This window comes from Borostomias antarcticus (assembly GCF_949987555.1).
Source record: "Borostomias antarcticus genome assembly, chromosome: 15".
NCBI lineage: Eukaryota > Metazoa > Chordata > Actinopteri > Stomiiformes > Stomiidae > Borostomias > Borostomias antarcticus.
The window spans coordinates 11,566,225-11,638,313 of record NC_140248.1 but is presented as its reverse complement, the minus strand read 5'-3'; the positions used below and the strand labels follow the sequence as shown (position 1 = coordinate 11,638,313).

The 72,089-nt window shown below is 44.7% G+C and overlaps 3 protein-coding genes across 5 annotated transcripts; all 3 read right to left on the bottom strand.

Moving 5' to 3' along the window:
• Positions 1 to 135: 135 nt before the first annotated feature.
• jakmip2 (janus kinase and microtubule interacting protein 2) lies at positions 136 to 15,968 on the bottom strand (the record flags this gene model as incomplete). Of its 2 annotated transcripts, XM_084449495.1 has the most annotated exons (21): positions 136 to 186; positions 621 to 686; positions 1,584 to 1,787; positions 2,479 to 2,556; positions 2,764 to 2,832; positions 3,126 to 3,191; positions 3,605 to 3,658; positions 3,805 to 3,906; positions 4,562 to 4,660; positions 4,845 to 4,907; positions 7,955 to 8,038; positions 8,283 to 8,411; positions 9,631 to 9,753; positions 9,910 to 9,966; positions 10,342 to 10,482; positions 11,196 to 11,342; positions 11,875 to 11,973; positions 13,197 to 13,412; positions 14,433 to 14,675; positions 14,927 to 15,181; positions 15,840 to 15,968. In XM_084449495.1, the coding sequence occupies 21 exons, from the start codon at positions 15,966 to 15,968 to the stop codon at positions 136 to 138; spliced, it is 2,475 nt and encodes an 824-aa protein (XP_084305621.1). The 2 variants fall into 2 exon arrangements, with proteins under 2 accessions (XP_084305621.1, XP_084305622.1); XM_084449496.1 differs by lacking the exon at positions 4,845 to 4,907.
• Positions 15,969 to 26,995: 11,027 nt separating this feature from the next.
• On the bottom strand, positions 26,996 to 30,777 carry LOC311318800 (prolyl 4-hydroxylase subunit alpha-1-like; the record flags this gene model as incomplete). Its single annotated transcript, XM_084450230.1, has 9 exons — positions 26,996 to 27,066; positions 27,557 to 27,653; positions 27,800 to 27,868; positions 28,743 to 28,793; positions 29,022 to 29,121; positions 29,678 to 29,742; positions 29,845 to 30,021; positions 30,199 to 30,377; positions 30,588 to 30,777. The coding sequence occupies 9 exons, from the start codon at positions 30,775 to 30,777 to the stop codon at positions 26,996 to 26,998; spliced, it is 999 nt and encodes a 332-aa protein (XP_084306356.1).
• A 10,094-nt stretch (positions 30,778 to 40,871) lies between these two features.
• Positions 40,872 to 58,977, bottom strand: LOC311318234 (prolyl 4-hydroxylase subunit alpha-2-like). Of its 2 annotated transcripts, XM_084449503.1 has the most exons (15): positions 58,908 to 58,977; positions 53,040 to 53,128; positions 52,224 to 52,320; positions 49,675 to 49,826; positions 48,654 to 48,791; positions 47,676 to 47,915; positions 46,549 to 46,748; positions 46,251 to 46,427; positions 45,931 to 46,001; positions 45,266 to 45,365; positions 44,851 to 44,904; positions 43,928 to 43,993; positions 42,972 to 43,040; positions 41,962 to 42,058; positions 40,872 to 41,318 (listed from the first exon to the last, which is right to left on the bottom strand). In XM_084449503.1, exons 2-15 carry the CDS (start codon positions 53,119 to 53,121, stop codon positions 41,248 to 41,250), a joined length of 1,614 nt encoding a protein of 537 aa, XP_084305629.1. In that variant the 5' UTR covers positions 53,122 to 53,128; positions 58,908 to 58,977; the 3' UTR covers positions 40,872 to 41,247. The 2 variants fall into 2 exon arrangements, with proteins under 2 accessions (XP_084305629.1, XP_084305630.1); XM_084449504.1 differs by lacking the exons at positions 40,872 to 41,318; positions 41,962 to 42,058; positions 42,972 to 43,040 and having other exon boundaries at positions 43,078 to 44,110.
• Between the last annotated feature and the right edge of the window lie 13,112 nt (positions 58,978 to 72,089).

Sequence of the window (72,089 nt, the reverse complement as noted above, 5' to 3'; positions counted from 1 at the left end):
TGCTCCCCCACACACACACACACACACGCACGCACGCACGCACACACACACGCACACACACACACACACACACACACACTCACTTAGGCCCCACACACACAACACTCACCTCGGTCACAGGAGATGCCACTGACATCAAGGCCAAAGGATAAAGGCGAGAGAAAAGAATAAGAACAGAAATAAAAACTGTAGAGAAAAAAGAGAAAGAAAGGGAGAGAGAGAGAGAGTGAGAGAGAGAGAGAGTGAGTGGTGAGTCAGCACAACATGTGTTAGTCAACGACAGAAACAGGAAAGGTCTCAGTCAGCAACAGGGATACACTCGCTGGGGGGGGGGGGGTATCTGCACTTTCGATCGTGATCGTTCACAGTCCAAGTGTTGCGTTCTTGTAACAACTTGGCCGCCCGAAAGAGACCCTGTGTCTCGTCAGCCGCCCCGACATCTGCGGTTCATCTGCCGTTCGCGCCATCTGGGGTGCGACCGGGGGGACGCGGAGGGTGTCTCCGCGGGGGGTCCCCGCCGCCGTCACATCACACGAGTGCGGTTTATAGTCGACAGGGGCGGGTGAGAGAGGCAAAGCCAAACCCTGAATAACCGTAAATAATGTTGGCAGCCATCTTACCTTTTCTTCCAGGTCCTTGATCTGTCTCCTCTGGATATCTGTCTTGTCCTCCAGGTCTCTGATTCTCTGAAAAGGCAGCCCAGGAAAACACTGCTCATACGTTGTGTGTGTTTAAATCATCTCTGGGCCGTTCGACCGGCTGGAGGCTAGTGTGCACCGGCACCGATGCTCTGGAAATCTAGAGTACGGGTGTTTTTTGATTCAGGCAGGCAGTCAGGTGAACAACATGAAAGTCTCCAAGGAGCTACTGAGAATATCTTGAGAACTGCGCTGACGGTGTACTTGCTGTTTAACAACGCGTGATTTCCCAGGACCTGCGCAGCCGACCGCAGCCAAGGCCCCGAAGGAAGGCAGGAGACGTGCGGTCGCCATGTTTTGAACGCGTACGCCCACGCGTAGTTGTGAGGAGGGTTTGTCGAGGTTCATTAGCACATAAACGCGTCTGCAGAGAATAGGTCTGTTCATGATTTCCTGGATGAGGTTCATAACCTGAAGATCTAACTGATCTCAATGTTGTTTGTTCAAATAAAAGTACGGAGCATTAAAAGTGGCGAGGCCTTTTTCAAATACTGAACTGTTTTCTACAGTTTAAACTTTTTTTTTTTTTTAAATCAGCTCATGATTTCCGCTCTTTGCTCATGAAACAGCTTAGTCCACATGAGCGAGGCTGGAGGGTGGTGATACTGGAGCAGACAGAGTGGCTGGCGGTCACCAGCTGCCTGTGAGGCTGACAGGAAGGGCATCTCCAGAGCGGCTCCCTAGAAATTAATGAAACGCTGCCCTCTACCGAACAACTGCGGAACTGCACCGTTTGGAACATAAAAAGCCGACCCGATGAGCAACACCCAGCTCCCCACAGCAGCGAAGGGATACCTTTACTTTAACGGGGAGCCGCATTGAGAGCCACGCGTCCCTTTCGGGGGCGGGCCCACGGCGGGGGGGAGGAGCCGGAGGCGTGGTTACCTGGTGGGCCTGGTGCAGCAGCTCCATCCTCTCCTGGAGGATCTGGCAGTCGTACTCGCGGCTCTTCCTCAGCATCTGGCGGCGCAGCTTCTCCACCGACGACCGCAGCTCGTCCCGCTGCATTTCGTCCAGGGGCTCGCCATACTTGATGACCTTGTCCTGCTGCAGGGCGTTGTACAGCGTGGCCTCCAGCTCCTGGATTTGCTGCGGAGTGCGAGGGGGTTGGGGGGGCAGGGGGCAGAGGTGGGGCAGACGGGGGTAGGGGGGGGGGGGTTGATGTAAACAGCAGGCGAGGAATGTAAACGCTACGTCGGCCCCTCGTGGTTCGCCACTACATAACGGGAATGTCCGGATCTCGTCCATGTATTTTTGTCTTGTAGTGTTTTGCAGTCTAGAGTCAAGCGCCACAAAACCAACTAGCCGGTGCATTGGCCTACCTTTCAAACCCAGCTGCATTTGAACATTATTTCATCAGGAGTATATAGTCAGGACTAAATAAAAAACGAATTTAGGTAATACACTTTACCGTTTGTGTAATAAAAACCTGTGAAGTGAGAGTTAACGTGGAACAACGTCCAAGTAAATCACACCTTGTGTGTCAGATATGCTACCGACAGCTCGCTAGAGTGCAGGACTCGTTAGCAATACTTGAAAAGTGGAAATCTGCGGTCAGTGACCAATCAGAGGCCAAGTCGGCCTCTCTGTACAGCCCACGATCTACGCGGGCCAATCAGCATCGTATTGAAAATCCGATAGGATTCTCATTGGTGTCCACGGATATCATAACTTGTTCCCAGAAGTTCTTGTCGCAGCGAGAGCTTCTGGGTACTCAGATGAAGTGTTTTTTGTTTAGTTGAACTGCGAAACCTGGCTGGCGAGGAGGGCGGAGTCTCACCAGGTAGGCTTGGTCCAGCGCCTGCTTCCTGTAGTCCAGCTCCTCCTCCAGGTAACCTTTCTGCTTACAGAACATCTCCTGAGGAGCCGGCACACACACACACACACACACGCATGCGCACGCACGCACACACACACGCACGCACACACACACGCACGCACACACACACACGCACACACACACACACACACACACACACAGACGGTTATGGTCAAACCTGCAAGATCTCAGCCGTTGCTGCTGGAGTAAAGCATAGAAGTGATGTGGACTGAGAGAGGCTCTCACCATCTCCATCTCCAGGTCGATCATCTTCTGATGCAACGCTGCCTCCGTGCCCTCAATCTGCTGAATCCACTAGGGGAGATCAACACCACAGCAACGCCACAGTCAGAGGGACAGATGGGGCTTCCTCTAGGTACAGTATGACTGTATATGGCTGCATTATGACTCCTCTATGCCTACACCTGCACTCCCATTCGTGGATTTAAAAGGAATGTATGTGTGTGCTAAACAAATTCGCCTCTGGGGGCAATAAAGGTTTCAATTCAAATATCGTGAAATCTTCGTCTTAATCCGTGCACGTTTTTCGGCGAAAGAACGCTGGAGTTGGAATTTTGAGCTGTTCGCTTCCACGTGCACACACGTACCTTTTCAGCGAGAGAGAGCACAGTGCTGGCCTGTATAATGGCCACTTGTTCCTCATTCCGCAAGTTCTGAGTAAAAAAGGAAAAGGACATCTGAGACACGACTTCATGGTGTAATAATTTGTGTGTTTTGGTTTTATTTGAGTAGTGTGACTGCTCTACCTTGGCACCCTATCGACGAGGGGAGACCGAGCCTTTGCAGCCGCTGGAATAGTCTACCCATCCACATCAGATCAGCTCAGACCCTAGAGTCTTTTAAATCTCTCTTAAAAACCCATTTCTTCTCCCTGGCCTTCAACTGTAGTTGATCACGACACCCTGGTATTCTGTGTTTTTATTTCTGTACTGTTGCTGTTATTGTACTTTGTGCTTTTAATGTTTACTGTATTTTGTGTACAGCCCTTTGGCTCGACCACAGTCGTTTTGAAATGTGCTTTATAAATAAAATTTGACTTGACTTGATTATCAGCAAACGGACTCACCCCGTTATCCCCCAGGATATCCAGGAGTTTGATCAGGTCAGGAATACACACATCCTGAATGGAGAGGACACACACATGCACGCACGCAGACACACACACACACACACGCGCACACACACAGTCAGAAGAATATTTCACATATATATATAGCTCTTTTACATAACCTACTCATACAGGGTTGAGTTGTGTGTGTACTGTACCTTGACCCCTTCCTTCATGCAGTAGATCTGTAGAGCGCTCACGCCCTCGGAGAACGGGTGCATCCTCAGGTGGTTAAACGGCGGGGAACGCCGCTCGCGCTCCTACAGACGGACACACGGCCACGTCAGGCATGTCAGCCTCAGACTAGTCTATGGTCAGTCTGTAAAAGCTCAAGCTTCATGAACTGTAGACAACATCTCAACAGGCATTTCAACAGTATCTATGGAGTCTTAGGACTGGAATCACACACAGTACTGCTTTGCTGTTCCAGTCATTAGCCACTAGGAGGCAGCACCACCTCATGTGGGCTCAATGCAGTATCTGCACTGCAGCAGAGCTCAAAGCCTTGTGTCTGGAGTCCGGTGCCTTGACTGTGTGTGGAGGGAACTGCAATTGATTAGCATTTGGCAGCAGTAATGACCCCGCATTATCAAGCTCAGCACGCCAGCGGCCTACATGTGCTTGGAAGACAGTGAATACAATGTGTGTCTGTGTGTGTGTGTGTGTGTGTGTGTGTGTGTGTGTGTGTGTGTGTGTGTGTGTGTGTGTGTGCGTGCACGCGCGGGTGCTTGTGAGTGTTTGTGCCGCGTACAGAGGTTATTGAGCGGGCCTGTTTTCTGGTCTCAGGACATAATGCTGATGTATCTCGTATCTGATGTATCTTGAAACATGTATGTACTGTTGAAAACAAGCCGAAGTAACAACGTAGTAAAGCCCGTCTTTGGCCAGACTACCACAGAGCCTTTCTAGGCTCACCTCCAGCTCCAATATTCTGAACTCCAGCAGCTCGTTCTGGTCCCTGGAATCTTGGACTTCCTGTTGCAGGCGACTGGACTCTGTATCCAGCTTCTCCACCTGCGGACAGACAGACACAGAGCTGAAGACAGAAACGGCTGATCTGTTCAGTTCGGCACCAAACCAAACGGCTCCCCATGTACCGTACAACCATGAGGTGAGTGGCTTCTGTCTTAAATACTTCTGTAATTATTAAAGTGGTAACGACGTTGTAATGACATGCAGGTGCCAACAGGGGGCAGACCTTCTCCAGCAGCTCCTGGTTTCTTCGGAGGAAGAGCTGCTTCTCCTCCACCCACTTGGAGTCCTGGGAGAGGAGGAGGAGGAGAAGGAGGAGGATGGGGTAGGAGGAGGATGAGAAGGAGGAGGAGGAGGGAAGCAGGAGTCAGATGTGAGTGTGTGTGCTAAAAAGGAAAACGCTATCTGGCAGCATACAGTATTACAAACGCCCAAGGTCTCCTGCGTCAACCGTTTATCATGGACTTTAAAATTATTTACTATGTCTTAGGTCAATTTTCAAGAAATAAATCTAAGTTCAGACTAGTTTCAAAGTTTCAAAATAAATTCTGAGTCCAAAAAGAAAACAAGTTGAGGCACCAGAAGTCCAATGCGATGACTTTATTGCTTCTTCAGAAACCAAATAGCAGTAAAGCCGGTGCTTCCCGGGAAAGAGAAACCCCCTTGTCTTTGTGTTACCTATTAAATAGTCTGCCACCATCCCCCCTCTTCTTGACCACATCCCACTTTCCAAACATCATCCCTACTTTGGCACAAATCCAATGGTGTCTAATATGCCGACTCAGCACCAACCTATGCCCAAATATGTCCTTTTAGTACGCCATTATTTCCGGCAAGGAGGGGGGGAATAGGGAGAAAGTTGGGAATCCTATCGGTACATGGGCAATCGTAGACTGTTTTTGTAGACAAGACTGCAGTGCCAGAATTAATTAATTCAATCTTTTGGCAGATCAGGGAGGAAAAGAGGAGATAATTGGGAATTTAACAGGAAGAAATCAGGGTATCTAAGCGGTCAGGGAGAGCAGACTATTCCAGCAGGCTGAGCCAGCCTCACCATCTATAAATCTGTTTCCTATGGCTACATCTAGTGGTCATATCTGATATTACTATTGAGTAGTTTATTATTGTCACATCTAGTGGTCTCCTCTGATATTACTATTGAGCAGTTTATTATTGCTACATCTTGGTGTTGTGGCTGTGTAAAACAATCATACCATATGATGATTATGATTACAATATTATGAAATGATTAAAATGCAGGGGAGCTAAATTAAATCACAACAGACTCTCATGGCTCACAGGCAGTGAAGACTGGAGTTCATGACCTAATTTATAGGTGCTGTTCTCTCCCGCAGAGTTACAGAATCAATACAAACGCAACAACTGTTTCATCTCATCAAGCCTAATCACTATTGACAGTCGGACTCTGGCCATGTAATGACCTTTTCACGGTTTTCAATGTTCTGTTTTGTAGCTGTCTCGTCTGTCTGGTCCTGGTCTATCTAGTGCAGTCCAGCAGGAATACACACACACTTCAATTCTGAACACTTATTTGCAACATTGCTACTGTACTGTATGTGGTAAGACAATTAGATGTGCATCAGAGCTTCGGGTTGGGCTCTATCTCTAGGTGTTAGGTTATTGTTGGGTCAGTGTTGGGCTGGTGTGAGGTCAGTGTTAGGTGAGTGTTGGGTTATTCTGAGTACCCAGAAGCTCTTGCTGCGACAATAACTTCTGAGAACAAGCTATATTTGTGGACACCAATGAGAATCCTATCAGATTTTCAATAGGATGCTGATTGGCCCGTGCAGATAGCGGCTGTGTGGAGAGGCTGATTTGGCCTCTGATTGGTCACTGACCACAGATTTCCACTTTTCAAGTATTATTAATGAGTCCTGCACTCTAGCAAGCTGTCTGTAGCATATCTGACACACAAGGTGTGATTTACTTGGACTTTCTTCCATGTTATCTCTCCGACTATACAGTCCCAAAGAAATATCCTAATTTCAAATGCAGCTGGAGTTGAAAGGTAGGCTAATGCGCTGGCTCCGCCCCTCTGCCAATGTTTTGTGGCGCTTGACTCCAGAGTAGTGTTGGGCCAGTGTTAGGTCAGTGTTGGGTCAGTGTTGTGTCAGTGTTGGGGCAGTGTTAGGTCAGTGTTAGGTCAGTGTTGTGTCAGTATTGTGTCAGTGTTAGGTCAATATTTGGGCAGTGTTATGTCAGTGTTAGGTCAGTGTTGTGTCAGTATTGTGTCAGTGTTAGGTCAATATTTGGGCAGTGTTATGTCAGTGTTGTATCGGTGACGGGGCAGTCAGTCAGTGTTAGGTCAGTGTTAGGGCAGTGTTAGGTCAGTGTTGTGTCAGTGTCAGGGCAGTGTTAGGTCAGTGTTAGGTCAGTGTTTGGTCAGTGTAGTGTCAGTGTTTGGTCAGTGTAGTGTCAGTATTGTGTCAGTGTTAGGTCAGTGTTAGGTCAGTGTTGGGTCAGTGTTGTGTCAGTGTTAGGTCAGTGTTAGGTCAGTGTTAGGTCAGTGTTGGGTCAGTGTTGTGTCAGTGTTAGGTCAGTGTTAGGTCAGTGTTAGGTCAGTGTTGGGTCAGTGTTGTGTCAGTGTTAGGTCAGTGTTTGGTCAGTGTTAGGTCAGTGTTGGGTCAGTGTTGTGTCAGTGTCAGGGCAGTGTTAGGTCAGTGTTAGGTCAGTGTTGGGTCAGTGTTGTGTCAGTGTCAGGGCAGTGTTAGGTCAGTGTTGGGTCAGTGTTGTGTCAGTGTTAGGTCAGTGTTGGGTCAGTGTTGTGTCAGTGTTAGGTCAGTGTTAGGTCAGTGTTGTGTCAGTGTTTGGTCAGTGTTGGGACAGTGTTAGGTCAGTGTTGGGTCAGTGTTGTGTCAGTGTCAGGGCAGTGTTAGGTCAGTGTTAGGTCAGTGTTAGGTCAGTGTTGTGTCAGTGTTTGGTCAGTGTTAGGTCAGTGTTTGGTCAGTGTTAGGTCAGTGTTTGGTCAGTGTTGTGTCAGTATTGTGTCAGTGTTAGGTCAGTGTTAGGTCAGTGTTGGGTCAGTGTTGTGTCAGTGTCAGGGCAGTGTTAGGTCAGTGTTAGGTCAGTGTTGTGTCAGTATTGTGTCAGTGTTAGGTCAGTGTTAGGTCAGTGTTGGGTCAGTGTTGTGTCAGTGTCAGGGCAGTGTTGGGTCAGTGTTGGGTCAGTGTTGTGTCAGTGTTTGGTCAGTGTTGTGTCAGTGTTAGGTCAGTGTTTGGTCAGTGTTGGGACAGTGTTGTGTCAGTGTTAGGTCAGTGTTAGGTCAGTGTTGTATCGGTGACGGGGCAGTCAGTCAGTGTTGGGTAGCGGCCCTACCTGTCCTCTGAGCGTGAGCTCCTTCTCCAGGTCCTCTATCTTGGCCTTGTACCTGAGAATGTCTGCCTGGATCTGCTCCTGAGCCTGAAACACACAACAACATCTCCGTCACCTTAACAACCACATCTCCGTCACCTTAACAACAACATCTCTGTCACCTTAACAACGACATCTCCATCACCTTAACAACCACATCTCCGTCACCTTAACAACCACATCTCCGTCACCTTAACTGACTTTCCCCAACAGCTACATACGGTACAGTAGCATTGAGGCCGTGGTTTCTGTGCAGAGGTTTCGACAGCTCAGCAATGTCCAGTCTGCTCACCCTAGCCTCCATCTCGGCGTCCAGGACCCCTCCCTTCTGCTCCTGCAACAGGGCGTAGGCCCGCTGCAACGCCTGGTACTCCCTGGTCAGCTGGCGGAAACGCAGCTCCGACTCCTCATTGGCCAGCCCCTGGTACGTATGGGCACGGGGGGGGGGGTCAACTCAGAGGTCAACATTAATTCGCAGCTGGGTTCACAGAGCAACTGGTTCATGTCATCCAACACATTCTAACAAGTCCCATTCAATACGATGACGTGGAAAAGACGGTGTAGTGTAAAATAATTTACTATGTCTTAGGTCAAATTCCAAGAAATAAATCTAAGTTCAGACTAGTTTCAGAGTCAAGTTTGAGGCACCAGGAGTCCAATGCGATGACTTTATTGCTGCTTCAGAAACAAAATAGCAGTAAAGCCGGTGCTTCCCTCGAGAGACCCACCCCTGCCTTTGTGTTAGCCCTTATATAGTCTGTCACCACCCCCCCTTCCTTGACCACATCCCACTTTCCAAACATCACTACTTTGGCACAAATCCAATGGTGTCTAATATGCCGGCTCAGCAACAACCTATGCCCAAATATGTCCTTTACAGTACTCCATTATTTCCTGCCAGGGGGAAAATAGGGAGAAAGTTGGGGAACCCTATCGGTACATGGGCAATTGTAGACTGCTTTCGTACACAAGACTGCAGTGCCAGCATTAATTAATTCAATCCTTTGGTAAATCAGGGAAGAGAAGAGGGGAAGACTGGGAATGTAACGGGACGACATTGGGATATCTGAACGCTCAGGCCGAGCATACACTATTCTTGCCGCCTTAGAATTGCCAGCCTCAGCAACCTTAAAACTGCTGACTTAAGTAGGGGAACTCCATTTTCAACAGATCAGTTCCCTGTGGCTACATCTAGTGGTGGCATTTGATATTACTGTTGAGCAGTTTATTATTGGTTTCATCTAGTATCACTCTTGAGCAGATTAGCATTTAAAGTTCTGGCTATGTAAAACAATTTATACCATAGGATGATTATGATTACAATATTAGGACATGATTAAAATGCAGGGGAGCTAACTCAAATTAAATCACTTCAACGGCCCTACTTTTTAAGGCTGTGGTTAATAAGTAAAATGATTCAGATACAGTACGCAGAGAATATTCTCACATCTAAAGCCAGACCCAGTGGAGATGATGAGCGAGAAATCATAAATATAGGTTGAGAGCGAGAGAGAGAGAGGGAGAGAGAGAGAGAGAGAGAGAGAGATCAAAGAGAGAGAGAGAACCCTAGTCCACACAGCGACCGAGCCCAGTGACGGACAGAGTGCAAACAGCTCAGGCGTCTCCTCCTGTGGACTCACCTCGTCCAGGTCCTCGTCGGGCGTGGCCGGGGTGCGGTCCATGCGGAAGGACGCCACGGAGGACGACTCGGAGTCCATGGACTCCTCGTCGTATCCGTAGAAGGTGTCCACTACGATGTGCCTCTGTGGAAAGAAGACCACCAGCAACACACCAGAGAGGTTCAGCCATCACCAACCATCTCAGGGGTTGTCGGACTGCATAGTGACCATCAATATTTTTACTGGCTGTCGGAGGTGACGAAATCCGACATTATCATTGGACATTCCTGTCTCCTCTACCTTGATTGGCCGGGAGCTTCGTTTATGCCTCTTCTTCCGTAAGAGTTTTTCCCTATCCTGGAACACAAAGAGAGCACTGATGGAATACACAATCAACACACTAACAGACAAACATCTTTCACACTTTGTGACTGAGGCTTACGGTACATGGAGGGGCCATGCGTACTGTGGAGCAACACGGGACCAGATCATCTAGATGATAGAGATGACATCTATGTTTCATAAAGTGACACAACAGAGTCTTTAAAGCCAAACTAATTAATGCATTTGACAGTATCTGTACTGAACACTGTGCCAAGGACAACTTGCGCTGGGGAGAATTTCGGATGATAATATATACAATTTTTATATCGATACTGATGTTGATTGTACTGAGTGCTGTAATTATATTATTCTGAAAGGACGGGGGGTATTTCCTGTGCGAGGACTCACTCTGGTCAGATCGTCGATCATGCTCTGCTGCTCCAGGACCTGCAGCTTGAGGAACTCGATCTCCTGGTCGTCGTGGGCCTGGTCCAGGTCGTTGAGGGACTTGAGTTTCTTCAGCGGCGGATGAGAGCTGATCTTCTCCTTCTACACACACGCGCACACACACGCGCACACACACGCGCACACACACGCACAGAAAAGCCTTTTAGTCAGCATCCTCATGACAACCTCCCTATCGTTTACATCAGCGAAACTAACATCAATAGTGAATAATCATAATCATCATGAAGTCCAGAATGGACTTATATCAAATTGCCACAAGATAACTGCGTGGAAATGAGAAAAGACAGGGCTGCATTATGTACAGTACTAGGGCTGTATGAGGTCTTCAGTGTTTCTGACAGGAACCGTAGGTGACCATGGTGACTGCTGATGGACGGCCGGGTTTATGCCATGCAGAGACTTTCCAATGGGGCTTTGGGGCCGTGACTGGGCCAGCGTGAATGCAGGGTTCAAGTTCAGGGGCCGGTTGCACAAAACACACTTAAGTTAATATTTCCCTTAAGTTCTGACTTAAGGTTTCCTTAAAATAAAATCTGTTGGACAAACACCCTTAAGTATTCCCCTTATGGTTTCCTTAAGATGTCCCTCAATTATTTAAGGTTTTCTACTTATCTCGGTCTAATACTTAAGGAGTCCCTTAAAGTCTGTTAAGGCCCGTACAGTTTCAAGATCTGAATCCACTAGGAGCTAAAGCCGCTAGCTCGAGGGGAGCTAGCGCCAGGCTATGAGCGTGGTCTCCGAACTACCGTGGTGGAGAGGGTACTCCTCCTCCTCCTCCTCCTCCTCCTCCTCACCATCTCCAGGTTCTCCTTGGCCAGGCCCTTGAGCTTGTCCTCCAGGCGCTGGAGGCTCTGTGTCAGGTCATCGTTCCTCTTGCTCAGCAGCCGGTTCTTGTCCAGCAGGGGTTTACACTGCTTCTCTGACTCCCGCACGCGCTTCAGCTAGGACAGGCCGGGGAGCGAGGAGGAGAGAGACAGAGAGAGAGAGAGAGAGAGAGAGAGAGAGAGAGGGAGAGAGAGGGAGAGCAAGGGGGGGGGGGGCAGAGAGAGAGACAGAGAAATAGGGAAAGAGAGGGAGAGAGAGAGAGTGAGGTTCGATGGGGACAGAGGGAGAGTTAAATTTTTTGGTGAGTGGTGATAAGGGAGAGGGAGACTGCCAAGGTTGGTTGTGTTTGTCCAGTCAGTCTAATTGTTATTCTGCTGTGTATCGTGATTTCAGCTACAGGGCCAGGGGGGTTGATCTGCTTGTACTAAATATAGTTTGGGTCTACTTTCAGACAGATCTCCAGATCTAGTGTGTGGTATGATTTTGATGTTGACAAAACGGATGCATTTTGTACAGTGCACAGTACACCAAGTTTCATATGTACCAAGTCCGTTCTGTGTGTGTGTGTGTGTGCGTGTGTGTGTGCGTGTGTGTGCGTGTGTGTGTGTGTGAGGCTCTCTGTGGAGAGGGGTTCAGAGCAGGTCATACCAGCTCGTTCCTCTCGTCCACCAGCAGGGAGTTGCGGTCCTCCAGCTTGCGGATGGTGGAGTTCAGGTCCGCCATGCGTCTCTGGTTCCTTCTCATGTCCTGAGAGAACCACACGGAACACACGGTCACAGTCTGACCATGCAGACACGGAGCAGAGGACGGCTGACCCAACACATTCACACAGGCCCCACACTGGTTTGATTTTAAAGGCCAGTTCCAGAGTATAATAAAATAATGTGACAGGAACCGATTCTTAGTAATTTATTAGTAATTATTTGCGACCGAGTAGTACAGTACATTGCAAATGGCCATTACAATCACATGAATACAATTAGACAGGAGAGAGATAGGAGAGGGAAAGCTAGGATATAGGAGAGGGAAAGCTAGGAGATAGGAAAGGAAAAGCTAGGAGATACTGTAGGAGAGGGAAGGCTAAACTACAAAAAAGCCTGAAAAATGAGGAGAGTCTGACCTACAGTATAGAGAAAATAAAGAAAAAACATATTTTTCAGATTTATTTGAATGTGATGTGAAACTAAAAGACTAAACATATATTTTGTAGCCTTATCTAAATGTCATAAAAGGATAAACCCTTCCACATTGGAGTACCAGATATTTTATAGCCTTATCTAAATGTCATAAGAGGATAAATAATTCCAAATCATAGTATTTACGGAAAATGTTACAAGAAGCATCTATCTGTCCATTTAAAGCTACATGAGATAATTCAGGCAGCCCCTCTGGTCGTGATAAAATCGGCATTGCTTTTTAAGAACCACACTTCCCACAATCCCCCACTCACTCGCTGTAATGATGGGGGAAAAAATGATAACAAACGCGTGTGGCGCAGACTGGATTGGAAGATTGTAGCTACTTTCCGGAAAGATGGCTTCAATGCAGGTAAATACCGGTCTTCTTTCTTGTATGTGCATGTAGATTTCGTTTCGCGGGGCGAAGTGTTTGTTGTCTTCCTGATATTGTCACACGCAAAACGTGTGATTTCCCGCCAGTGTACTAGCCAGTACACCGAAATTCTAAATTAATACATTCACAGGTTCTCGTGCAGTCTCATGTCACGAAAATTATTTTTGGGGTCTTGCTAAGGCCAATTCATAAACTAATAGCAAGTAAAGGTGAATATTGAACCATGAAAAAGTTCTCTCATTGAGCTTTAATAGGGTGATTTTTTGTGTGTGTGTGTGTGGGGGGGGGCATCCCACCATTAAAGCCCAGTGGAAAGTTGACAGATCAACAGGTACGTGTTTCGGAGGACCTTTGCACCCCACAGTTCTTCCTCTACCCCACACCCCCGGGTTTCTTACCGGGCTGCCACAGTGCTCCGCCCCGTCCCCTGCCCCTGCCCGTCCAGGGATCTCTCTCTTGGGGCTGCCCAGCCCGCACTCCGCCTCCTTGACCAGGAACAGCTGCTCGTCCAGGGCGTCCTTCTGCAGCTGCAGCCTCTGCAGGATGGCCGTGGCCGACTCCAGCTCCTTCTCCAGGGAGAAGATGGAGCGGTCTTTAGACTTGATCTCGTCCACCTGAGGGGACAGGAGAAGCACACCTGCTGTGAGGGCTGGCGGTGTGGTCGTCAACGAGGCAGCCAGCCGGTCAGACGGATGCAGACACACACATGCTCACACACACATTTATGCACGCGCACACAACCGTTTGTTTGCAGGAACGTTTGCTTTAGACTAAAGTTTAGAGTGACTTCTTTAATTCAGTGAGACGGAACGATAATTTGATCCTGTGATTACATGATAATTCCACATCATTGCCTCAAAGGACATAATCAGTGTGGCTGTGATTAATGTAACATCATTATTAACGAAGACCGACAAATTGACAGTGAGTCACATAGGTCACGCGTAAACTATGTCATACCCAATCTCAAGGCTGTTTGACTCTGTCCCTTGAACGTGTTCTTCTCAAGACCATGACTGTGCTTTTTTACAAATCAGTCTCCATTCTTATCAATCATTCATACACTCATACAGTACTCCTTAGTGAATATACTGTACTCCATAGTAAACTAGTGTATACCGTGTAGTGTCTGTGTATCTGTCTGTGTGTCCCTCCCACACTCCCACACTTCACAACCATACTCAAATTGTGTATAGTATTATGCATACAGGTATGTAATGATAACCGGTATAATGATAAACCGCAATAAAATGTGATTAAATGTATCGCAATTAAATCATCACTAAAACCGTGTTTGATTTCTGCGCATTGAAAAACTCACTGCACTAAATACTGTCCAGCATCAACCAAAGTTAGCAACAGTCTCCAAGATGCATTATTTTAATGTTTATGCAAACAAAAAGTGCATAGTTCCAATTTTATTTGTGGTTTTCAATATAAAACTTGGTGAAATTATTTCAATGTGCATCAGTAGTTTTAGAACATTTTCAGCACATTTTACAATACCGCGATAATAGTGATAGCCGTGACAATTTTAGTCACTGTAATCGTGATATGAAATGCTCATACCGTTACATCTCTACATACACCATAGTAAAGTAACGAGTGTACAGGAGTGGCTGGGTGGCTCATACCAGTCTGCGGATGTCCTTCTCAGAGTCCCACTTGATCTTGGAGATCTGCTCCTGGTGCTGCTGGTGCTCGGAGCGCAGGTCCCCGGCCTTCATCTTGTCCGCCTGGATCATGGTGCTCAAAGCCTCGTCCGTCTGCTTCTTGGTGCTCTTGAGCTCGACGATCTCCTGCAGCAGCTTGACCCGCTCCTGGTCGAAGAAGCGCCGCGCGTCCTCCTTGGCCTCCAGGGTCAGGGCCGTGCGCACCTGGACGAGAGACACGGCGACGAGATGATGAGGTCAAGCGAAACGAGCCGAGGTTCACTCGACGGGGTTTTTAGGAGCCTAACATAAACAGTAGTTCATCATGAGGTCGTAAGATCAGTTCCTGTCTGTGACTGTACACCCCGTCTCCTTAATCCACACTCAGAGAGCTGGTCTCAAGGGAGGGAGGGGGCAGGGAGGAGGGAGGAGGGGGGGGGGGGGGGGGGGGGGAGGAGGGGGTTGTGCGATCGTACCTTCTCCCCGCTGCCGTCTCGCATGGCGCTTATGGCCGCCCTCAGCCGCTGGTTGTCCGTCTCCTTGATCTTGGCGGTGCGAGCGAGCTCCTGCTCGTGCTGCCTCACCAGGTTCTCCCTCAGCGCCTGGAGGTCCTTCTGCTTCTCCTCGTGCCACTTGGCCCGCTGCTCCGTCAGCGCGGCCGTGTGCCGGTGCTGCTCCTGCTCCCGGATGCGCTTGGCCTCCTGGACCTTCTCCCGCTCCAGTTTGCTCACCTGGAGACACGAGAGACCGTTTACTGAGACGGCCAACGAAGGAGTAGAAGAGGCCAAATGGAAAGGAAGGTTTACACTGAACAGTCACAGTGTCGTTGACTGTGGATAAGATGAAAAAGAGGTATTTGTGGATCATTGCGGAGCTGTTACATTCACTCATGTAAGACCGCTGATTGTTCAAACCGGCAACACTGTCAGAGCAGGTGAACGTTAACATGGGGATTCATGTCCAGGTGATCAATCAGGTCATCTTATTACAGTGCTGTATGTGTTCATGTCCATGAACATTGTACACAGTTCACACATGGACACACAGAACAATTACTGTACTCTATGTGTCAAATGAATCTACTGTACACGTGCACACTGTTCATAATTATCTATCAACGAGGGTGAGGTTGTTGGAGGGAGTCACTCACATTTCATGTACAGTCCCATTCTGGTACACCTGTGTTGACACAGCTACTGTACATACAGTACGCACATCTACATTTACAGACAACAGCAGTTCACACATGGTCATACGGAACCAAAGGCGCCACATTCATCTACACATGCAAACTGTTCACAATTATCCAGTAATGACGATGAGGCTTCTTGTGCGTAATAGAAGCAGTCAGGACGCTGCGTAGGACCACGGCCCGCCATGTGAGCCTACCTTGCATTTCTCCTGGTGCAGCTCTATTTGAATGTCAGTCAGTTTGGACCTGAGATCTTCGTTGGCTGCCTGTAAGGCAGAGATGAGCGCTTCGGGCTTCTCGCCCTTGGTTCGCCCTTTCTTGGCCATTGGGTTGAATACTACTGCTCTCCCTCCGATGCGTTCATTGAGACTTCACAGAAATGTGCTGAGACCCTCCCGAGGTTTCCAGCTCTTCCTCTTCCTCATTATCCTAGTAAACACAAGAGCTGTGGGAATGAGAGAGAGAAAGAAGAGAGAGAGAGAGAGAGAGAGAGAGAAAGAAGAAAGAAGAGAGAGAGAGAGAGAGAGAGAGAGAGAGAGAGAGAGAGAGGGAGAGAGGGAGAGAGGGAGAACATTTTAGACAAAAGCTCAATACAATACTTCTATTCACTCTTGGTAAGTGGTAAATGGACTGCAGTTCTATAGCGCTTTTATCCAAAGTGCTTTACAGTGGCCTCTCATTCACCCATTCACACACACGAGCCGGGATTCGAACCGCCGACCCTACGATCATTGGACGTCCCGCTCTACTTGCTAAGCCACAGATGCCCCAGCCGCCCAACTCCTCAGCTACACACTCTTCCAGGTGAACAGCCGAGGAGGCAGACTGCTTTTGGTTCACAAACTGTGGTCTCAGCAAGGTCAATGTTATGCGTCACTGTCACCTCGGGTCCGGCCCTTTGGCTTCAGGAGTCACAGTCAGTTTGAGTATGAGAGGTATTGAGTATATGGTTTATGAGAGTATTTCTGTGTGAACATTCGCCAGATGCTGACTGCTCACTGTCTGAGACTGCTCACTGTCTGAGTTTCTTAAGTGCCGGGTGTTATATTATATACAGTAGTTCATCATTTCCAACGATGCCCAGCCCTATTCTGCACACAAGGAGCCAAGGAGACACTGAAAACTCTCTGTAACTGTGAGTGGATATGAAGTATGGTCAGCACAAAAGTAGACTGCATAAAATGCATGGAAATGGATGTACAGTAGTCCCAAAAACAATAGTTAGTGGTTTGGCTTGGGAAGCATTTTATTTCCATGGCTATAAAGGAAGCTCAAAGGCCAGGAATGCATTGGACTGTACGGAAGCATGGACACTTACAGTACAGTACAGTACATACAGTAGACACTCAACACACAGGCGCACAAACGCAAACAAATCCCTCTTGCATAATCTCTTCGCATGGTCATGTGACATAAACACACTCTAAGATTTCAGATGAAGAGCATCACATACCGTATAACTCTAGACTGGAAGCCAGACTCATCGGCATCCAGGCTAGTATAACTGACCATCTGCGTTTCCCCCTGGTCGCGTGTGAGGGTCGCGTGTGAGGGCTTTTGAAGTGGGGTCAGTCAGTCATGCATCCCTCACTGTTGCTGTTTAAGGGACTAAGGTTGCCAAGACCGCACATTCAATGTACACTGAATAAAACATGAAAAAGCCCACAGCCTTTAAGGTTGAGTAAAAAAAATAAGGATTTAAGCAGTAAGCTTATCTCAAATATCTTAACAATCCCCCAAACTTAGGTTGCACCATTTAGACCCAAAAAAGAAAAATTTCCTATAAGGATTTAGCCAGGAGTGAAATCATTGTGGTAGAGTATAGCCTATTAACCAGCATGCTTTGGTTGGGTAAGGTTTGAAAACCCCCGACCACACTTTTAGAACACGTTATACACTGTGAGCTAGATATTAGGTAGAATAACACTCCTTTCCACTCCTTTCCCTGCAGCGACTGTGGCTCAGTGGTAGAGTGGGTCATCCAATAATCGTAAGGTCGGCGGTTTGAATCCAGCTTCCTCCTGTCCACAAGTTGAAGTGTCCTTGGGTAAGACACTGAACCCCAAATTGCTCCCAATGAGCAGGCTAGCACGTTGCATGGCAACTGCCACCATTGGTGTGTGGATGGGTGAATGAGAGGCCATTGTAAAGTGCTTTGGATTAAAACGCTATAAGTGCAGTCCATTTACCGTTCCACATTAAAAAGAAAAAATCAGAGAAAAAGGTGCAGAAAGCAGTTATCACCGCACCTTCTGTTACATTCACACATGCTCTATTCAGCACCTCCCATTTCATTTGTCTTCACATGATAAGATACAGTATTACACTCATCAGTGTATGTTGCATCTAAGGAACACCAATGAGTAAATAAGTTACTTATGAACATGCAGCTCCTTTTTCATATCAATGTAACCCAGACCAATACACCAATTGGTGTGATTTGGTGTCCACCGATGTTGGAGCTCAGAGGGTGAGGTTAGATCGGTGTCGGCCTCACTATGACAATGACTTCATTTTTGGCCGGCACCAGTCAAAGAGTGGTCAGGAGCAGTCAGAAGCACTCAGCCACTGACGGGCTGGTGTGAATTGGGCTTAAAGTGCTTGGGGTTACTGTAAATTACAACACTGTCATATGAAACAGTAGTATTGTTTTCCATAAAGGGAGTATCCTAAGTATAGTATGGTTTTGGTATCACAACACCGAAGCTTAACATACAGTGTCAGAAGCAAGCTCTTCTATCAAACTGAAATAAATTGTCCATGACTGGTCGGCTCCAAACTAAGTCATCAGCTTCCACTACACCTGGCCTCCAGTTTGACAGTGTATTATAGTTTAATTACACACAAAATTGAGTTCAACAACAAAAGCCAACACATATATATATATACTGTAGACAGATGTGAAAGACAGATGTGAAATGTAACTAAATGTGGATCAGCCAAGAAGAATACTGAGACTTCATTGGGAGATTAAAAACAAACAACTAATTCCTTCTCAGAAATACAACAGATTCCTTCAGTGTCTATTTCCCTATGGGGTTTGTGTGTGATTATGACGTAGGCCATTTTATGTGACCAACTTGAAATGATGGAGTGAGGACACAATCAATTCAGTCTCTTGGTCTCTCCCTCTCTCTCTCTCTTACACACACACACACACCCTTTCCTGAACACCCCATCCCCCTGTGTTACCCATGTGTGTGTGGGGGGGGGGGGGGTGCAGCATGGCAGTCTTTGATAAGGAAAGCTCATTATTAGAAACGGAGGGGAGAGAACTGGATCCACTCTAAGGACAGTCGGATCACTGGCAGGCCGACCAGGCCTCACTCAGAGGAGGAGTCAGATGGGTGTGTGTGCCATTTCAGCTGCATACTCCAGAGTAATCAACACTTGGCTTAGTATAAAAAATAACTTGTTGATATTTAAATCCCTCTGGCATTGGAAAGCCATACATACAGTATGTGTATTGCAGCATGTCAATGAATTTGGGACATATTTTCTTGGGCTGAGCCAGTCCTCAAGTGCAATTTCTGAGTATCCCTGATTATTGCACAGTGGAGAAGAGGGAGCCGGCTACTGAACATCTAAAGCCAGGTTCAGATATAACCGGCCAGATGGTTGGAGCATGTTTTACTGTAAATTAAATTTTTAAAACATCTTTGGAGCGTTGAACATTTTTACTTGGCGGCTGTAACTCGGGAGGTAGAGTGGGCCGTCCACCCCCGACCACACTTTTAGAACACGTTATACACTCTGAGCTAGATATTAGGTAGAATAACACTCCTTTCCACTCCTTTCCCTGCAGCGACTGTGGCTCAGTGGTAGAGTGGGTCATCCAATGATCGTAAGGTCGGCGGTTTGAATCCAGCCTCCTCCTGACGACATGTTGATGTGTCCTTGGGCAAAGACACTGAACACCACATTGCTCCCAATGAGCAGGCTAGCACCTTGCATGGCAGCTGCCACCATTGGTGTGTGAATGTGTGTGTGAATGAGAGGTCTTCATTGTAAAGCGCTTTGGATTAAAGCTACATGATATCTTGGCACTTTGGCGGGCCTCTGGTTGTGAAAAATCGGCACTGCGTTTTAAGAACCACACTTCCCACAATTCCCCACTCACTCGCTGTAATGATGGGAAAAAATATGATAACAAACGTGCGTGGAGTAGACTGGATTGGAAGATTGTAGCTACTTCAATGGACTTTCTGGAAGGATGGCTTCAATGCAGGTAAATACAGGTCCTCTTTGTTTTATGTGCATGTTGATAAATTTGCAGGGCGAAGGGTTTGTTGTCTTCCTGATATTGTGACACGCAAAACTTCCGTTTCCACCACAAGATTTCCAACCAGTGTACTAGCCAGTACACCGACATTCTAAAATGATACATTCACAGGGTCTCATGCAGTCTCATGTCATGAAAATGATTTTGGAGGTCTTGCTAAGGCCAATTCATAAACTAATAGCAAGTAAAGGTGAATATTGAACTATAAAAAAGTTCTCATTGAGCTTTAAAGTGCTATAAAAGTGCAGTCCATTTACCATCCATTTACCATTTACAGTACATTTTCATGATTCAACACGTCAAATCTGAATGTAAAGGCTCATGAGGAGATGGATGCTCTTAAACTAAACGTTTTGTCACAGCTGTTTTACCTGAAAATGGTGACTGCAGCCTAATAAGGGTCTGTCATTGCTGCTCTCTCTGACTTTAACCATAATGGCCGGGTTTCCCGAACGAGTTAAGAAGAACTTAACTCCAAAGTACTTCTTAACTCCCATGCAAAGGGTTGCTTAAGAAAGGTTCCTTAAGAAGGTTCTTTATCGGGAAACCCGGCCAATAATGGTGAAACTTCAACACTCCCTACTTTAATCCCTCTGAACCTGAACGGCTACCTTCATTTGACTTGCAACCTGCCTCAAATACTGCATAATATGCATGCACCCATGCATGCACGCGCACACACATCCATCCACACACACACACACACAGCCGTGTGTGTACAGCCGCTGTACATATCCACAGGAGTGTTCAGGGCATTTTCCACCGCAGAAGCCCAGCTGTGAGGAGTACCATTAATATTTAAGCAGTTCTAGCATCATGGGCAGTCGTGTTTGAAGAGATAGCTCACGCCATTCCTTTAAGGGTCATTTACACAGAAGACATGCATTACTGACCCTGAGCATGGTCAAACTGCATCCCTTACTTACTGACCCTGAGCATGGTCCAACTGCATCCCTGACTGGCTACTGATGAGCCTGGATCATTCTGCTTTAGTTTGTCTTTTGTGTCAAAATGCACTTAATTAAGTAAAGATAAAATCATTATGCTGCACCAACAACACTTCTCTTTGGTTTCAGCCCTGGTGCACTCGAGGAAGGGATATAGAAGGAAGTGTCAGAGACCTCCCAGCGCTAGCGCTCTTCCCAGAAATATTGTTATGCGAGCCAAAGTACTGTAACTGTCAGATCCACTGATCCAGGAAAGCTTACTGTCTTTGGCTCCAGTGGCTTTCATTCACATATCTTTGACAAATCTGAGCTCCTACTTTACATTCAGTGGTTGCAGTGCTTGAATAGGAATCTGTACTTTTTCAGAGCAGGTGTTTTTCCCTAACTAATTGTGATGTTAAAATAGGAAATGGGAAAAAATTAAAAACTGTGATTATAAATCATAAACAGGATGATTATAATTTGGGGGTTTCTCCTCTCAGAGATTTTACCCAGCAGTAGCCAAAGACCTGTAACAGCAGCCAAATGTCCTTTTTTCAATAAAATGCCCCTCTCTCCTCTTTTCAACCTCATGCTACTGTACCACTGCAGTGAGGTCTAGTAGTTAGGACCTTGTCCTTCCTACATATACTGTACACAAAGTACTTAAAGTACACATGGCTCTGCTCCTATCACATGGGACTGTAGCAGGGAACGTTATAGCGTCTAGACAACCAGCAGCAGACTAACAGTGCATCTGGACACAACTGTCCGTCGTGGCTGCCCTGTCACAGCACACACAACCACTAATGCTGTATTAACCCAGAAACCAGCCATGCTGCTCAGACACTGGGGGGCGGGGCCTGAAGGAGGGGCAGGCGGGAAGAGGGGGGGCGGGGCCTAGCTAGATATCTAATATATACAGTAAGAATCCACCCACACAGCTATATACAGTAAGAACCCACCCACACAGTGGCACAGCACATCCCAATCTGATTGTTGCCATATTCCTTATTTGATAGTGGTATAACCACTGCCTCATGCAATATCTATGCAATTTGACATGAAACAAAACCACTAGTCTTTGCCCAGCCGGATATACTCACAGCACATGTGGGCATCCTGACTCTTTATTTTCAATATGTTGATGTGTATCAAGTCATAATAAAATCATTACATTACAGTCATTTAGCTGACGATTTTATCCAATGCGACTTATCCAAAGTGACTTACAATAATTGCATTTAACGTAAGAAAAGCCAATGTACTACTACTTGCCATAACTCCCAAGTGCATCTCCTTTCTAAAACAAGTGACTAAGAGCATAAACTAGTGCTGAAGGCAAAGTGTAAGAATAGCAATCTAAAAGACAATCATTGCTTATAGGGAGAATCGTGGTAGTATTTCTTAAAGAGACGAGTTTTGAGCCTGCGGCGAAAGATTGGCAGTGACTCCTGATGTCAGTGGGCAGTTCATTTCACCACGGTGAGGCCAGGACAGAGAACCTCTGTGACCGTGTCGATCGACCGCAGTGGCCTTAGAGTGACGGGGAAACCAGTTGCCCCGAGGTAGCAGAGCATAGCAGTCGGGAGAGGGTATAGGGTTTGACCATGGCCTGGAGGGGGCTGTTCCTTTCATTGCCCTGTAGGCTAGTAGCAGGGTTTTAAACTGAATGCGAGCCGCTACAGGGAGCCAGTGTAGGGAACGGAGAAGGATCTTTAGAAAACCTTCAGAAGCCCCATTGCTGGCATCAACTGTATTGATTGGCATCAACTGTACTGACCTGCAAGATTTCTGATTAGTAGGTATGACGAGTAAGTATATAACAACTAAAGTAGTAGCTTCCATGTGTGTTAAGTGGTTCTCAAAGCACGTAACTGTGGAAAGAGCAACTGAAGGGAGGGCTACTTCTGACTATATCACTTCTTCTCTCTAGGTGTATAGCAGCAAGGACATGGGACCAGCCATTTTTGGATAAGGCAGATGGTCAGGTTTCCCGTAGTCAGAGTAACCCAGCTCTGATGTATAGGTTATTGCCTTGTTGTGCTGAATGCTTGGCACCACAAAGCACACTGGCACCATGACCCAGTTTCGTCTCCACTGAGAACATCAAATTTGTGTGTAGCTGCTGGATTCTCCACACGTTAAGTTGTCTGCTGTACACAACAGCCGGCCACAAACAACAACTGAGTTAGTCAGGGACCTCATACTTCTTGGCAGGGAACTAGCAGTTGGCGCTCAGGTGAGAACAAGGTAATAGGAGTCTAAATAGGAGTCATACTTTCTCTGCCCTGAAGAATACCAGTGTGGTCGAAACATGTTGGTTTTTAGATTTTTAGCCCAAGATGATTAAATAAAGGCTTTTTTCTCCTACCTTCCTCGCCTTCTGGTTTTGAGTGCCTGGGGACCTGCTGTTTTTGCACTTCTTGGCAGGGATTGGACTGTAGCTGGTGAGTGCTATAGGCTATATCTGGTTGAGAACCAGTGGGACAAGAGACAGGACTTTGAGGAGCTCTGCTTTAAGCCATTAAATAGGTGTCTCAAAGGCAGGGTACAGTTTTATAATGTTTTAGTTTAGTGCATAGTTTTATAGGTCAAAATCTAGTACCTAATCTAGAATGTGATCATGTCTACACAGGTAAAAATGACCAGTTTGAGCACGCTGGTCATTCTATGTGGCACAGACCACATACAAAAATGAGTTGAGGTATGGGTTCTCCCTACACCACCTACTGCCTCAACATTTTTGACACGCACTGCTTACGATCTAATAAATATGAGTAAACGATAATAACTAGAAAACTACATGACAATCTCGTATTGATACTGCGTCGCCTAGTTTCATTCTCTAATGCATGGCTTCTCTGACGTGGAAGCGTAGTGCACGTCTAACACCTGGGCCAGACAGGTCGGTTGCTCCAGCCCTGTTACATCCACATCATTTCCAGACAGATAAATGTGACATTTTTGGACACAGTTCTATAATCTTGGTTATGCAAGCAATCCATCTGGTCAGTCTAGTCGTGTCAGGTATAGCCACGTCAACCAAGAGACGGTGGTTTAGTCTGTCTGCTCGCCATAGCGACCATCCGGTAGTTACAGGGTTACAGCTGTTTCTCACAAAATATTCAGTTCTAATCCAACAGACTTCTGTCATATCTGTTTACAAGGATATATTGAGTTTCCTAAGCTTTCTACCATGCATGCCAAGCTGAGAGGTCACTGTCACTGATGGTCATACCACAGCCATATAAGACATTTCTTTAAAACAGCTCTACTAAATGATGTAACTTGTGGCCTTTATATAGGATTCCAATTAACAGAATTGCTCTCGTGATTTCTAACTGATGATTACATGCAAACAAATGTTTAGTACTAACAAATAACAGATGGCACCAAAAAAATTAAGGCCACATCCTACCAAGGAGTTTCCTACAGATATAGTGACTGAGACATTTCCATATCCCCCTAGATCTAATCATTATTTTTCTACAGTAGACCTAATCTACTCAAATGAGAAAAGACAACATACATTTGATCGGGATCTCAGTTTAATGTAGGCCAATACCCAGCATGAAATCTAACATACTGTAACAGTAGGCTTAACCTTGGCCTACGAAGGCAAATAAAATCCTTAACCATATTCAGCACAGTGCCATCATTCATGATTTCTGCTTCTAGTCAAGAGTGGGACTACCATTATTAATATTGGCCTGTAAGCCTATTTTATGGAGTTTGTTTTAATAAAAGGTGACAATGCCCTCTGATATATTAGGCTACATTGTTATCTAAATTATTTTGTTGATAAATGACCTATAAACAACGAAGTAACAACACAGTGAAATCGGACAATTAGGCTAACACGCGGATGCAGTTCCCTGTGTTGCAGCATCTGGGGCAAACTAGCCCATCAACAAATGAGAACATGGACTTGTAGCTTATTGTATCTTGATATGTTAAAGTAACCGAGATGTTAGAAGCGCATTTTGTGTTCCTTCGTTGATCGTTTAAAATGGCTCTCGCTAAAAAGATGCCTTAGCTGCCTCCAGCAATTTCCTCATCTTTGAATGGCTGTAGCCATACTGCTTCCTCAATGCGCAGGCAATTGGTCCTACCGACAGCGAGCAACATGGTTGTTTAACATCTAGTAGACACACAACCTTACAATTAGTCTACTATATTAACATTACTAATATAGACTAATAGTCCTAGGCCTATATCAAGTTCACGCTGTTAAAAAGCACATCCGTTAGCCTACAACGTAAGGCGTCGATATCCCGAGGATGATCACCCTACTAGCGCAGTGGGCTAGCCGATATCCCCTATTCATTACAGGCCAAAGCATAGGCCATGAGTTGCACGTAACATTTTAAATGACAACGGCATATATAGCCTACAATATGTGCAAATATTATGTGCAAACAATGCGTCCTTACCGTGTAATTAACCTGCACGATCGTTTATGGCCAAAGGTCTTTAGGACCGTATCCATGTCCCTGGGATTTTTTTTTCCGCTATTGCTCAGCATCAGCAGCGGTACAATGTAGCGACAGTGATGATGCTGTGAGACCCCGCCCTCCATCCCGGGCAGCGAGGAGCCAAGGGAATGAGCTCACTGACTTCACTCGCCACCGTAGGAGCCGCAGTCAACCTGTCCCACCAGATGAGAGCTCACCTGGTTTAAGATAGGCCTACAGGTTCATATCTGCTGCAAGTTCACTGTAATTTTGTTTATGTTCTGTACGCTACATTCGTGTAGCCTACAAGGATAAGGTCTATTTGATAGATAATTTAGTCTGTTGGATAGGCTATGGCTAGCCTTTGACTCTTATGGTGCAACATGTATTTTTTATGAGTTTTATTTTGGCCATATTTAAGAAGCCATGCAGCATCATGTTCATTGTCTTGGCTAGAAAGAAAATGTCCACATTCCTGGAATTTATAGGCTAATGTATCAGAATAAAACCTCATTGCAACTGAAAACCTGGCTACATTGACAGATGCTAGAAAAATAGCCTATAATGCTGTAAAACTGTTTTAAACACGAAATAGCCTATATAAGCATAGCCTACTACTGTAGTACCAAATAATAGTAGCCTGGCCTACTGCATTGGCTTCAGAATTATTAGGCTAACTGATTATGATAGATTCACCAGTCATGTTTTGAGTTAAACAGATTCACCAGTCATGTTGAGTTAAACAGATGTAGTCAGCAGAGATGGACAGTATGACCTAAGGGAGATCGCTTGCCCTCATAACATAAATCCAATGAGAATTGTACAGTCCCAGATTCCTCACTTATTACATTCCCAAACTATTTAGGCATCTCAAAATATATTCAATTTACCAACGTGGATTTTTGTAAGGGATGTCTTTGGAACTATGCATTGATTGCATTGATTACATTTCAGAAGTCCCCATGAGTCCTTGCGGATGAATGATGGACATTAATTTCCAAAGCACTGCCAAGTTGAGCAGAGAAACAGAGGAAATACAGAGCTAGACTGGCTACTACAGTGAAAACACACAAATTAGTGCCACCCTGTGGACAAGAGAGAAATGTCAGAACTGACCAGGGGTGAGAACCAAGTTAAGCAACCCTATACCAGTTGCCATTACATCAACTGATCATGACACTTTTATAACTGTTTTGTCAGTATGTAGAGTAAAATTGAGTTTACAACAGTACTTGGCAACGTTAACCGGATTTAGTAGAGTAATGCCACCGTGCCTTCTACTGGGCCTGAATCTAACAGAGTACAGCTCACCCCTGGTCCAAAGAGCCATGCCGTTTATAATCCCTTTAATTTAGTAGTCTGTACTCGTCCGCTCGTCTCTACACACACACACTGACTAGTATCCATCAATAACCAAAGACTGCAAAGCTGTAAGCCATTATTTTATTGTGTGCCCCCTTCTCTCCCTCTTTGTATGAAATCAGTTACAGTATACAGACTTTTGATCTGTGTAACTCTTAAACAGACCCCATCCACATGATCAAGTGTCTCACAGTTAGTTACTAGTCTCTATAGTTGGGAGACTCATGCTCCATTGCACGAACACGTTGAACAGCATGGAGAATCTGCCGGGGTTCCCTTTGGACGATGGGGTGGAGCTGGGTTGTGATGGTGAAGGACCATGCCTCTCAGTCACTCCTGGACAGGGAACACCTCCTCTTGAACTCTTGTCCAATAGTCCGGATCCATTTAGTGGCAACTGAAATCGGGGATTGAACAATACAGTCAGATCTTTTTATTTAGCTCTTTGCCATTTTATTTTCTCATTTCATAAGTGACAGGTGCTGACCTGTACACAAACTATTGCTGACCACTGTTTGAGCACCCATTGTAATATTTCCCCTCACAATTTCTACATAAATTCAACAGCAATGTTTAAAGGCCAAAATGAAATCAACAAAGTTGCATTGTGCAGAAGGCGTAACTAGAGCAGTAACTAGAGCAGTGTTTGTTCTGCCTGTGTATCCAGGGAGATTGACTGAAACGGATACTGATTCTAATAGACCTAGGTGTACAAGTGATTGTGTAATAACCTATAGAACATAGTACTGTACAAACATTTGCCATACATGTTAACTATGCCAGGTACTGTGTTTATAAGATTCTGTGGTCATAGTCCATTCAGTTGAGTGGGGATCCTTCAATAGAAGATTCTGAATCAGCAGATGTGTCCTATTAAAGGAACTCACCCCATTTATTGCCCACAAAGACTGGACAGCCAGCATGAAGTGTCCTGTCATCTAGATCCCCATTCAGTAGAAGGTTGTACCAGAGTACTGCAGAACCCTACAGGAAATTGATGTCATAGAAATGGATGTGCACCTGGGTCCTCATTTGAAATATTTAATTACTTTTCTGTGCATGGTTGCTTTTGTGTGACAATGGTGCCAATGGACTGTCCAAATATTATGAAAAAAAAACTGTACTTATACCTTTTGAGGTTGTAGTGCAGCTCCTGCCTGAGGAAACACAGTTGCTCCACCCACTTCTACATCAGTCATCTGTGATCCATCAGAGGAAGGGAACATTAAGACAACATACATGCTTCACTATGCTACATAGCCATCTCACATGAAGATCCCATAAAGCGAATTCTTGTTATTCAAGACTAAGCTGATTAAATCAGATTTTTTTCAAGGTCCATATGAAAATTACCCTGATGCACCAGATGGTTAATTTGCATAACCATCTGGGAACCGTTGGCCCATCATCCATGGTAAATGGACTTCACTTCCTATATATATATATATATAGCACTTTTATCCAAAGTGCTTTACAGTGGCCTCTCATTCACACACACATTCACACACACCAATTGCGGAAGCTGCCATGCAAGGTGCTAGGCTGCTCATTGGGAGCAATTTGGGGTTGAGTGTCTTGCCCAACATTTGGACAGGATGAGCTGGGATTCGAACCACCGACCCTGTGATCACTGAGCGACCCGCTCTACCTCCTGAGACACAGCCGCCCCACACGTCCAGCATAGAGGTTTGAAATTCGTTCTTAGAACACTGATTGGCTAGATCGTTTTCCAATCTGATAGAAACGGATCTCTATGGAGTATCCAGACTGATTTGCAAGAGAAACAGAATGCGAGCTCAAGAGATCAGGATGGTTTCATGAGGCTATGATAATGGAATGAGGATGTCAAAATAGAGGAGAATCACCTCTATTAATGACTACCCAGTTCCCTAATACAGCCATAACATTTAAGTCTTACATAGAATAAGATGGTTGCGATTCGGTTTCCTCTGGCGATGTAATCCAAGTCGATTGGCAACTGGGGACAGAGTCATAACATGACTTGGGCTTGTTGGACAAAATAAATAAAGATGGTATGAGCAGGTCAATCTTTCTTGCTATATCTTACTGTACCTGGGAGTCATAGTGAGGATCATACTGTCCACCAATCCCATAGTTAGCAACCTGAAAAACATTTGATATATTTAAATGTTTAGCATCCAAGCATGCAGCGTGAGAAACCCCTGTCCCACCTACAGTACAAGACTATACAATACAGTATGTCAAAATTATACTGATGTCAAGATAGCTTGTGTCCAACCCGAAACACGTCGTATTTCACAGGCATACCCAGTCCTAAACATCTAATACCATATTTACTTCTGTACACTGGTTCTATAATCATGGCAGCACCTGGAACATTTCAGCAGTCTTCATGTCCAGTCCTGTCACATCAGAAATCAACTGGGTGACTTTGAAGATGAGAGGGTGATCATAATCAGCCAGCCAAGCACTGGCAAACACAGGAGAGAGTCAACAGTTATGCCTCCTGTCTGCGTTGTCCGATACATTCAGAATAGCCAAAGGTTGCCTTTAAGAGGCAAAATGTATCATGCAAAGAGAAATGAGGCAAAAGGGCCATATTGATTAACAGGAGAATATTAATCATAGCCCACAGTACGTTTACACTCGAAGATTAAATATAATTCATACAAAATAATTACCCTATAATATACTGTTAAACATTAATTATGATTTCAATGTTTGCCAATAGTGTCACTTTCAATTCCAGTCAAAAGCCCTGCTCTCAACCTGAGGGGAAGTCTAACTACAGGCAGGTTTCATTGGTGGAACTGAACACAGGACAATGCCTGGGTCTCTGGACAGAAATCATGGCTGGTCATCATATTAGAAAAGTTCCATGACATATGTTAAATGGGTAATCCAAGTAGTAAACTGTGCGATTTGGACATGCATTATAACATTATAACAACGATTCTCTACATTTATGAAAACAGACGGGGAACATTTCTTGGAATAAAAAATACAGATGTGATTTAACAACCAACCTTTTGGCTACACGTTTTTCAGTGGGCTTCCTCCCAGTCTCGTCTATAACCGTTGCTCTTTGAAGCTTGGACACAACACAAGTGATCAAATGTCTAAAATATTTTTGCATGGCTATGTTTGTGTGGAAGTCATTGACATACTGCAAGTCTGTTGTCTGTTGGGATACCTTTGATCTGGACAGGCTTTTGACGATCTCCATCTCTCCTTCAGACATAATATTGTGATATCTTAGAATTTTGGGCTGGTCCCATTCCTCCTCCTCTTTGATTGGGGCGTAAATAAGTCGTGGGTTGCCTCCTCCAGTGCTGTACCTACACACCAAGGTCCTCTGTCTCCCAGGGGCCTGAGACACAAACAAAGGACTTTTCTCGCCGTTTCCTTCGAGCAATGGAGCATGCATGAGTCATCTATTGTTCTCCAGTCGTACAGCTTGTGATAATGGCGTAGCCCTGCCAGCCTTCTGTAAACCCTCTCTGTGTACATAGATGAATCATGAAGTAAACCCTTTGTAATGACTAACCATTTTGGTGCCCTCCCCTCTGCAGAGAGCTTCATATGTGGTTGGGTTTGTTGGTTTGACTTGTGTTAGGAGCTCTGTGACGGCCGGGGGAGTTCTGGTCTCCCTGTCTCTCAGCAAGACGCTCTGCTCAAGGGCTCTGTAGTGCTGTAGCCGGTCCGCAGTCTGCAAGTCACTGGGCTCTATGGCAGGAATGTTTCAACACAGCTCATGGAGAAAAGCATCGACTTAACATTGAGTACCATCACACGATCAAGGTCTAACCCATGTTTTACACAAACCATTTGAGAATGAAACTATTCTAATCCATGATGTTCAAAATGCTTTTAACATCTGGAGAGGCACAATGTGAGGCCAAACCATTACAACAGTGTCTTACATCCTCTACCTACCCAGGTCCAGTGTCTGCTGCGTAAGCTCCAGTGCCAGAGGCATGTTGCCCATCTGGAAGGCCAGAGGACCAAGGTGGCCCAGGACCTCTTTCCTGGTCACAGCTGCTGGGACACCCTCATCAAGCTGCACCAGGGCCTCCCAGAGCCACCGCACCACAAACTCAAGCTTGTCGTTCTGAAGAGCGACCATGGCCACATGGAAAGACTCATCTGGATCCAAGAGTGGAACATTTTGTTGCCCTACTGTGGGGGGAAACAAGAAAAAAAAGTCCAGTGATACGTTTTTATTATTTACTTTTCACTGATGATTGTTACCTCCACGACAGCACAGGGCAAGATGTAATGTTTTTGGTGGCGTGTTTGTTAGCAGGATTACGCATAAACTACCTGATTTTCACAAAACCCGGTGGAGGAGTGTAGAATGGGCCAACTTAGAAACCCTTCAATTTTGGAGCGGATCGGAATCACGGAGTGGGTCCACGAGCTGCCCAAACAGACGGTCTTCATTGCGATCTTCATTGACCTACTGTATACACACCTGCCCACCACGTTTTTGGACTTAACTCTCATGCCCTGAGCTGAGCTCCCCATAGAATGAAGCACTATTGCCCTAGTAGTCTACTCTAGTGGTACTGTGCTAGTATGGACATTAGGACCCAACACTGGCATTCTCACCCGTCTCTCCTCTGAAGGTTTGGGGGAACCCGTACATGGCCTGCAGTCGGACAAGGCTCATAGCAATGCCATCCAGATCCCCCTGGCTGGGGAGCATTGGGGAGAGGTGGGACAGAGCACCCAAAAACTCTAGACAGCCAAGAGGAGAAGCAATAAACAGTTAAATGGAACTTCTTGTGGGCATCAACAAATGGTCTTTTGGTGTACTGCACACCTGAAGTATGTGCATGCCATGAGAACGGGGCAACACACTCTGGGACCTAAGTGGGAGAAGAAACCAAGCTGGGAGTCCGAGTCACAACCTGCAAGATTTGTTCTCCCACTCTCTGAACAAAGGTGCCAGTCCACTTAAGTCATTACATACAGTAATACAACAAATGATATCCCATTGTGAAGCTGTCTTACATGTGCGCTCTACATGGGGGACAGTGGTCTGTTTTCTGTATCACATCTGTATCATCAGAGACCAGAGTCAACAATTGGTCAGTCATGGTATACATACAATGTGTTTGTTTGTTAGTCTATATGGTTTATCTAATGGGGTTCTCTGCTCTGTTCGTCTCATCATTCAAAGTACACAAAGAATTGGTCGAAACAAATGTCAAGATTGAGTGAATCTAAAAGAGGTAATTTATGTGAAGGAACAGATTGTAAATCATAAAATGTCATGTGGTGCCTTGAATTGAAACAGTGGTATGAAATTCATACCATGTGAAGAACATGAACGTGCAACTTGCTCAGCCATGGCCCACCTTCGCCTGAGTTGACCAACCAGCTTGTATGCAGAGAAAGGGTTACGGACATGGACCTCTAGGTCTTCTGGGAAGTCTTCAGAAATGTGCTCACAGGCTTGACCTCTGATGGAGTAATACAGACATTATTTTAAGGGGTCCCCAATCCAAGATCTAGCCCTATTCCTAACCTGAACCAATGTTGTAGCTATAATTATCAGTAAATATGTCAAGCATGTCTAGGTCATACATAGGTGGGCCTTATAATTTAAAAAAAAAAAAGTGTTGCCCATCTCTCTATATGAAATATAGCTGGTATTTATTCATCGCTAGCAAACTAAACCTAGATATTACTTGCTAATGGAAGGTTAAATATAAAAGGCTCATCAGAAAAGTTGCAGACCAGACACGCCACCTGATTACTTAGTTCCCTGGCAGCCAAAACAAGAGCAGCTCTTTAGTCAAAACACTGACCCCACAAATGAGAATAGGTTGGTCTCCGCGCACCAGGGAAAAGTAATAGCCTACTCAGAAATGTAGGTTTGCTGGCCTTCTTGCATTATACAATCCTGTGGAAAAGACTGATCTAAAAACAACATAGCCAGACACCAAAAGCAGAACCTGACATTGTGTGGGCAGAGACCATAAGCATGGCTGTCAAAATGCCTGGTTTGTACCTCTTAAGTATTTCAGAGCAGTTTTTCTCCACCATGATGAAATGACAAATGTTGTGAGTGAGGTTCCTCTCAATCTCAACAAGTTTCATCATGCTGTCTGTTAGGGAAGCGCACACACAAACACTTTTGAGTGACTTGACTATGAAATATGACAATTGATGAATGATTGCTTCATCCCATTAAGTCATTAGGAGCGGCACACCTAAATTCAGAACACTTAATACCATGCAACAGCACAAGCCGCAATGTTGTCTTGACTTACCACAATCACATTTTCATATCCAATATATATTATATCCAATATCACATCTATCACACCTTTTCATTACTTTGGTTTTAAATACAAAAGTATATGAATAGAAAATCTCTAAAAATAAGACAAGGTAAAAAAAAAAAAAAAAAAAAAAAAGATTTCCAAGGCAAGTAGTCAAATAACTGTACCTGTAGATGAGTAGAATTCTCCAGAACACACACACAACCAGATCAGGACTAATAACATCCCACAGTGACGACTCATTGTCCCCATTCCTTGGCTTGAACTTTGATTAGTCTGCAGTTAAATACATGTGAACAGAAAGTTATCAGAATGTTTCAAAACAACAAAAAGGCTCTCACACAGAAGAGTGCATGGGCAGTGGTGTCAGAGTATCGTGAACCTCAGAACAGTCCCAGTAACCAGCCATGCCGTCAGAACATCTAGCACCGAGTATGAGATTCCAGCAGCAGAAGGGTGTGCCAGGTGACTAGCCTCCATTACACACAAGCCTGAACCATGTTTCCCTTCTGAATAAATGGTAAAATGGTAAATGGACTGCACTTGTATAGCACTTTTATCCAAAGCACTTTACAATGGCCTCTCATTCACCCCCATACATTCACACACCAATGGCAGCAGCTGCCATGCAAGGCGCTAGCCTGCTGATTGAGAGCAATTTGGGGTTCAGCATCTTGCCAAAGGACACTGACATGTGGACAGGAGGAGGCGGGATTCAAACCACCAACCCTACGATCATTTGAAGACCGTCTCTACCTCCTGAGCCACTGCCTCCCCAGCAGTATCTGATGCCGAGTCTCATCAGCCTGTAGGCGTTGACGGGGTGAGATGAACCAATGGAAGAGACTGATCTAAAAACATGGGCAGAGACCTAAAGCACAACATGACATTTTGTGGGAAGAGACGATGGTTGTCAAAATGCCTGGTACCTGTGCATTTACTGTTTCATTAAAGCAGTGTTGGTCCATCATAATGAAATAGTTGTGACTGAGGTTCCTCTACATCTCAATACGGTTCATCATGCTCACACACGCGCACGCACGCACACGAGTGACAGGGCTACAGTCTATCAAATGAAGGTGTTCATCCCATTTGACAAGTTATTGGGAGCTGCGTGAGACCCTCGTGATCTAGAGCTCACATTCGGTTTTACTCCGCAGCTCCCGAGGCCAGGATAGTCTCACGAAGCTGTAACCTAAATTCAGACTCTCAAAACAGTCATTATGCAAATATCACACTTTCCATGACTTTTATTTTAAATGTATTTGAACAAAATCTGTAAAGATAGGAAAGTTCAAGAAAAAAGATTCCCAAGTAGCTATATTCACAGAACTGTAGTCTAACGCCTACCTGTAGAGGCGTAGACAAATAAATTGATCAGGACTATGGCATCCGGCAGTGAAGATTGTCTCAACTCCTTGGCTAATAGGACTTTGATAAAGCCTGCAGCTAAACATGTGTGAATCCTTTTTTTTCCATTTAAACTAAAAGCCCTCAATCATCAGGAGATTTGAAAACAAGCCTTCCCAATAGCTGCGACCACGTAGACTGTGACTGAGCAGTCGCCTACAAGCGTTTTCAATGTGTTTTGTCTAATTAGGGGATTAGTAGCAGCTGTGGGGCCGCTGTGCAATATCATCGAGCTGCAGCCTGTAAAATGGGCGTTCCTGTATCGAGGGCGTTTAGTGAAACAGGGGCGTGCCAGCTGTCAATCATTTTCATTTGGCCAATCAGAGGCTTGCAATCCTCTTGTCAATCAAAAACTAATTTCGCCTGAAACCGTTTTGTCTAGCTATTCTGTACCCACGTTGTAATGCATCTGAAGGTGAAAATGTCAATCATTTTGATATTTTGCCACTGCTGAGGTCTATGACAGGGCAATTCTGAATGGAAAGGTGTATACTACTGAAAAGTATGGACAATTGTATTTATTTATTAATTAATATTAATTACACATACAACAGCTGTTCAACTCAGTGGAGCTAAGACATGGTTGCATAGAAGTAATAAAATCAATCATAAATATTGCAAATGATGACATTGACAATCCATTGATTCAAGTTCAGCTGTTACACACAGAGGTAGCAAGATTAGCGTCTGAGGCATCAGGGTCACATTTAAAGATTGCAGAGCCAACAGCCACAAAAATAGCTAAAAACAAGTGACATTGTACCGAAGGTCGTTTTCTTAAGACAATGTAAATCAAAGGTATGCTATATGTCATTGCGACCAAATAGTATAGAGATAGACTTAGAGATACTGTGTGTACATTAGTATATGAGACATGAGAGACATGAGCATTAGCAATAACTGATTTGCCTGGTGAATTGTACTACCAGTACAAGTTTAACATTGTAATATGTATCATTGTAATATGCAGATGGCTTGAACAGTTTATTAACTTTAGATTTCCAGTAGGAAAAATAATTTCCAATAAGATTCTGATAGAGGTCATAGAAATTCTAATAGGATTTTGAGAATCCTATAAGATTATATAGGAAAATTAGAAGATCGTATAGGATTTTTGGAAAATTAGATGATCCTATAGGATTCTTTGACAAGGTTGCAGTCAGTCAGTCAGCATCACTACTGGGCCATAGCCAGCACTGGGATGGCCTCAGTGGAGTTCCCAGGTCAGGTATGAGTCTTCCAGTCATTCAGCCAGCCAGTCAGTCAGTAGATACTGTACTCTACTTGTATTTATTTGTTCATACACTAGTATGCCAGCACGGGTTATGTTCTTCAATGCTTCTGGTGACTAGCAGTTCTCTTGACAACATAATTTAATCCCTATCACTGTTTTCAGATCCAAATAGGGGAAAACATATGGCTGAGAGGAGGAGGGAGGAAAATCAACAGTACCACTCACACACACATTTGCATAACCAACCTTGTATAACCAACCAAGCACTTTCTACCTTTCTAAACCACAAATAGAAGTTTGAGAACCTAGGATACATACAGCCCACCTAAGGGGGTTCTAATGTACTGACCTCCCGGCACAGGCATGACCCTGCTGGCAAGGGCCTGTGCTGCCCAGACCAAGCTGCCTTTGTCCTAGCTAAGGAACAAGCAAGTGTTTCAGCTTCTGCCCACCTGTATGCAGCTTATAGATGTTGACTGGCCTGGACTAATCACCACATCCACAGTCCAGCCTTATACCCTTGTGCATTTCACAAAACATTTGTAAGTGTAAAGACAAGGCACTGATTATTTTCTCAAGATTTTATTGAATAACATGTAGACAGGCACAGGTGAACCACAGCCGGTTAGCAGTGGCACAGAACTCCTCCTCCACTGGCCCTTCCAAGACGATCTGCCTGCAGGCCCACCTTCTCAAGACAGTGGACTCTGAGGTCCACTCTGAGGACCGCCACTCTCAGGAACTCCTGGACCCGACTAACCCACCCTCTACGATTGAGTCAGAGCCGGAAGATGAAGGGGGGTCATCGTCAATTTCCCTGGAGGAAGTCACTGAGATAGTCAAACAACTCCACAGTGGCAAAGCCCCAGGGACTGATGAGATCCGTCCAGAACTGCTGAAGGCGCTGGGTGTTGAGGGGCTGTCTTGGTTGACACGCCTCTTTAACATTGCGTGGAAGTCCGGGTCAGTGCCAAAGGAGTGGCAGACTTGGGTGGTGGTCCCAATATTCTAAAAAGGGGATCAGAGGGTGTGTGCCAATTACAGAGGCGTCACATTACTCAGCCTCCCAGGGAAAGTGTACTCTAAGGTGCTGGAAAGGAGGGTTCGGCCGATAGTCGAACCTCAGATTGAAGAGGAACAATGTGGATTCTGTCCTGGTCATGGAACCTGGTCAAGAATCTTGGAGGGGACTTGGGAGTTTGCCCAACCTGTCTACATGTGTTTTGTAGATTTGGAGAAGGCTTACGACCGGGTCCCTCGAGAGGTCTTGTGGAGGGTTATGCGGGAGTATGGGGTGAGGGGGTCCCTACTTAGGGCCATCCAATCCCTGTACACCCAGAGCGAGAGCTGTGTCCGTGTCCTCGGCAGTAAGTCGTTTTCCTTTCTGCTGGGGGTTGGCCTCCGCCAGGGCTGCGCTTTGTCACCAATCCTGTTTGTGATTTTCATGGACAGGATATCGAGGCGTAGCCGTGGGGAGGTGGGTTTGCAGTTTGGTGAGCTGGTGATCGCATCACTGCTGTTTGCAGATTATGTGGTCCTGATGGCATCATCTGCCTGCGACCTCCAGCACTCTCTGGATAGGTTCGCAACTGAGTGTGAAGCGGCCTGGATGAGAATCAGCACCTCTAAATCTGAGGCCATGGTTCTCAGCAGGAAACCAGTAGTCTGTCCGCTCTGAGTAGGAAATGAGTCCTTACCCAAGTGAAGGAGTTCAAGTACCTGGGGATCTTGTTCACGAGTGAGGGAACCATGGAGAGGGAGTTTGGCCGGAGAATCGGAGCAGCTGGTGCGGTTCTGCAGTCGCTCTACCGCACTGTTGTGACGAAAAGAGAGCTGAGACAAAAGGCAAAGCTCTCGATCTACCGGTCTATCTTCATCCCCACTCTCACCTATGGACATGAAGGATGGGTCATGACCGAAAGAACAAGATCACGGATACAAGCGGCCAAAATGAGTTTTCTCCGGAGGGTGGCTGGGGTCTCCCTGAGAGATTGGGTGAGATGTTCAGTCATCCGGGAGAGGCTCGGAGTAGAGCCACTGCTCCTTTGCGTCGAAAGGAGCCAGTTGAGGTGGTTCGGGCATCTAGTGAGGATGCCTCCTGGGCGCCTCCCTAGGGAGGTGTTCCAGGCGTGTCCGGCTGGGAGGAGGCCGCGGGGTAGAACCAGGACAGGTGGCGGGACTACTGTACATCTCCACACTGGCCTGTGAGCGGCTAAAGATTCCCCAGGCAGAGCTGGTTGATGATGCTAGGGAAAGGGATGTCTGGGGCCCCCTGCTGGAACTGCTGCCTCCGCGACCTGACCCTGGATAAGCGGATGACGATGGGTGGATGGATGGAACTGCAATGTTGCATGCCTTGTCTGGGAAGTCTTCTTGATCCAACAAATCCAGAATTTGGCTCATAGTTAAACTAAAAGAAAACACAGTAGAAGGTTAGGTAGAACAATAACTAGTTATGTGTATAAGTATGTGTATAGCTCGATCCAATGTGTTATCCCGCCAGTCACTATTGTTGCCATTGACATGTTTACTAGTTCTATGGCCACACTGAACAAAGTTGAGTAATTGTAAATGCATATATCAATACTAGACACCTTAAACATGATGTGTACCAAAAATTATTGTTCTATCTTTATGTTAACATACTTTACTAACCTTCTCTTTCGGCGGTTTGATGCTGCCATCTTCTCCTCATAGGGCAAACAGGAAGTAAACAGCTCTGGTCATGTGACAATTTACACTAAACATGTGACACTGCTCATATTTCACTGAGACCCTTTATTATTTCAATATTAGCTGAAAATGCATTGATACTTCATTCAGTAACATTTTTATATCCTTTAAAATTTAAAAAAAAAATTATCCCAAAGTGAACTCGCGAGATCAGGATGGTCTCACGAGGCTAGCTGTGGTGTGACAACACAACAGTTATCATTCAGAACATGCAGCATGTTGACACCTCAGACAGCCTATTCTACAGTCCAGTCAACGTCTGTAATCACGTCACTGTTAGTGCCATTTTAGATACCATCTCTTTGGCCTATTCAATGAAGGACTCTTTGAAGAGGGCGCCCAGTTCGACATGGTGGAGGAGAACCCTGATGTTGTAGGCCTACTACTTTGGCTGTGGAGGGAAGAGCTTGTCCCCAATAGGATTGGACAATGGAGGTCTATGGCTGTGTTGTCAGTGTGCCCACATGTAGGCTATTGTCCCTGGCCAGATAGATGATTTGATTCTAGGAAACAACAGTGTGATCAAGTATGTCATTAACAAACTGAAAGAGTCTAACAGATAGCCTACTGTGAGCTGCGTTAATGCGGATCACTGAGCAGGTCTTGAATGACATGCTGGCTGGCACGCACAGGTAGCAGGTCACAGCTAAAATATTCTGTATAATATATCAAAGCAACAGAAAGTGACATTCTATATAATCAGAACGTTTCAAAACAACAAAAAGTCAGTCACACAGAAACGGGTCCACAGGCAGAGTGGTGTCAGCGTCGTGGACCTCAGAACGATCCTAGATAATAGCCGTAGGCCTACCCTCCCACTGCTGTGTATTGTTGAGTCACCTGCGGTAAGACAAGGCTAAACAATCTTCGGTAAAACAGGCTAATCAATCTTCATTTACATATCTACTCATCCAACCGCTGAATGGCCACAATGGCAGCAACACAGGGATTAGTCTTCCAGGAGCAGGTTGGCCTACAATACCAAGAGCTAAGAAGCCAGTCTCACACCCTCAAGCTTGTCTCGTTTAGTGTAAATCCTTGTTGCCACAAAACCTAATTACCGGGTGTCAGTAGCAGAACATCTGGCATTGAGTATGAGATTCTACCATGGGCAGAAGGTAATTCTCTAGCAGCAGGGTGGTGACCAGCCTCCATAAAACACAGGCTGATCCATGCTTCCCTTCTGAATAACAGTCTCTAAATTAGGCCTGTAACAATTATTACATACTTGTCAAACCGCGATTTTATGACATAATCACAATTGTTTTGTGAACCGCAACTATGCATTTAAAAAAACAACAACAAATGTTTAGACGTAGCACTAGAGTGTAGCATTTCATAACGGCTCCAGTTCCAGACAGTGGCTGTTGTGTATGATAGCTTAGAAGCAAGCTAGCTAACTAATGTAGCTAGCAAGTAACTAAAGCAAAGGCTCTGGTCTGGGAGCTGGGACTCAACCCTCCTCTCTGCTCAGGTTATAGCTCTCTCTCTCTCTCTCTCTCTCTCTCTCTCTCTCTCTCTCTCTCTCTCTCACACACACACTCACTCACTCACTCACTCACTCACTCACTTCACTCACTCACTCACTCACTCACTCACTCACTCACTCACTCACTCACTCACTCACTCACTCACTCACTCACTCACTCACTCAAATTATTGGCCTTTGTTGAAGTGTTAAACACACCAGTAGCAAGAATGTAGTTCCCTGTATGTTTTTAACATATAAAAACGCCACTGCTCAAGAACCCTTCTGGCACCTAGAAACCTCCCGCGAGGGCATGCTTGGGCTTGCCCCCTCCCTAAAAATCGATTATATTGTACATCGCAATTATTTCTGAGACAATTAATTGTTTAGCAAAATGTTTTACAGTTTTACATAATTATTACAGCCCTACTCTAAATGATTACTGAGAGAGATAGCCTCCACTAGTCTTGTTATGACATGCTTGACCTTGTAGTCCGACGGCATATTAGCTATTTGTTGAATGGCTTCCTGGAAGAGATTAATTACAGTAGGAGATAGTTTGCCCCAAACTGTGTAGGAAATCAACAAAATGGCTGATCCTATATGATCCAATAGGCAGATGTCATCCTCCAAAACATTAAAACCTTCTTGATCAAATATTTGCTGTGATATATTTGATATGATATATTTGTTTTCTAGAGAAACTGGAATCTTTCACATTTCAACATGATGGGAACGGTATTTTTGTGTAGGCTACTGTGCATCACATGGAATTATAATAGCTATAGAACACATCCAGAAGACTTGGTCAACACTCCTGAAGTGTTATCCTTTTATTTTACACATTGCCCATTGTAGATGTAGTATCCTATTATATGATACGATTTTCTATCCTTTTCTATTCTGGGTGAGACTCACAGGCTAGAGCGTCTCAGAGTGGAGTCGGACCAGCGGACATGAAGGACAGAGACAGAAAATATTAATAAAACACACTGTTTATTGTACTCCACATTCATCATCAATGTTACAAAACAGTGTCATAATTTAAAACAGTCTATAAATACGGTAAATGGGGACGAACATTTTGTGATCTGATATGGTTGTGTTATCAGTACAGTATGTGGTTATGCATAAGTCAGTTTGTAAAAAAAAAACATTTGGCAGAAAAGAACAACAATATACAAATAACACAAGTGAGCCCTTGAATGTTAAACACCTACTGTACATTCACAAATCCAAATACTGTTTCTTTGTTTTCATTGAAATACTGAAGAGTTCAGTGTCTCAGCTCAGTCCAAGATCAGAGTGGATAACGTCTGTGTTTGTGTGTGTGTATGTGTGTGTGTGTGTGTGTGTCTTTCGGTGTATGTTTGTGTCTGAGTGTGTGTTTCAGGAGTGTTGATTGCAAAGTTAAGGCAATTTAGGTGGTGTGTGTGGTTGTATTTTAAGTGGTCAACCTCAATCCACTTCTGTCAGGCCACAGGGTCTCCTGAACTCCTGGCCTCTCTCGTGGAACCACTTGTTGGACACTGGCAACAAGGAGAAGAAAGTCAGTCAGACTGTGTACATCTGAACCTTTAGCCTCAAAGTCATCCTTGCCAGGAATGTGACCCTGGTCCTTTTTGACCCACATCCATGACCCTGGTCCCAAGGTTTGTTTTTTAGCTACAGAAGCCCTACTGAATGTGTGATCTTCCAGCACAGTAGGTAATCACTCCTGCCCTCCAACACCCTCTGGTATTGTTCCATGTTGTCTGCATGCTATTGGTCCATGCACATCCCAACAGTAGCCTATTGAACACTCTGGTTTCTGTCACATGTTCTGACTGATTGGAGGTTAGGTTGAATCTCATGTGATACAGGTAGATTGATTGTGAAATTGACAATGCCCATTGGTAATGCCCAGGCTCAGGATCCTTTCAACACAACGGGGAAAGACAAGTGAAACGTGAAATCAAGAGAAACGAAACATGAGCGCACCGGTAAGTCTGGGCGCCCAGGCTAGCTTAGATATTCACAACACTTAATAAAGTGTTGAGCTTCTCACAAAAGGCATAAATAGGATGCACTGTGGAATTCTGTGGACCTAGGCTTGGTGAAAGCATCCTGGTATATAACCTGGCTGCTCACAGATATCAGAGAGAAGGCTGAACACTGGAAGACTGGACTCACCCCATTTACTTCCCACTAAAACAGGACATGCAGCGTGTCTGGTTCTGTAATCTCCCTCTCCACTCCTGAAGAGGTTGTACCAGAAGACTGCAGTTCCCTGTGGAGACACACACGCACCCACAAGACATCCCTTATTATTCCCTAGAATATCGTAAAACTGTATTAGGAAGACTTTCACAAAATCTTTGCAGCTTTGCAGGACCTTTCATTCACCGAAGAAGAGCACTGCTACAAAGCCTCACCCATAGTCCACTTTACATGTCATTCATTTTATTGTTTAGTTCAACGGGGACAGTGCGCAATTAAAAGGCAATTGCACCAGAATTAGCATCTGCTAAATTACACTCGTAGTCCCTGGGCTAATGGATTAAGCCATACAATTTAAAATACACATTACATTACATCATAACATTTCAACATCATTACAAACTTAAGTAGTATAAGTAAGTAAGTAACAGCAAGTTACCACAGATCCAGACTCAAGATCTGTTTATTGCCATGTACATGGTTCACACATACAGTACTAGGAATGTGACTAGGGTTAAGGCACACGCTGTTGTAGAAGACACAGGACAGGGTGCAGGACAGGACAGTGCAAAGATATGACAGTGCAAAACAGTACAACAAACTGCAAATACAAAATACCAAAAAACAGTGCAACAAAATGCAGTGCAATGTACAAATTATGATATACTGTTAAAAAAAAATAAAGAAAAAAATAAAGGGAGAGGCACAATTCCAGTGTACATAATATATACAGAATGGGGTGTGGTGAGTGTTGGTACAGTGTGTTTGCAGAGTGTATTGTGGTGGGTGGGCAGAGCACAATTACAGTATGTGTACTATATACAGAATGGGGTGTGGTGAGTGTACAGTGTGTGTGCAGAGTGTAGTGTGGTGGGTGTCGGAGTTATGTACTCACTAGTGCAGTGTGATGTTCTCCTCCTAGCTAGAGATCTAGAATACTTCCCGCCAGAAACTACGCCTGGGTCAGTCAGGTGTGCTCTCACCTTTCTAGGGTAGATGGCAGCTCCAAAGTCAGGGAAGACAGTGGCCCCTCCCGCCTCCACATCACTCATCTGTCGGAAAGAAGAAAAGCATGTGAGGGTCTGGCACTTGACCGACAGAATACGCTGATGATAAATAATAACACAATATTAATGGGTATATGATGTATATATTATACAGTATAATTCCTTGGGATCGCTAATATACAATATAAAATCCATGACAGCATTGCAGCCATACAGCTCGATAGATGACGCCTACAGGGAAAAGAAGATTATGAACAATTAACAATTCACTATGTGTCACTGCACTACTGTTTATCAAATACTAAACCATAAGTACTAGGGCTGCACAATATTGGGAAAAAAATGACATTGAAATATTTGATATATATTGCGATATGAAAAAATACAGGAATTTTCACCAGATGACTGAATGATGAAGAATGATTGTGACTATTGGACATTGCGATGACAATGCTGAAACAATATATTGTGCAGCCCTAATAAGTACTATCTATTCCACTTTCCGTGCAGCACTTATTCTATTGTATCTCGCCATTTACAGTAAGTTAGACTTTGTCCAGCCATGTACAGTAAAGTGGCGTAAGATAGACTGGCATGGTATTATGGCCTACAATGTGTTCCATAATATGCACTGAAATTGACTGACTCAGGCGATGTCCAGTGTTTCACAACCTTGCTTTACATCGCTGTACAATAATAGTTTAATAATAGGTAGCAAGGTTAGTACATTAGTAAGCTATGCTTGTACAGTATGTATTTGAAATGGGAGTGAAACATGGTCATGTCAATCAATCCAAGCCCAGTACTGAAACAGAGCTAATGGACAGTATCTGCCAGGTGAGCAGCTATTCAGAATGGAGGCCAAACAGGCTAGAAGACAATCAGCGGCTGCTACTGCACTCTCACAGGAGCATCCGGACACGCATACTTACATAGTTCAAAAAAGTTGCCACACGATTTCCAGTGCCTAATGTTTTGAAAGCATCAGGCTCATCTTTCTATGAAGATAAAATTTGACAGTGAACAACAGAGTGAAGCTCTAGCTACACACATGTACTTACGTAGTTCAGGAATGTAGCAAGTCTATTTCCATCCACCGGGATGTCAAAAGCACGCTGCAACAGACGTTTATAGCTTTTAACTCATACTGACAACACTTGCACCAGGTTCCCGCCATGAAGCGCACTTATAAAGTTATGTACACTAAGTCAGCTGCATCAAGATGCAGTCTGGTAGGGAAGATATTGACTAAATCAAATCAACATCTGATTGTGTTTAAGAGTACTGCACATGAGACATTTTGCTTTTACTCTTACTCTATGGCAATGTGACAGCAAGATGAGGTAGCATGCTACTTAACTACATGCCAGAAAACTGACCTGTAACCATTTTCTTAAAATTACTAATAGTAAAATAAAATGTAATAATTGTCTGATAAGTAGCTACTAACATACGTACTCTAAGTATCAGCAGGCTTTTTTTTTGGGGGGGGGGGGGGGGGGGGGGGGGGGCTACTGTAGATAACGTGACTGCAGGGGGCTGAGGGGAGATGGCCGGCCCCTCTGTGGTGAAGGGAACTGAGGACCCCTCGATCACTTGGCCAATAAACATGGAGACAGACTTGGCATTACCCGTCCGGGCAGCGCTAACACGCCATTCGCCCAGAGGGGGGAAGTGCTCCATTTGAGTTTGGGGCAGCCTGGGGATGAACGCAGGCCAAGTGATGGCGATGATCCTATACATCCTGCCCTATGTGTTGGGGACACGGGGAAGCCCTGCTTTTCTGTTAGATCCCCTCCTTTCTCAGAGAGACAACCCGCGGAATACCTGGAGGCCCTGGACACAGAGGGCTTACCCTGGAGAAATCATAATGTGGTTCGTACTGGCCTCCGACCCCGTAGTTGGCGACCTGCGCAGAGACACATACAGACAGGCGGGGTCAGCGGACGACCTCAGTCAGACCAAACTCATGGACCAAGACCCAGGTCCTGTTAAACGGCCTTCAACGAAAGTTAAGATAGAAGGGATAAATAAATAAATAATGTTCTGTATGTTATGAGTTATGGGGGGGATTCCAGAAAGTGGGTTTAGTGAAAACTGAGTTTGCTTACCCTGAGATTCAATTCAATAAAATCTCAGGGTTAGCAAACTACAGTTTTCACTAAACCCACTTTCTGGAATACCGTTCTGAGCACCGCGTTGATGGTCTGTCAGACAGACTAGTCAGTGTGTTTACAGTGTGTGGTTGATATCCCGTTCCGCTATAATACCTGTAGTAACTCGGCAGTCTTCTCAGTCAGACCTGTGATGTCCTCAATGCGCTGGTTGATGCGTTTGATGGCGGGGTCCTCCTCCTCCTCCAGCCAAGCGCTGCAGCGAGAGAACACAATACTCTCACCACCCTGAAGCTGAGGTTACACTACACGATATGATGCCCCATTTTATACACCATTCACAATCCTGCCGAGTCTGTCCTAGTCAGCAGCAGTCTGCACTAGTTGGGGGTAGTCGGAGTGGCAATTTGCCACAGAAATCTGTAAGTGTATGAGGGGTACAGATTTAAATCGGCAAGTGTATGATGAGAACAGACTTCTCCTGATCCGAGTCAGAGCATATCAAACATATATATATTTTTGAGCAGATTCTGGACACAATCGTGTAGTGTAAACTCATCACTCATTGGTCCAGTCGTTAAATGTGCGATACCCAGTTTTTCAGTTGTCATACAAAAATCAGCAGAAGCCAGTCGTCTAGTGTATACTCGCAGTCATTTCACAATCTGTTAAGATTGTGAAAGTCTTCTAGTGTATCAGAGGCTTGACTCGACAACGCCACTATCCATCTGCTCACACACCCTCCTAATAGCAGCCATGCGTGCAGTACCAAGGCAGGACCACATGGGGGCACCAGAGCACCATTCATCGCCTGGACTCACCTCTTTGATACTCTGTAGTTTGCTGTGGTCAGGACGCCTGTTTTCGGGTCTCGAACCGTGGCTCTGGCGAGCTTAAAGCATACACACAGACGCACAGTAAATCAGTGAACGGGTAAACCGTGTGTCTGCATCTTTATCAACGCGGTGTCATCACAACGTACACTTAGGATCTCAGACGGTTTATTCTGGTATGAGTGGACACAGAAGCTATGGTGACCAAAAATATGTATAAGTCACTTCTAGGGTGGACTATATATACTGCTGATAAAGAGATATTTATCTGAGGTTACTGTAGTGTTCCTAGTTGAGCTCCACCTCACCCTGGGTTTGGACAGCTCTTTGATCTTGTCTATCTCCTGGTCTGACAGGGCGTCCAGGTAGCGTACGATGCGAGGGCTGTCCCACTCCTCCTCCTCCCTCATGGGCCTGAGTAGCAGCCGAGGGTTCCTGTTGCCGTCGTGGTACCGGCAGGTCAGCCGGCTCCGCCTGGCGTCGGTCTAGACCAGGAAGGGTCGGGGAGGGGGAGGGGGTTAGACATCCGCAACCTACATTCGCCGTACGGAATTCGGCGTCAAACTCTCTCTTTTTTCAGTGACGTGAAGGCGTCCCGTCTCTCACCATTTTGACCCCCTCGCCCCTGCAGAGGGCCTCGTAGATGTCCCTCTCCGGCAGGTAGTCCCTGGGCCGGGCGTAGGTGCCCAGCTGGATGGGCTCCTCTGAGGGCGGGGGATGGGTCTCCTGGTTCTGCTCTTCCAGCTGGACGGCCAGCAGGCGCTCGAAGTAGCGCAGGTTCCCTCCCGCCCTCTGGTGGCTGGAGTCTGGGACGGCGACACCACAAGACAAGCCGCTGCTTTGACTGAGCGCCCACAGAGAGGGGGGGAAGACGCTACAGAAACGAAGCCAAATCGTCTGGTTCTGTCATTTAAGAGTCGTGAAAAAGGGTCGTGAAAAAGTTCCGCCCTCTCAGTGTTAGGGGGAGTGGAGTTCTGCCATTGGAGGACAGAGAGAGCATACTTTATTGTGGTCTTTGTAGAAAATGAGGATGTAGTAAAAACCTGACGAGGCTAGGGAATTATTCATTATTCAAAGCAGTGTTTCAGACAGTCATTGGTAACCTGCTGGACTGCAGGAACCTCAACCACAACACCACACCACAGGCCAACTCCCTGGGGAAGCATTTCCTTTTGTTGAATCCTAGGCTATGAACGGTGAGAAGGGTCCATGGCATCCTTTCACAACACAGAGAAGTGGGTCCAGAAGGGGAAGGCAAAATACCACTATACCAGTTGTTTGTGGTTTTTCGCTTGGTTATCATAAATGTGACAGTATTTTATACTTTCTCCTGAGCTGTCAAAAGATCAGGGTCAATTTAACCTCACAGTCAAACAAATTCACCACAAGTCGCCATAATTGCCGTCTTCAATAGACAATAACATCCTTGACGGATGCCAGGTCTAAAACAGCAGCTAGAAACCTGACCGCTCTCTTACTACTCCCACAGCAGAGAGAGAAAGAGGGAGAGAGAGACGGAGAGACAGAACGAGAGAGACAGAGAGAGAGAGAGAGAGAGAGAGCAGGAGAGAGAGAGACAGAGAGAACGAGAGACAGAGAGAGAGAATACAAGGGTAAGAAGAAAGAGATGAGGATGAGGAGGAATGTAGAAGAGTGAGTGGAGAGAGTGAGAGAGTCCTGGAAGAGTGGGCGGGGTTATGCGCGTGTGTGTGCGTGTGTGGGCGGCGCCTCACCGATGACGACGAGGCGTCGCGTGAGCTCAATGGCGCGCGGCAGGTCGCCCATCTGGTAGACGGAGTAGCTGAGGTAGTCCAGCACCTCGGCCTTGGACATTACCGCGTCCTCGCCGGCGTCCAGCTGACGGAGCGCCTGCTGCATCCATAGCACGGCGTGGTAGTAGTCCGCCTCGTTGTACGCCGTCCGGCCCATGTCGTAGCAGTCGTCCACTGTCAGCAGGGCGTCCGAGTGCATCCCTGAGGACACGCCGTGACACGCTTAAAGGGATAGTTCACTTTTTTCCGCTTTTTTTTTTTTTTCCGCTTCTATATGCAACGTGTGTCCGTCTGTGTGTGTGTATGTCCGTCCGTTCGTAGCATGACAATTTAGACCAATCAGGAGTAGCCAATATGCACACTAGCAGAGTGCAGTGAAGATTGCTCATAAACCGCTTACTTCACCACCTGGGTGTGATTTTGTGAAAGTGTGAATTATAAGCAACACAGTACTCTAGCACTTGGTGGTATATTGCAGCAGGCCTGATATTTGACTCGGGTCTATAGTGCACCACTCTAACCCAATCTAAAGATTTCTAGAGATTTCCATCTCAGAGCTCACTGTCGTCAGTGAGAAGCCTCCGCCTCGGCGTTGGTCCTAAACATAGCTGGTGAAATACCAGGATGCAGACTTACCATAAAAGATATACATAGAGTGTGGCCACAGCATCTGTCCTGGCTATCGAGACTGTCTTGGGGCTTGCATTCCTTCAGATCTTTCTCTGTCTTGCCTCTCTTTTGAGGTGAACTCAAGGGGCATGTTGAGATATGCTCACACTGCGATAACACACCTTTGGATTGGATACCTCACTGGCAGATGTACTGTAGGTGGATTTTAACTTGACAGACACACACACACACACACACGGACACAAACACGCACACACCCACAAAGACACAAGCGCGCACACACACACTCCAGGTCTGTTGCCTCTTTACCTGGCAGCTTGCCTTTGGAGAAACTTTCGGAGTCCAGTTTGTACGTGTCCTGGAGACGCATCAAAGCCTTGGCAGCCCCCTTCTCATCTTCCTCATCTGGGAAGTACTGTCGGTGCTCCGTCATATTGGAGATGAACCCTAAACAGAGGGATAGATAGAGAGAGAGATAGAGAGACAGAGACAGAAGGAAGAGAGAGAGGGATGGAAAGAGAAAGAAAGAAAGAAAGAAAGAAAGAGAGAGAGAGAATAGTGTGTTACCCACAGTCTCAAAGTCCAAGTATTCATTACATAGCATTAGTCATTTAGCAGACGCTTTTATCCAAAGCGACTTACAATAATTGCATTTAGTACTATGTAGATAGTCAGTGCACTACTACTCACAAGAATTCAGAAGTGCATCTCCTTTCTAAACAAGTGGCTAAGAGCATAGTCTAGTGCTAAAGCCAAAGTGGAGATCAAAGGGGTCTATGTGTGTTCACTGCTAAGATGTGTGATGGCGTGGCCTCTAATATTTATATAGAACGTAAACCGTGATTCATGGTCTTGAATCAGCTAATGTTGGCGCACAGACATGTTGATGGGACAGACAGTAAATCCAGGTCTTTCTGCTGACCCTGGTGACAGAGAACAGCTTGTGAGTGTTAAAGGAAGTTACAATGACTGATATTAACGTGGCCGAGGCCAGGGACTTAGATCAGAATGATTACATGGGCCGACGTCCAGTAATTTGCAATTAAACAGCTGTTGGTTGGTTCATACACACACATGCACACACACGTTTGTGCAAACATATGCCCCCCATCCCCCCAACCCCCCCCCCACACACGCAAACTTACACGTACACACACTCAAGATGTGGCCAATATTAAAAGCTGGAAAGATGACAGCCCTTGTGAAAGCAGATTTGTAGGTGCTTGGAAGGATAGTTGAGCTTAGACACGCACACACACACACACACACACACACACACACACACACACACACACACACACACACACACACACACACACGTTCTCCGTACCATCTGAGGGGTCCTGCAGCACCAGGCTCTCCAGCTCCGTCCACTCGGTGTTCAGTCTCTTCATCAGCTTGTAGGCGTTGACGGGGTGGGCCAGGAAGCCCTCTGGGTCGGAGGTGGAGATTCGGGTCAGATCGTCCAGCTTGTTGGCCCAGCTACAGTACAGGACGGACAGATACAGGGTAGTGTTGTCAAAAATATCGATTTTTCGATTCATATCGATTCTGAATATTTAAAACAGTTTCAATACTAATTTCCCGCAATATCGATATTTTCCACACTATCGATACCAGCTGGCTTTCTCGCTCTGTCTTCTCTCCTACAGCGAGTTGTTGACACACAGGCACACACACACACACACACAGGCACACACACACACACAGGCACACACACACACACAGGCACACACACGCTGCTGCTTTGCACACATGGCCCCGCCCCCTCCCCCTCACAGACCTGTCTTGTCAACAAATTCTCTCACTCGCTCCGAAGATGGCAAGTGCAGAGCCTCCGCGACTCGTGGATAAAGAAAACAGCAGAAGTGCTGTTTGGAAGTACTTCGGGTTTGAAGCAAATGACGAAGGAAAAGCTAAAGATGCCACGAAGCCCATATGCAAGCGTTGTTCCAGAGTAATGCCAACGAAAGGTGCAAACACAACAAATTTAGCAAAACACCTGAAGGACCGACACGCGGATCTCTATAAAGAATTTAGAGAGGGTGACAGCTCCACTTTCAACATCACTGAAACATTAAACAAAATGGCCCAGTAAACTATTAACTTTAGTTTAATACATGAACTCTAGTTTAATACATCCATGAGCTTGCTATCGAAACGCCGCATTGTGTGTGTGGGGGGGGGGCGGTAGATAAGATAGCTAACGTGAAGCTAAGCTAGCTAATCCCCCTCAAAGCTATCCAGCAATGGGCCAAAGCAGTCAATGTGGCGTCTGAATAGCTGAGGGGAATTAGCTAGCTCACTACTAGCTAGCTCATGGATGTAAACTAGAGCTAGTTAGCTTAGCTTCGAGAATGGCTGTTGGGCTAACAGGACAACACCAGCTATCAAGCCTGCGGAATCTTGAGTTAATGGTCAGTAAATCAACTTAGATGCTGTTATGCTTAACACACAGTACTATTAACTTTACTTAATTTCAAAGATTATATTAGATAATTGAGTTATATTTAAAGGTCGGATCTAAAGAGAAACCAAGGTTTTTAAAAGTGTGATATTTATCTTCTCTTATAGTACCAGAGAGAAGCTGAGGAGAATCGACCAGCAACAAAAGCGACACACACACAGCCTACCCTACTAGCTGTATTTGAACAACAAAGAAAGTATGATGCAAAATCAAATGAAGCCAAGAAACTGAACAGGGCTGTAGCAGAGTACATATGCATGGATCAGGTCCCCGTGTATACTGTTGAGAAACCTGGGTTCAGACAACTTCTTGGACAGTTAAATAACAAGTATGCCCTTCCTTCACGGAATCATTTCATGTACACTGAAATCCCCGCCCTATACAATGAAACAAAAGATAAAATCATGGAGAGCCTTGGGGGAAAACCCTTCTTTTCATGCACCACTGACCTGTGGACCAGCAGGGCCACATCCACATTCATGGCAGTAACTCTGCAGTTTATAACAGAATCCTGGGACATGCAGAGCTGGTGTTTGGGCTGTGTTGGGCTGCACTCAGAGCACACAGGGGACAGCTTGAGGGAGGCGTTGGAGGAGATGGTACATGAAACATGGGAGCTGGACATGTCAAATATGGCTGGCATCACCACTGATAATGCCTCAAATAACAAGAAAGCATTTCAGCAGGACTTCACATGGGTCCCCTGCTTTGGGCACAACCTACACCTAGCCATTAGCAAGGGCCTGGATATAGACCGTGTGTCTGGAGCGCTGTCGAGGCTGAGGAAGACAGTGTCTGCTTTCAGCAGGTCAAAAAATCGAAAATGTTATGCCCTCAATGTTGTCAATTTCTCCCCGTGGTATCGAAAATGGTATCGAGTATCGATACTTTTCAAAGTATCGTATCGAATTTAGAAATTCCAGTATCGTGACAACACTAATACAGGGTTACCGTCACCAGCTACAGCACAAAGTAATCTGGGTATAAAATTAACATAACCAACTAAACACAGAGGGAAGCTGATACTGTACAGTATCACCATAATCAGCAACATTACACTGAGAGGCAGGTACAGGATTACCATTAGCTACTAGGGATGTAACGGTATATACCGTTTTAAGATAGCTTACAGCTAGCCTACTGCAGAGATTCGCCGCCATCTCCACTTCAACTTGACCGTGTGATATCAGAAACTAGATCTAGTCATCTCTTTCTGCCATCTGCCTTATTCAAGCTTTGCCAGTACAAGGCGTAGTCTACAGTCTGTCACAAAAAAAGGTTGGAGCGATTTGCTCTTTTCGATAACTATCTTTTTAATAACACTTGAATGTAGTGCCAGAATGTTGGGTATGACAGATAAGACGGAAAAATAGGTACTTTATTTATCCCTGAGGGGAAGATGTGGACTTCACCTTTTGACAGCAGCTAGTTTGGACTCCTCTGCTCGGATGTAGTCCTTCAGGGACTGGACCAACTCCTTCTCCGTGAAGATCAGGTCTGTCATTTGACCTGAGATAGAGTTAAATAGCAAGTCAGAAGAGGGTGTGATCATTCATAGTGTAGCCACAACCTCTCATTTGTGACTAAGACAACACCACCCGTGATATACATGTACTAGTGTAGGACCTCCATGTCAGGCAGCCCTTGAGAGATGTTGACGTTACGTGCTTTGATTTTGATAGTGTAATACGGAAATTATAACGGTGAGTTATGTGAGGTGTCTCAACCCACAGTCTCTGCTCTTAGATTGTATAGTATTATACAGCCAACCACTCGGGGGGTTAACTACTCAGAATTCTTTGAGGTGAGGGCGGGGACTGGGATACAGCTGTATGTAGGAAAACAATTCCATGGCAACGCCAGACTGAGGTTAATTCAGCTGCCAAGAAGGACAGCAGAAAAGCTTTACGCCACACTGGTGATAAATCGACATAACCTTTTCCGTCGAACAGAATATAAATCAATATAAAGACAATGATCACTTCAACCGACATGATACGAGCTGCTCTTGCGCAACTAGGGGTGAGATAAACCGGAGAATAATGCTCTTGAGTGTGTGGGAGGAGGATAAGGTTTTACTGGTACTCCAATTCACATGTCAAACAGTTTGACACAACTATGTGAATTGGACTGCCAGTAAATGACCACATAATCTAAGGAGACGGTTCCGAGCTCAAACAGGATGGTTTACGAGAGAGCTAAGGTGTATGGATGCAGGCCTGGCCTACTTATGGAGGTGAAGATCTCAGCCTGGATTCCCCAGCAGCAGCAGACCAGAGCCCAAGTTAGGGGGGACAGGAGAGTCCTCATTGTGATGCTAAAACACATTTAAATGGGAAAAAAAACATCATTCCAATGATCAATAACACCTGCAATGGTAAGACACTCATTCCAACCACTACAGCATCTGCAATGGTAAAAACAGGGTCTCTCAATGGCATTCATACTGTACCAACCGCACATGACCACCTGATGCACTGTATAGGACGCACCACACTCCCACATACTGTATCAAGCCGCACACACTATATACACACACACTCACATACACATTACACTCTGCACAATCACTGTATATACACTGACAACACTGCATTTTGTATATTGCTTTTTGTCTTATCCTAACCTTGAACTAGCATTTCGTACTCGCTCTTTGCACTGCCCTGTCTCATCCCTGCACCCTGTTCAATGTGGTCACCATGTCATGCACCATTGCCGAAAGCAAATTCCTAGTATGTTGAAAAACTACAATGGCAATAAAAATAATTCTGATTCCAATAATGTACAGAATAGTTCAACTGTGAAGGTTGCAGTAGATGGACTAGCAAAGTGCTATTTTATTGCGTCTGATTCGAGTCTACACCATGCAGGAAATACCGGTTAGTTCCCTTCTAGAAGCAGAGCTACAACGGTTTTCACTAATGAATCTGTCCTTGTACTGACCGCATTAGCTGAAAATAATGTTCATAGCTTCCAGCAGACCTTTTCCTGTGGCGTTAGTGGCTGGTGGGAGGCTGGGAGCCTCCTGCTCCGTCTACCATCTGCATCAAATACGCATGCCAAAACTTGAGGGGGGGGGGGGGGGGGGGCTCGGGAAAAATGACCTCCAGATATTGTCTGTTAGCATTAACTACGCAGAAGGTTGTGGATCAGAGATTAAATAAGTATCAAACAGAGGTTGGGAGTCTGATCTCACCTATCAGAAAGTATGGTGGCGCTACCGCCATCTTGCCTACCCTACCTAGGGGGTCTGGTAACTAAGCAGGCTTGGGTCCTCTTGGAACACAGGTCAGGGTTTAAAAGGTTAGGGGGTAGCCTCGTTACAGTGCAGCCAAGACTTGGGCTGCGGGGACAGAGGTTAGGGGACCAGGCAGCTGAACTGAGCTGACACATCTTCTCCGAGATTGTGAGATCACACAGACATTTCTGCCTCACTTCAAGCAGCGTCAGCCTAATACCAGGGATGTACAGTATTAAGCACCTGGCAGAACAGGGCTTTACAAAGATCCAATGCTAATTCGTACAAATGGATGGAACAACACTTATTACCTGAAAACTTCTCAATGGAAGACAAATACCACGGATAAGGAGACGGACCACATTTTTCATAATTAGTCTGAGGTATAATGTGGTGAGATAAACTATGTTATCTGTGCACCATCTGGTCATGATGATCCACCACTAACCCTTCCTCAGAGGTGACTTACTGCAGTTTGTATAATTAAAGACACTCACACTCACTCCCAGTCTGTAACTAGCTGTAGTCCCTCATTTCCTTAATCTCGCGGCTCGTTTGGGATCACCGCGGCCCTTTGAAGCCTGGAAAGTGGTAGCGGAACTGTCAGGTATCATCTGGTATGCTGGGAAGGCCTCGGGCAGAATATCATATCAGGGAAATGTGTCACTTATAGTGAGATAAGGGATCTAATAACCCAAACAAACACTTGAGGACTATTATAAAGCAGACACTCCAATCCCCTGGGTGTTCTGAAGGGAGACGCTCCTACCACAGCACTTCAGCCTCAGGGGGAAAGGAAACACAACTTCTGGTAGCCTAGTTCCCAGATATCCACCAGGAACAACAATCAATACTGTGATTTGACAGGAGAAGAGCAGCAAAGTCAGGTTTGGCTGAAAGCACCTGAACACACTGGTACCGTCAGTGTCTAACGGTGTGTTAGAATCACACTTTCTGGTTTCATGTTGTGTGTACGTAGCCTAATATTATGACATTAACACTTCCTAATCAATATTGCTGAGGAATGAGGGGATTTGGCTGGGCTAATTCATGATAAAAGGAGTCGCCTCGAAAAAGAGCACTTTTGTTTATAGGGTAGCTAATGGTTCTGACAACACACTTCTAAACTAGTGAGAGGATGTGAAATGGCTTAATAGGGAGCTGTGAGTTCAGCCCCCCTCCCTTCTCCTTCCCCCGATGTCCCGGTCCCGCCTGCTCTGTCCTGGGTTCATCCCCTGCCACGGTACTCCACCAAAGTCTGCGGTTAAGATTTATTTCGGGGGGGATGGAATGAGGATCGCTTTTAGACTGTGAAAACAGGAAAAGTTTACTCAGCACAGCAGCGAGCCTAACTCCCTCCATCTGTAGCATGGTCTGCTCTGCTGTCGGGAGCACAGCCGAAAGACGGTCCGTGCCAGAGTGAGATCGCTTGTACAAGCAATGGATATCTAGGGGATAGGCTTTTTTAAATATTAAGCATAGAGCTATTTAGTCGCAGCACATACGTGTGTAAACTTCCGCAAACTAGGTAGCCTAGCAACATAAACAATAACAATAGCTACCGTAAGTAGTTCCGCTTCCTGAATCCCCTCTGCGGATTGATCTACACATCTACAACGGTCGCTTCAATACAAGTGAATGGATTTCATAAAATGATCAATAAAACCCTACAGGATTCATACTTTGAATGAACCCTACAGGATTCATTTTCTCCAAAATGCTAGTTTTATCGTTTTGATCTGAACCATTGATCATAAGTAACCTTAAAACAGGGCTAAAAATGCATTTTCCCTTTACTACTCCTTTAATGCTGTTTTCACAACCAATTACATTATTGGCTTGCATTATTATTACACCAGAAGCTTTGTGTAGTTTGACCTTTCTCTCACCTTGACAATCAGATATTTTGAAGAAATTAAGACATGGCTTGAAACTCCTTGTGACTGAACTCAATGTAAAGCTGAGGGTAAGCTGTTAAGAAAAAAAAAGACTTATTATTTTGATGACTATTATATATTGACTTATATGAATTAATGACTGAGGCTCGCATGCATGCACACATACTGTACACACACAGCAAACGACTCCAGGTCACAGCACATGCTGAGACAGGAGTTTGCCTCAAATCCTCTGAAAGTTGAATTCCTCACAGCACAGAACATTTAAAGCTCCAACATCCTCCAAATTTGACATCTCTCATTTTCATAATCAAGACTTTACAGGAGTGATTTCCATGTAAGAGATTCCTTATTGCAGCATGAGGTGTTTTTCACAGCTTTTCCGATGGCACATTCCGCCTCCGCTTTCAGCTCTGGAGGACATCAGTGAAGCCTGCTTTCTGTGTTCCAGCTCAGCGCAGGCCAAGTTAGCTTATTTTTTTGTTAGCAATGATACTGATGGTACTGACTGTAGAAGGACGACCAAAAGCAGAGAACTTAATCTGGATCCTCCCACAGCTGGATTAATGCATATTTCTGGAGTTTTTTTTTATTTAATTTTTATCACCACTGTAAACCAATTGTGAAATACTGTAAAGCATTGGTTTAGGACTCAACATCATCCATAAATGCTGCTGGTTTTGTCAGCCCATAGAACCTCAAGAAGCCTCCCTACGTGGCAGTTAGGTATCAATCAACCAGCAGCATGATGCTGTCAACCGCCTGGGCTGTCCTCTCTGTTTAGGCATTCCACTCGGTTTCTGTTTAAACAGCTGACTCTAGCAATCCTTTATCTGAGGAGGCTAGCAGGCACTCGTAACTTAAACAGAGTTTTGGAGTGCACACACGCGCACACCCGCCCCCACGATTACATGCACACACATACAGGCTTATAATGTACACACACTCACTGATTTGTCTTAACACATTCCAACATACACATTCCAGCATGTTGTGTTGATGAATACAGGAGTTTTCTGAGATCTTGCATTTATGTAGCTATTACATAATCACACAAATAAACTTAAAAGAGTAGTAAATGGAAAACCATGTTTAGCCCTGTTTTAAGATTAGCCTACTTATGATCATATACAATGGTTCAGATCAAAATGTTGACAAAACTAGCACTTTTGAGAAAGTCTGATAATTGCTCTACCACCGTTTAGGTCATACAATGGATGTGGGTGGGCACCGTGAAAAATCATTCAAAAACATGTTAAACTCTCGATTTCAAAGACAAGAAGTTCACCGAGGGGGTAATTGGTGTCCGTTGGTGTTCTGACATCAAATTCGCCGCAAAGTATGAATCATGTAGGGTTTTATTAATCATTTTATGAAATCCATTGACTTGTATTGAAGCGACCATTGTAGATGTGTAGATCAATCTGCAGAGGGGATTCAGGAAGCGGAACTACTTCAAGGCATTGCGCGAGATCGGAATCAGTTCAAGCTGAAGTTTACACACTGAGCCGGGACTAAATAGTTATATGCTAAATATTTAAAAAAGCCTTTCCAGATTAACTAGATTCTTACTTTATGGTGAATTATATGTCAGAACGCCAACTAACACCTCTGTGAGTTTCTTGTCTTTGAAATTGAGAGTTTACATGTTTTTTTAATGATTTTTCACGGTGCCCACCCACATCCATTGTATGACCAAAACGGTGGTAGAACAATTATCAGACTTTCTCAAAAGTGCTAGTTTTGTCAACGTTTTGATCTGAACCATTGTAAGCCTATATGATCATAAGTAACCTTAAAACAGGGCCAAACATGATTTCCATTTACTACTCCTTTAAGGAGTAGCCAGGACTGAAAGCATTCAGAAATGCCAGTGAGTCAATACAAAAAGCTAAATGCAGTTCAAAAGCATAATTTTCTCTAAGGATGGAAAGCCTGGCATAGATCCCAGGGAGATGATATAAAACAGGTCAACACTGGAACGGGCATCTTCACGCGGAGTGACAACATCGCTGCCCCCTACAATTTAAATGTAATTACACAAATAGACTATACACTACAGATTTTTCTTATAAATCATCTTCGGAGTATTTTACGCTGCTGACACCAACGAGGAAAATATTACCAAAGTCGTCGTTTGATTGGGGTGTCATCTGGGCGTTTGAATTGTCAAAGTCCATTCTACACATACAGTTAGCATTGTAGCAGGTGTCAGAGTCATATTGCCTGATTTAACAAAAGGTTATCACGCTCATGCAACGGGTGGTTCACAATTACAAGCCATATTGGACATGACAAATGGCAGTCTTGGGCTCCTTAGGCTATATTATTTTCTCTGTTGGCTATACATTTAGAATAGGCCTACACACCAACCAAATCGCGTACCACATTGTCAGTGCAGGCTAAAGACGTCTACAGATTAACAAGATGAGATCAAGACCCAAGACAGTCTGTCGGGACAATCACACGGACGTCAGCGACGTTTCTAGAATCCTCCACGATTAGAGGTCCCCTTCAAAGTGTAAGATAACGGTTCAATGCAGAGGGCAGTTCTGATACCTCAAAATTATAGGCTATGAAACCGAGATAGCCTACATGTGTTAATGCAACCTGGTAGGCCTACTAAAAGAAAAGAAAAACTTTGTCCAACACCGTGATAAAATAGCGGCTACAACTTTCCCTATAGCCTATTGCATAGGATCGGCAACGTATGGCTACCCCAAACCGAATCAAGTCTATGCCTAGTTTGCTCAATTTGTTTTTAAAAAGGCCTGATTCAGCAGCTGAAACGATGTAGCCTACAAGAAAATAATAATCCCGAAATGTTGGCTACAGTTTAGTTTTAGACAACCACCTGGCCAAACATGTTTCACCACCACAACATCAGCGTCTTTCATGCAGGCAGATCCAATATGCTAAACCCGTGTAAGCCCTATCTAAACTAAAGACAGCAACCTTACCTTTAAAAAAATGATTTGCTTCACACCGTGTGCGGAATGTGAAAATACGTTCAAGGCACCCAGGGGTTAGTGAAATGCAATGATTTTTACTCTGCCACGTACAGAACCTCCTCTCATGTAGGGGAAAAAATGCCAAATGCTCCTACACAATGCGCAGTGACATTCTATGGTGTTTTTCTCTTACCTCAGCCCCTCACAGCACCACCAGAATCCGATGTGATGAAAAAAATAAAACATCGAATAGGCTAGCCTAGGCTAGAAGACAATAAAATAAAATCTGCCAAGCAATGTAGCCTACACGAATTGTGAAGTTTGTTGTATTTCAAAAAAGGCTGGCTTGAAAAAATCTAATAGGAAATGGAAAATAAGAAACCCGGGTTCATATATATATTGAAAAATCTGACAGGTCTTGACTTCTACAGTTGTAGCATGGTATCCTATCGAGGTCAGGAGGGACATAGAACATTTTATGAGTTTTCTGAGAAAAACATCCGAATCTTGCCCGTTCGGCCCTACTCTACTATACTTACGGTAATTGGTATGCATGCTTGTCTGCACGTTTACAGTAGCTACAGTCGAGTTCAGGCAAGATTTTATATTATCTAAAAAATAAACCTTTTAACATATACAGTCTTTGCTAATTGGGCCTAATCACCGAGTCTGGGAAATTACACAAATTGACTGATGTGTTTCTTATAATATAAAGCAAACGTGATGGCTAGCATTCACTTTGGTCATTATCTTTTTTCATCCACTTTTTAAAAAATATTTTAGGCTAGGCCTAATACAAGATAGGCATGCATGTATATTTTGCATGAGCATGTTGGCATATAATACCAGGCTGATAGGATATTGTCTAGTAGATGTCTCTCTAGATCCATATGGTGATTTATCTATGCTGCACACTGTTTTTCATTTCCAAACATACCTGTAGCCTACATGGAAATAATTCTCTCAAATGTGAATGTTTGCTCATCAGACAATACAATCATTTCTGTTACCCAAGTGCATTCAATGGAAAACATGTTTAACATTCAAGATTCTCAAGATCTGTTTTATTTGCAATGTAGGCTACTGTATACGTATGGTTAACACATACTAGGAATTTGACTAGGGTTAAGACATATGCTGTTGCAGATGACATATGGGTGCAGGACAGGACAGTGCAGTGCACAGACATGGCAGTGCTAATGCAATACAAAAAAACAGTGCAAACAAAATACAGTGCAATATACAACTTACGATATACTGTTAAGAAAAACCAGGCCAGGTCCAGCCTAACTCATGTGCGTGGCTGGCTTGTTTCTGTTCAGTACTGGTAGAACGGACGCTAGTCATGCCACTGAAATTGCTGTGAATTGAAATGACATGAAATAATGTCTGATAATTTAAGATACAGTAGGTCTTGTCGCCTGGACACATCAGTTCCAATGCTTCCAACGCTAATCCAGCCCAATAAGAGCGGGATAGCCAGTTAGCTCATGAGCTCACAACAACTAGGAGCAGCTTCCATAACATTAATGGTAGCCGTCAGTGGCTAAAGCAGTTACACAGATGATAACATAAAGTCATCCCCACCAGGTCTTGAATCCCAGTCTTCTGGGTGGTGTTTCTAATGCTCTGACCACTACTCTACTTGTGCAGTGGAGATCAAAGGTTGGTTTTGGTTTCCTTCATTTTAGTGTGTGGGACTACTGCCTCGTGATAATTACATAGCATTTCACTTCACATTATACAAGATTCCGTGTATATTTTTAGTATTTTGCTATTCTGTATATATTTAGACACTATTATTACATTTTCGTAAGTGACTTACATAAAATTGTTCTCTTCAATTATTGCTCTTTATTGCTACAATGTAACACATAAACTGCTTTGTATTTGTAAACTCTGTATGCTTTTTGTAATTTTATATTATCTATATATTTAGAATTTAGTAGGAAAGGAAGGAAGACACCTTAGGGCTTTTGATTTCTCTTTTTAGAGTTACGCTGCTTTGGAGAATAGCCTGCTCTCACATAGGAGAGGTGGGGGTATACACAGGTTTCCCGTTTGTGCCAGTAGCCAAGTGAAACCTACGATCTGCGCTTGTGTGAGATGAAATAACTTCACACCACCAAGTGGTAGTAGTCTGTATCATTAAGGGGGTAATGGAATCCAACAACAAACAACAAACAATTTCTGGTTATTGTCGTTGTGTTTTGGGGAGTTGCTATCGTGGTTTCCAATTTGCGATTGTGTTTTCTCTCTTGCTGTTGTGTATTCTGTCTTGCATTTGTGTTTCCAACTTGCAGTTATGTTTTCTGACTTGTTGTTGTGTTTTTTAACTTTGCTGTTGTGTTTGAACTTTGCGGTTGTGTTTTTTGAACTTGACGTTGTGCTCCGGATTTGCCATTGTGATTTGCACGCGTCGGCCACCGTACAGTAGTCCCAGCACACCAACTGGGGTTGAAGACCCGGTGGGGATGACTTTATGGCACTATACCCCAAACCTCCACATGTTCATCCTTTCACTCCAACCTTTACCCCTTGCCTTATAAATCAGATCCTGTCCCAACCCCAACCCAGTCCTGCACAGAAACATGCCAGCCACGCACATAAGCCAGGCTGGACCTGGCCTGGTTTATTTTTGAAATGTCTATGGTTTTTATGAATGAAAGGTGATTTTAAAGGTCAGAAGATCGAAATAAATAATAGGATAGATGTATACTAAATTTTTGGATAGTGCAGAGAGAGCCTCCCCCCGCAGGCATGAATGTATTGTGCGAAAACGTCATAACGTTAACTAGCAGCAGGTGCCACCGAGCTAAGCTGTTTAACGTTGGGTTGGGAGGGCGCGGATGTGTTACTGTTTTCAGAGGGGAGGACCACATTGATGGAGCCATTCTGTAAGCACCATTCCCATAGCAACCAGTGAACTGGGCTGAACTCCTCATAACTTAGAATTTTACTGTTACCCTCTCATGACTTTCTGATAACAGGAGATAAATATCTATACATTGACAAGAGTGGTAATTTCCTCCCTAAAATGGAATCTACTGGAGACAGAGAGAGAGAGAGAGAGAGAGAGAGAGAGAGAGAAAGAGAGAGAGAGAGTATACTTTGGTGTAGTTCGGAGGCCTGTAGAAGAAATTTAAAATCCAGCGCGAGCCAGTATATCCATGTAATGACGGTGATCGGGGCACCGAGAATGCAGTTTCTCAAAATCTATTTTCGGCCGCTAAACGGTTGTTTTCATCAATCAGATTGGATGAATCGACAGTTGAGATTCCTCAACGCGAGGCATTGTTGTGGTTTTCAAATACGGGGTCTTTAGCCTCTGTAATATGATCTTTACACGCCTTTCCCCACTTGCTCCAGCACGCATGCGCACAGGCCAGCGCGCAGACTGGCTATTCTCCGGCTCACATTCTCTGCGCTACGATCGTTGTTGGTGCCGAGAATATTGTCGTCGTCATTCGTCAGCAACAATCCGATCGTAGCGCAGATTCCCTCGATTCATCCAATCTGATTGATGAAAACAACCGTTTAGCGGCCGAAAATAGATTTTGAGAAACTGCATTCTCGGTGCCCCGATCACCGTCATTACATGGATTGCATGTAGGCCTAATAAAAATAATGACAAAAATATGCCTACGAATAAAGTCCTAATTTTGCAACCTAAATGTATATTGGAACATTTTGACAGAAATAGATTATTGAATAGAGAATAGAGAATATTATTTAAAAAAAGAAAAGGGCAGGAGTTCTGGGGAGCCTAGACCTGCATTACATCTTAAATGGTGTTGAGAGACTCGCGTTGAGGTATCTGATTAGCGGGAGAACATTTACGCTGAATTATTAACTATGGCAAATGTAAAAATTTAATTTACATAATTTAAATAATGTAATGTAATGTAATGCATCATCACCAACATAGGCGGCAGCAGTGAGTAGGCTAAACAAAGCAGAGAGCGCCGAATCGCCGGTAGAAGAAGACAGTCGATGCGCTGTGCATATTAGCCATTTAAGTGTACAAATTTGCCTTTTATTTGAAAGGTGGGGGACTACAAACTGTAGCGACCTCGGAGAAAACGCTTTCATCTTTCCAACGATATGTTTACTTTGGTGATTAACGAAACGGTTTTGTCTGTAGACTCGGACGAGCGGGCCGAGGAAGCGCATTCATAGGTAAATTGCATTGAGAGTAACGGCGTTATCTGTAGGATATCGCCCTGGACCAGGTCTATGTCTAATGTCCACAAATTATAAAAACTAAATAAACATTTTTTTTTACTAATAAAAACTGATTCTGATTCTAATTGTAAGCTATAGTGATAAGATAAGATATCCATGTTAGCATATAGGAGTACTGTTACTATAGTTACTGTTAGCACTTCAAACTTCCACTGTGTCATCAGCTGCTGGCCCCTCTTCGCAGAGCAACCGACGTATTTTCAACCGGAGGTTTCGCGTCGCCCTGATTCAACCAGGTGTTATGCGGAATTCTGTGACCATCAGTGACCAGATGGTGATGGTCACACATCCCGGTGCGTTAATACACAGAATAGCAGCAGGTGCCACCGAGCTAACTTAGCTGTCTAACGTTATGGGCTACCTAACGCTGCCTTGCATAATTGACACATTTGAGGGGTTGGGGGGCACGGGTGTGTCACTGTTTTCAGAGGGGAAGCCCACATTAATGGAGTTTGGGAACCCATGGTCTAAATAATACAGGAAAGCCTGGCAGTTGCTCAAGTCAACATAACCGTAACATACTCTTTTATCCACTGGATGTCAGCAGAAGCTCATTCAAGGTGTAATGGGGACCCACTGTCCCATAATTATCCCTTGAATATCTTAAATATCATGTTTTATGTACTCACTCTCAAAAGTATAGGCTTTGATTTCTATGTGACCATTTTAATGTAATTATCTTAAAAGTAAACATATGTTTGACTATATCATCATTTATGAATGGAATAGTAGGCTACTATTCCACAACTGTGTTTCAGTCAGCAGAGGTCACTCTCTTCATAGCCTATTTTAAAGAACTGTGACTCACCATATCTGTAATTAAAGTAGCACTATCTACTGTATCAATCAATCTATCTATCTATCTATCTATCTATCTATCTATCTATCTATCTATCTATCTATCTGTATATCTGTCTATCTGTCTGTCTGTCACAAGAATGCAAAATCATTCATCAAGGTTTGTTGACAGATATTGGGCATCTTTGCTCTTAGCTAAATTCTCAGGCTGCACTTTTAGTTTCACAATAACACGCCATCAGATATTCCTGGGAAGACTGAGACCCTGACAAGCTCTGAAACTGGGATTAAGCAGGTTACAGAACTGAATGCTCGGTATGTCACATATCCTGACACACAGAAACCCATTAGGAAAGTTAAAAAGAATCGAGATAACGGAACGTGCCAACTCTGTTTGATATATGAGAGTCAATGACGACAATGCACAAAGTATGTGACCGCTATAGTTTGGCATCAGGTAACACTGTTTTGTGTGAACAGGACAACATAATATCTATCTAAAGCCGGCATCCCTTCCACACCCACCCACTCATTTACTTGATGTTAAGCTGTTCCAGATGTCACAAACGTTTCCATACGCCGCCGCTAGCTTATCTTGGCTCTGCCAGGCTCGTTATACACAAGCAGGGGCCAAAAGGTCAAAGATGCGCAGTGTTGTAGAGCCAGCCGTGATTGAGGGGACGCACACAGCGAGTGTTGGGTTTCAACCTCTTTTAATCAAACCCCATCAGCTATACTCCTACCAGCTGCACAATGTACTGTAGAGACGTCCTTTCCACATATGGGCTCTAGGACACAGTACATACGGGACAGAGAGAGACACATAAAGGACACAGAGACACGCAGACCCCAGGCTGAGGAGGGAACAGGTATGATGGCCCAGTCCAGCGGCCGGGCCAGGGAATGAGTCAGGGGTGATCGCTCAACACGGAGGATCGGGTGACATGAGACGTCAGTCAGCACAGACAAAATTAGGTCCCTGGGGAAAGAAGTGACAAAGTGGTGTTCACACTGCCTTTCAGACAATAAGCCTGGTGAACGTTTATCCTTGTGCCAGTAGATAATTTCAATCAACTTGTTGAGTCACTCTTTTGGCAGATTAATAAACTCAGATGAATAAAGCCTGAGCACCACTCATGTCTGGATTTTGCGAATTAGGTGAGCTGGGTAATCTGGCCCTGCTTTTGAATGAGGTATCTGCCTATCCTTTTTCTTATTGTGTGTGTGTGTGTGTGCGTGTGTGTGAGTGTGTGTGTGCGTGTGTGAGTGTGTGTGTGTGTGTGTGTGTGTGTGTGCTCACGTGTGCGTGTGTTTGTGTGTGTTCGTGTGTGTGTGTGTGTGTGTTTGCATGTTTGTGTACGTGAGTGTTTGTGTGTTCATGTGTGTGTACAGTACGTGTGTGCATGGGTGGGCTTGCATCATGGATGCGCATCTGTTTGCGTGTGTGTTCTTTGAGTAGTCGCCCTGTCACCCAGGCATTCCTTACCGGTCACCATCCCCCTGTGTGATGGCTCTGCTAATATTGACACACGTCTTTCCTGAAAGGACGGGATGAAACCAGACGCACATTCAAGCAGGTTGCCACCGACTAAAATACAGGGTGAAAACAAAGGAAGAGGTTAATTGTCCCTCACTAAAAATAACCACTGACCCTCGGTCATAGTGAAGCTCCCTGTAGAGGCACTGTTGTAAGAAGGTCTCAGAACCAAGTGTCTAACTAAAGGTTAGGGTTATCCTGTGAATACATGTTCTCTAGGGCTGGTTTGGTTTGTACTGTAGCATCAGCAAGATAATATGGGCTATGGGGATTCCAGAACAAGAACATGACAACCCATCTCGAGAGGGCCTGCCTAAGTCAAGCAGGGGTACTGTACTGTCTGCATGTAATTTGTGCTCCAACTGTATACCACACAAGGACTGGAAACCGGCCTTCTGCCATTCTCAGAATTCCCATAGAAATAACATAACGGGAATGAGAAAGACAGACACACACACACACACACACACACACACACACACACACACTGCTGCTCAGCTGCTTTCCATTCAGACTGGTGTAAGGATAACACTACAGCTGAGCTGGGGCCTCTGGTTTATGGTTTAGTAATATATATCCCAGTGCCATTTTGAACCCAAAGCCCCAAACAACCCTGTTTGAAGTGACCTCAGGTTCGGGTGCTCTCCTTAACATCAGTGTGCGTTCGTGGTATGGCTGTTCTCATTGGGAAAGACAGCTTGACTAGCAGAGACACTGAGGGAGCAGTAGAAAGACACTTCCTCTGACATGTGCTGAAGTCATTTGGAGAAGAGAGGAGGCATGGAGACATAACCCTTCAAAGAGCAGCTCGGAGGGGGAATCCAGACCCTTGGGTCGTCTGCGTTTCAGGCTGAATCATACTTGAACACTTAAAGGAGTAGTAAAGGCAAAATGCATGTTTAGCCCTGTTTTAAGGTCACTTATAATCATATACAATGGTTCAGATCAAAATGTTGACAAAACTAGCACTTTTGAGAAAGTCTGATAATTGCTCTACCACCGTTTTGGTCATACAATGGATGTGGGTGGGCACCGTGAAAAATCATTCAAAAAACATGATAAATTAATTTTAAAGACAAGAAACTCACGAGGTGTTAGTTGGCGTTCTGACGTTTAATTCGCCATAAAGTAAGATTCTAGTTCATCTGGAAAAGGCTTTTTTAAATATTTAGCATAGAACAATTTAGTCGCAGCACATACGTGTGTAAACCCCCGCAAACTAGGTAGCCTAGCAACATAAACAATAACAATAGCTACCGTAAGTAGTTCCGCTTCCTGAATCCCCCCTGCGGATTGATCTACACATCTACAACGGTCGCTTCAGTACAAGGCAATGGATTTCATAAAATGATCAATAAAACCCTACAGGACTCATACTTTGCGGCAAATTTGATGTCAGAACACCAACGGACACCAATTACCCCCTCGGTGAGCTTCTTGTCTTTGAAATTGAGAGTTTAACAAGTTTTTGAAAGATTTTTCACATCCATTGTATGACCAAAACAGTGGTAGAACAATTATCAGACTTTCTCAAAAGTGCTAGTTTTGTCAACGTTTTGATCTCAACCATTCTATATGATCATAAGTAACCTTAAAACAGGGCTAAACATGCATTTTCCCTTTACTACTCCTTTAAGGCCAAGTCTCCAAACCACAGCCTGTTTTAAAAAAGCACATCTAGTGCCAGATTCCACTACCCCACTCCCCCCCGCAAAAAACTTGAGGACTGCCACTCATAGCAAAGGAAATGGTTATGTTAATTCACAGAAAGTTCGAGAGACACGCCATCCTGCAGCCCACAAATCAGCTGAGTCGGCATATCCTTTGTACACCTATAATTCAATTTTCTTTCTTCTGTACAAGGAGCAGAGATTACATTTCTGTGTTATTTTGCAATATTACATTCAGTGCAGGTTATATGAGGACTGCACAGTAGCACAATAATACAGGTATTTGATGCTTTGGTAATATTTTATAATAAGAGTACATTAATAAGCATTAGTTAAAGGAGTAGTAAAGGGAAAATGCATGTTTAGCCCTGTTTTAAGGTTACTTATGATCATATACAACGTTGACAAAACTAGCACTTTTGAGAAAGTCTGATAATTGCTCTACCACCATTTTGGTCATACAATGGATGTGGATGGGCACCTTGAAAAATCTTTCAAAAACATGTCAAACTCTCGATTTCAAAGAGAAGAAGCTCACGGAGGGGGTAATTGGTGTCCGTTGGTGTTCTGACATCAAATTCGCCTGCAAAGTATGAATCCTGTAGGGTTTTATTGATCATTTTATGAAATCCATTGACTTGTACTGAAGCGACCGTTGTAGATGTGTAGATCAATCCGCAGAGGGGATTCAGGAAGCGGAACTACTTACGGTAGCTATTGTTATTGTTTATGTTGCTAGGCTACCTAGTTTGCGGAAGTTTACACACGTATGTGCTGCGACTAAATAGTTCTATGCTAAATATTTAAAAAAGCCTTTCCAGATGAACTAGAATATTACTTTATGGTGAATTATATGTCAGAACGCCAACTAACACCTTGGTGAGTTTCTTGTCTTTGAAATTGAGTGTTTAACATGTTTTTTGAATGATTTTTCACGGTGCCCATCCACATCCATTGTATGACCAAAACTAATGTTTTTTGTGACCCTTATTGTAAAGTGTGACCGATGCTTGGAATTCAAACTATAAGGTTATTAAAGATGGCTTTTGCATAAGGACAATGCCATTCATGTCCCTGATGGAGAGGTATGTGACCTAACTAGAAGGGAACAGCACACAGTCTGGAAGTCATTATGCAAAGCAGGTAAGGTATTCTCTCTGGCAATTACCGCCAAAGCCACAAACTTCCCTTCATTCCTGCATGGCCGTAAAATGCAGGTCACGTCTTCATTCCCTCAGTCAAAGACCATGAAGTCGCTCCACCACTGTTACCCAAACAGTCGACTGAAAGGAACCAGCCAAAATTGAGGTACATGCCAGAAAACAAACACACACATAAAGCTTCAATGCTCTGGAGTCCATCAGGAAAAGGCAAACCTTTCACAATGGACAACATGTGGCGGGGCAGACGATGGCTACATAAGGAAAATCTGTTGCCTAAACCACTATAAACTTAACATCCTCTTTACACACTGCCTCTCTAGATGTTAACACAGCGAACTCATTTAGCAGCTAGGTATGGTTAATTCCTCGAACACACAAAGAGGTGTGTAAATAGCCCAACAAAGAGTGGGCTCGGGAAATAAAAGCCAGACACCAGTCATTTCCTGTAGGTGCGTACCTTTTGGCCCCTGCTTTCATTCTCACAAGAGCCGTTTGGCATTCCTGAAGAGGGCTAGACCGCAGGCTTAGGTATGGGTGGGTTGAGTGTGTAAGTGTTTGTGTTTGTGTTGGGGGGGGGCACTATTGACCATGAGTGGAACCTGCCTTGGGTTATCAGACGAGAAGTGGGGGAATGGGATAATAAACAGAAAGATTGATCATTTTCTACCTGTTTTTTTTCTCTCTCGCCAAGCCCCTTACAAAAGCTTTGTCTCTGAGAGCGGTTGGTGTTTTCACAGATGGGTTGTAAAAAAATTCAGGGAAATAACAGGCAACCTTGTTAACCGTGGCTGGCCAGCACCAAACACCCTGTCTAAACAAGGCCCTCGCTGCTTTAATTGGCTCTTTCTTCAGCTTTCTTTTCTTTGGTCCTCCTTCGTCTGCGGTGTTCAAACAAGCAGCTGTTGGAGCTTGATAATACTTCATCACGCGTTTTAGGCCTGACCCAAGTCCGCTACATCAAAGATAAATGGCCAACTACAGTAAGCTATTGTGTACTGTGCATGGTGACTTTGATATCAACTGATATGACTACAACTTGCATGACATTTTGTGGATTTTGTGTCTCAAAGTGATTTGCATGTCAGTCCTCTCATAGACAGGGGGGACAGTGGTGTTTACTAGTCCTGAAAAGTCACTTTCTCCAGCTAGCTCCTTCTGCTAAGGCTGAGCCCCAAGGGCGCACGACTCTTGTGTGTGTGTGTGTGTGTGTGTGTGTTTGTCTGTCTGCATGTGGAGACACTGTCCTGTTCTCCTGTTGGTTAAAAAAAAAAGATCTGCTTTGGGCTGGCCTTCCTGTTAAGTCTACCGTGTAATTGCTTGTCTCAAATTCAGGACTAGACTTGTCAAACATCCCCCCTCCACTGAGACTGTGTGTGTGTGTGTGTGTTTGTGTGTGTGTGTGTGTGTGTGTGTGTGTGTGTGTGTGTGTGTGTGTGTGTGTGTGTGTGTGTGTGTGTGTGTGTGTGTGTGTGCACGTGCATGCATGTGTCTGCGTGAGTGTGAGTGTGAGTGCGGGTGTATGTTGGAAAGAGAGAGTGTAGGTAGGTGGGTGGGCATGTCTCAGAGATGTCTCTTTTTGACAGCTGTAGGCTACATCCTGTCACAGCTGCCTCTGTGTGGATGTCTGGGGTGACTGAAGAGTGCTCGGAGTACTCTCTCTGTAACGAATGTCCCCTCCATCTACTGCTGCCCGTGACTGTCCTCAGATCAGGCTGTGTAGCCATGCAGCCACCATTAACTTTAACAGTGCTTACCTTCATCCATGGTCTTTGTTGGTGTCTTACTCCAAGTATGAATCCTGCTACTTCTTTCTCCAAACACACAGTTAAAAAAAGAATGTTCCCTGTGAGCCTCTAGACTATACAAAGGGTTTGGTTCATATCAGGTTCACTTTCCGTTTGTTTTATAGCCTGTGTAATCTATCTGTAGTGCTTCCGAACACCTGTTGCAATATAGCGGTGGTCAAAGATGATACCGTTTGGTGGTCCTATTGTTTCTGAGTGAAGGCACCAGTTGAAAATGAATGCAACGTTCATGGAAGAATTCTCAGCAGTTGTCTCATATTACGTCGGCATGCTGAATTGTACCTCTGTTTTCAATTTTAACCCACTGACTGCATTTGCAAATGTATCTTGGGATGGGACTCGTGAGGTTTAGCTAATCCATCTGCTAATTGTGTTAATTAAAAGAGGCTTTGTGAGGTCTAAGGCATGTGCTTCTAACTAATGCTTCTAAGTAAGAACTTCTCTCTAATAATGTCCATCTTTCTCTCTGCTACATTTAACAAGAATTAATCCTCTCTCTCTCTCTCTCTCTCTCTCTCTCTCTCTCTCTCTCTCTCTATCTCTCTCTCTCTCTCTCTCTCTATGTCCATAGTTACATTGATTAGATGGATTAAACATCTTGATGGGGCCGGGACCTCACTATGCTGTGCTCTCAGACTATTGAAATCATTAGCTCGCTGTCCGCCAGCTGCTCCACAATCTGTTTGGATCCCACATCAAACATGGCCATCGTCGCCATGGAGACAGGGGAGCAGAGCTGGCATCGGTGGCGTGACGGTGGCACTCTGCTATGGGTTTTGTGGGGAGAACAAGAGTGCCGAGCTCAGCAGTCAGCGACCCGCGGGCTGGGATGGGTGTGTCAGATGTTGGGTGCCATGGCGTGAAGTATTTTTTGCATATCGAATACAACTGCTCTGTGCTTGCCTGGTGCGATAGTTCCATAACAGTGTTAGATCTGCCTCTAGATGCTTATCTTGGGTCATTTTTCCGTTACTCTACTCGGTTAGGAGCATCTGGTTTCTTCCTCCCCCCTCCATCTATATAAAAGCTTTAGGTCAGGTTTCCACAAGCCTTTTGGCACACAGTAGGACTTAATGAGAGGACTGGGTGTCAATAAAAGTTTACAGGAGTGACCCTGCGGAAAGAAACTGCAGGAGCCAAGAGAGAGGTTATCAGAACAGCGGGTTCCAATGAACCACTTAATTAGCCAGAATTGTGCATACTGTATGACTAATAGTGGGCCAATTATTTAATTGTGTGTGTGTGTGTGTGTGTGTGTGTGTCTGTGTGCGTGCGTGCGTGCACGTGTGTGTATGTGTGTTGTTTGGAGATAAATAAAGCTATGTAGCCTACACTATACAGTATATTTTGTATGGCAAATTCATCCCCCTTTGTGTTCACTCCCATGTGCTCAGTCTATCCCATAAAGAACACTCAGCGTAAACACAGTGACACCTGACCTGTAGGCCTACTGTCACTTGATTACATGAAATATGAATGTCCTGTGACCGAGATCCAACCACACCTGTTTATTTTTCTGGTAAACTTTCTGGGTAACCAAGTGCAACATTAAATATTGAAAGCAAGCACCTGGTCCATGCGCAAGTGGCTGAAAAACACATATGTTTCATTACAGTACATTTGTTTAATTACCTGTACATTTCAAGATGAAACACGTAAAGCGTAACATTAACTGACTCCTGGAAAATACAGTTGTTGCTACAATATGGTAAATGATAATGGGCTGCACTTATGTAGTGCTTTTATCCAAAGCATTTTAAAATGGCCTCTCAGTTACTTGTCTTAATCGGTTGCGGTTGTTTTAATTGTTTGCCACTATGTTCGATTTTACTGTGAAGCACTTTGTGATTGTGTATCTTGAAAGGTGATATATAAATAAACTTTACTTACTTACTTACTTACTTACTTACTTACTTACTTACTTACCTATTCACACACACAAACACACTAATGGCGGCAGCTTCAATGCAAGG

Excerpts from the sequence above, each read along its gene's own strand:
- LOC311318234 (XM_084449503.1), bottom strand. The coding sequence starts at position 53,121 with ATGAGGACTCTCCTGTCCCCCCTAACTTGGGCTCTGGTCTGCTGCTGC. Across the intron at positions 45,366-45,930 it reads AACTACAGAGTATCAAAGAG|CGCTTGGCTGGAGGAGGAGG; the intron begins GTGAGTCCAGGC and ends CTCTCGCTGCAG. Across the intron at positions 43,994-44,850 it reads CACATTATGATTTCTCCAGG|AAAGATGAGCCTGATGCTTT; the intron begins GTAAGCCCTCTG and ends TTATCTTCATAG.